General features: G+C 31.7%; 3 protein-coding genes across 25 annotated transcripts; 1 reads left to right on the forward strand and 2 right to left on the reverse strand.

Annotated features, from left to right (window-relative positions):
* Positions 1-820: 820 nt before the first annotated feature.
* Positions 821-26,591, reverse strand: Ufd4 (ubiquitin fusion-degradation 4-like). 10 transcript variants are annotated; one of them, XM_083052405.1, is made up of 23 exons: positions 26,312-26,591; positions 25,638-25,698; positions 25,030-25,169; positions 24,721-24,955; positions 22,331-22,671; positions 21,162-22,221; positions 20,662-20,772; positions 17,920-18,316; positions 16,408-16,443; positions 15,384-15,650; positions 13,793-14,346; positions 12,804-13,710; positions 10,939-11,225; positions 10,344-10,604; positions 10,014-10,224; positions 9,566-9,769; positions 9,111-9,358; positions 8,859-9,017; positions 8,349-8,564; positions 8,024-8,268; positions 7,360-7,936; positions 5,039-6,090; positions 821-2,622 (listed from the first exon to the last, which is right to left on the reverse strand). In XM_083052405.1, the coding sequence occupies exons 3-23, from the start codon at positions 25,167-25,169 to the stop codon at positions 2,340-2,342; spliced, it is 7,791 nt and encodes a 2,596-aa protein (XP_082908531.1). In that variant the 5' UTR covers positions 25,638-25,698; positions 26,312-26,591; the 3' UTR covers positions 821-2,339. The 10 variants fall into 10 exon arrangements, with proteins under 10 accessions (XP_082908531.1, XP_082908529.1, XP_082908530.1 ...); XM_083052403.1 differs by having other exon boundaries at positions 9,111-9,367; positions 26,325-26,590; XM_083052404.1 differs by having other exon boundaries at positions 9,111-9,367; positions 10,344-10,601; positions 26,312-26,590.
* A 9,412-nt stretch (positions 26,592-36,003) lies between these two features.
* On the forward strand, positions 36,004-46,464 carry LOC145943617 (F-box only protein 21-like). 13 transcript variants are annotated; one of them, XM_083051270.1, is made up of 11 exons: positions 36,004-36,825; positions 40,704-40,856; positions 41,165-41,536; positions 43,283-43,624; positions 43,727-44,165; positions 44,302-44,444; positions 44,542-44,683; positions 44,894-44,995; positions 45,198-45,501; positions 45,920-46,081; positions 46,320-46,464. In XM_083051270.1, the coding sequence occupies exons 3-11, from the start codon at positions 41,373-41,375 to the stop codon at positions 46,397-46,399; spliced, it is 1,878 nt and encodes a 625-aa protein (XP_082907396.1). In that variant the 5' UTR covers positions 36,004-36,825; positions 40,704-40,856; positions 41,165-41,372; the 3' UTR covers positions 46,400-46,464. The 13 variants fall into 13 exon arrangements, with proteins under 13 accessions (XP_082907396.1, XP_082907399.1, XP_082907398.1 ...); XM_083051273.1 differs by adding an exon at positions 41,082-41,164 and having other exon boundaries at positions 41,401-41,536; positions 45,920-46,415; XM_083051272.1 differs by having other exon boundaries at positions 41,165-41,262; positions 41,401-41,536; positions 45,920-46,415.
* Positions 46,465-48,058: 1,594 nt separating this feature from the next.
* On the reverse strand, positions 48,059-59,861 carry LOC145943619 (protein hunchback-like). Of its 2 annotated transcripts, XM_083051274.1 has the most exons (5): positions 59,806-59,861; positions 59,586-59,638; positions 56,553-56,678; positions 51,721-52,046; positions 48,059-50,888 (listed from the first exon to the last, which is right to left on the reverse strand). In XM_083051274.1, exons 4-5 carry the CDS (start codon positions 51,939-51,941, stop codon positions 49,268-49,270), a joined length of 1,842 nt encoding a protein of 613 aa, XP_082907400.1. In that variant the 5' UTR covers positions 51,942-52,046; positions 56,553-56,678; positions 59,586-59,638; positions 59,806-59,861; the 3' UTR covers positions 48,059-49,267. The 2 variants fall into 2 exon arrangements, with proteins under 2 accessions (XP_082907400.1, XP_082907401.1); XM_083051275.1 differs by lacking the exon at positions 59,586-59,638 and having other exon boundaries at positions 59,806-59,858.
* Between the last annotated feature and the right edge of the window lie 1,087 nt (positions 59,862-60,948).

A 60,948-nucleotide genomic window follows, 5' to 3' on the forward strand; every position in this document is an offset into this window, starting at 1 on the left:
TTGCTTTTATTCACCTCTCCCAGGAGAAAAATTCGTTTTATAATTTTTAATATCAATGTTATTATATTCAATTTTTTTCTCACATACATTTATATTATCTTCATATATCTTATTTTCTATTATTACATTTCGAGTTTTTCTTTATTATTGTAATTATCGCATTAAGTAGCATATTATACACAAAGAATGTTTAATTTATTCGATCTCTTGACAACATTCTCAGTAAAATATCGCAACTTTTTTTCGTTTTATTCAAAGATACTTTTGTCTTTTTTTTAAGTTAAAGATGATACACAAATATATTGAGTTAAGAAGCAGATATTTATAAGCTGTGAACATTGTGGTCTAGGTACTACAAAACATTTTTCTCAATATTATTAATGAAAAATTAATATTTTGCAAACATGTCAATTTTTTTGATTTACATTATTGCGTAAATATTTATAGCAAGTTATTTGTTTATGTGAAATATATGCCGTATAAGTATTTTCATAATAAAGAAAATAGAAATTTTCATAAAATTACTTTTTACACAATAACACGCACATTTCCAATGAAGATAATATTCCAATGAACATTGATTTATATAAGTGAGGAACTTTCCGAGTTTTTTGTTGCACGAGAAAACGGTAAATATATTCGAAATACACTTGCAAAAGAATGTTATGAAAAAAAAAAAAAACTTGTGAATAATTTTCAAATTTCGGGCCAATTTTATATAACACAGTTTATACAATCAAATAACTAAAACAAATTGTTTCAAAATATCTTTTAAATATTTCAATTGTTATACAACTCGCAAACACACATACACACATCCCTAACACACACGCACACACACATTTAAACAAATTGTTTTTTACTTACAATGTACAAGAAAATAATACATCTGTCAAATTATTAGTAATATAATATATGTCAACAACCAATGTTTGTAGAAATCCGATTAATAATAGTTTGCAAATTATAAGTTCTCAATAATAAATGATTCCTATAATAAAAAAAAAAAAATAAATAAATAAAACAAAAGTGGATACTAATATAATTCACAGCAGGATTATATTGGATATAAATATGTATATATCATATTTTGTCCTATCTATTATATATACAGGGTGTTAAAAAATTAGACCAACAAACTTTGAAGAGAAAAAGAAGACTTCAAACTAAACATTTTTTGTTAATACTAATTTTCTCTACAACATTTAGTTTTAATGCCATGATGAGATATGAGTTTGTGACTTTTCAGTTTGTATTGAAGTTAATGGAGGAATTTTTTAGATCATTTACTGTAAAAAGAATGAATTACTTTTATGTATTTACTCCGTGTTTTGTTCAAGATTAAAATACTATTTAATTTTTCCACTTATATGTTTGTTTATCATTTAAGTAGTTCCTATTTCATATCATGTAGTATTAAAATTAAACGTCGTAGAGAAAAATAGTATTAACAAAAAATGTTTATTTTGAAGTCTTCTATTTCCCTTAAAAATTTGTTGATTTAATTTTTTAACACCCTGTGTATATATATAATATATGCGCATATATGAGAAATATTACAAAGATAGACATACAGAAAATTAATGCAATTTGAAGAGAGCATCGGATCAAGCATTGGATGATGGATATATCATAGATGTATCACGACTATTTAGTAATCACGGATTTACTGAAATAGTACAATACATATTAATCGATAAATAAATTTTTCTCAAATAAAAACAATTTAGGAATATATATGCGTAATTATTTTACATTTAACTTTAACTATAAGAGAATGTAAGATAACAGAATAGATGAAGCGGGTACCTAGAAGATATATATATATATATATATATATATATATATATATCCAATATTTGTGACTGTGTTTTCAACTAATTTGCTATCTTACAGCAACATCCATCATTAGTAAGCGTCAACTTAAAATGCTAGTTTACGCCTAGTTCAGTTATACCAACCAATATTATAATATCGACGTAAAACTATTGTTTTACATGATGTATCAATTAATATTAATTACATCAAACTATGGATGTTACCGTAAAGTAGATTAGTGGGAACATGTGTACATGTAATCATTTCTGAAGAATATGTATACAAGTATTTCTGCAGAAATCAAGTTCCGTCCCTGATTACTAAAAGTTGTTGTCTCCTTATTATACTATATATAGTTCGCATACCAAAAAAATAAAATTATTAAATTACAATAAAGGCCGTATTCTCTCTCGTTCCTACGTACACGTATCAATATGCGCAGAATTATAATTTTTTTATTTCTTCGCATTATTATTTGTTATGAATAATTTTTTTAAATCTTGGGGTAAGAAAGATTAAATTTAATTCAAATGAAAACCTCTTTCTCGAGTAGCAGCCAAGAGTCTTTCTTTCAGAATTTCCTCAGTGGGATATTCTGGTAGTTTTAAGTAATGAACACAGGTGTTAACAGAAGGATAACCACCAGAACCAGCATCCACTTTGCGTACGACAGTTAATCTGGGATGTAAATTACATAAACCTCCTGGAGGTAGAGCCGAACAACCGGTAGCAAATTGTAAGAATGCCTTTCTTTCCGAACCAGTTAATGATAACAGCACGTTGACGAATCTTTGGAAACCAGGGCTGAAAAAAATTAAATAAAATTTGTATACCAAGGTCTAGTACTTACTTCTTATTATGCATGAGTCTATGAAATCATCTGTTTCTGAGATTATATACAGGGTGTCCAATTTTAATTAACTACCCCAAAAAATTTTTTTATTTTTGATCGTACAAAATGTTTCAAACAAAAATTGTTTGATTTGAAGGGAGACAGAAGATGACACTACTGATTTTTTTCTAACCCTTTAACAGTGTACAGAAAAAAATGTTTCTGTGCCGTGTTGACAAAAATTTTTTTCAATTTTTATAAAAAATATTCCTTGGGGGTTTTTGGAGTCGCTGAATCCAAATTTCATATCAAAATTATCGAATTAAAGATGGCGGATCCAACATGGATGCCGCAAAGTTTGAAAATATTTTGATTGGAATGAAACTTGTTTTTCATATTACATAACGTCATTTTCCATAGAATTCGTGTGCGTTTGTGTATGCTCTCAGTTTTCTTCGTGCGCCGCTAGGTGGCTACGCACGGACTGCATTCTCATACATAAGTGATCATTCATATAGACATCCATTTATAGTCATGTGTTTGGCTTATTTTTTATTTTCTATTGATAACATATAAGCATATTCTGAAATATCATTCCTTCTTTTATAATATCAACTATATTATATTATTGGTTATCAATCGCAATGTTTGAAATTGGTCTTTATCGAATTTTTTTATGATGACGCTTATAAGCGTCAGACACACTGGTAAGGGGTTAAGGACGCTTTTCAGGGTCATTTGTTTTTTTAACTAATGTTTTTGTATTTAAGGCTCCTGGATACTCGCCGCGGCCATGTTAGATTGTGACGTCAGAGACGAGAAAATACATGCTGAAAATTCTTGCGTGCCATTTTTAGATAAAAAGATATTTTGATGAAACACAACTTCAGATGGCTTTAGCATACTTTTAAAATAGTCCGGAAACTATTTTTTCCCTTTGACAGTCAATCAACAACCGTAAAATAATTGTTATATACAGACTTTGTCATGCGGAATGACTGCGCATGTGCAAGACTATATACGGATAGGCCTCATATCACTATCATTTTACAGTTATTGATTGATTATAAAGGGAAAAAGATAGATTTCGGAATATTTTAAAAATATGCTAAAATCATCTGAAGTAATGTTTCATCGAAAATCTTTCTATCTAAAAACGCACGTAAGAATTTTTAGCGTGTGCTTTCTCGCCTCTGACGTCACAATTCCAAGATGGCTGGCGAGAGCCCAGGAGCCTTAATTTATGTTTTTTTGAAACTACTATAACTTTTTTACATAAATCGATTCCACGTAATTATTGGCATAAAAAGTTATAGGGGTAAAATGGTCAAAAAATGAATAGTTTAGGAGATATTTAATATCTAAATTTGACACTAATGGTACATAAAGTACGAAATAAAATAAAATATTCATTTTTCGACGATCTTACCACAATACTTTCATGCATAAAATAATGAAAGAAATCTACTGGTGTAAAGAAAACACATAGCTGTTTGTAAGAAAAAAATATACAGGGTGTCCCCGAACTCGCGGATCAACTCTCGTGGGTAGATTCTTGGGATCATTTGGAGACGATTTTTCCTCAGCGAAAATGTCGAGGGAGGTCATCATTTTTTGCATGTTCCCAATTTTTGTCATCATGTATCTTTGTAACTAAGCCTTATATTAAAATTTTATTAAAGTACTCTATCTGAAATTAACTGAAGAATGTGATTTTGTTAATATTTTATTTCCACAAGGCTTGGTTTGTGAAAAACCCTTTATTTTCAATCGCTTATAACTCGAAAATTATTGGTGCCTCGACATTTTCGCTGAGGAAAAATCGTCTCCAAATGATCCCAGGAATCTACCCACGAGAGTTGATCCGCGAGTTCGGGGACACCCTGTATATTTTGCAATTATAGTAGCTACATTTTTTTACAAACAAATATATGTGCAATGTTTTCTTTACACCAGTAAATTCCTTTCATTATTTTATACATAAAGTATTGTGGTAAGATCGTTAAAAAAAATAAATATTTTACGAGATATTTCAGTTTATGTACTTCAGTGTCAAATTAAAGTATAAAGTATAAAATATCTGGTAAACTATTCATTTTTTAGCTATCTTACCCTCATAATTTGTTATGTCAAAAATTGCAAGGAATCGATTCATATAAAAAAAATTGTAGTAGTTCCATTTAAAAAAACATAAATGAGCTTTAAATGACCTTAAAAAGTGCTCTTTAGAAAAAAGTCAGTAGTGTCATCTTCTGTCGCCCACTTCAAATTAAACAACTTTTGTTTGAAATATTTTGTTGTACAATCAAAAATAAAAAAATTTTTGGGGACGGTTGATTAAAATTGGACACCCTGTGCCCTGTATATATCTTATCGTTACTGTCTTACCTTTCTTTTGTATATCCTAGTTTTGGCTCGGTATAATTGAGCAAATCTTCTTTCGACCACTGCGGATTCTGTTCTCCGCAGAGCATCGCCCGCATTTCCTCCGGGCTAAAAACGTGGAGTTTCTCCATCGGAAAGACCTTCGAGAAGCCCGCTTTAAACGCTTCGAGTTGCCTGTAAATTCCCTGATTAAGGCAGTAATTGATGGTGAGATTAGTGTATTCTCTCGCGTTTTCTATCGTTACTGCGACATCCGAGCCACCTTTCACTAATTCCACGTAATCATGTTGAAAAACTTTCGAACTTGGTGAATACGTCATGGTCAACGTCAGATCCTCGATAGCCACCGAGGTACCCGACGGATGAGTGATGTACAACGACGACGTTTCTCCATCGGTGGAACCATTTACATCGTCGGAAAAAGTTCTGTCACGCTTGGCTATCGCGTTTTGTATTTCTTTCAAAAATTCTCCCCTTATAGGATCCACCTCGACGAGATCCTCGATGTCCAATAGACCGGCGTACCAAGGACAAGGTTCTAACGAGGAATATGTGGCGTCCGCTTCTCCCTCTTCCGATATGAAGCTACTCGACATACTGGACGACATACTGTCCTGGGTGATGCCGGTGAGACCGATCTTCTCGTTGACATTGTTCGAGATATCACCGCGGCACATTAATTTTAAGAATGGACGGGACAACGGTAGATCTACTAATCTATTGTCCTGAAGAACCTTGGCCAGGAAGACGCCCAGGAACCAGAAGTATCGAACGGCGCGATCGCAAGCCGCAGAATCCTGCGGCAACGGGGCTGGGAATAAGCCGCTGCTCCGCGTCACGTAGTATCCCGCAGGCCGAACTTTCTCCTCGGGTTGACCCTCGCCCAGGATCTGCGCGCCACCCTCGTCGGCGGCGTCGTCGCACAGCCAGAGACCCAAGTTCTTGCGTTGCAATTCCGCCGCGACTAACGCGAAGAATTCCAAGGTGGGCCCGAGACCGGTACCCTCTTCTCCTACGAATGCGACTTCAAGTATGCTCTTACGGCTTGCGTGTATCTATGGTTAAAAAAAAAAAAAAAAAAAAAAAAAAAAAAAAAAAAACATACATTAATATAATGTGTGCAAAGTGGTCCACGCACTTGTGTAAAGTGTTACAAGTCAATACTTTGAAAATATTTGTCGAATCAAAAAGTTATTCGTAAGAAAATTTCATGTTTTTAAAGAACTCTTCTTACTAAATTCTAACATTTTAGAGAAAAAATGTTCCAGACAAAAGTTGTAGGATTTCGAGGGGGGAAGAAGTTGACGTTACTGACTTTCCTAAAAGACGATTTTTTTTCAAGGTTATTTGAAGGTCATTTATGTTTTTTCAAATAAAACTACCATATTTTTTAAACATAAAATCACCCCACTTCCCCTCCAAGAGTAACTTCATAATTTTAAATGGGAATCCTCTATAAAAATGTTATATATTTAGATTCTACGAAAAAGAACGAGTAAATTTTTATCTCTGAAAAAAGGTTTCTATCAAAAGTTATAAGCATTTAAATATTTAAATAAAGTGCACATTCAAACTGATGATAAAACCATAAATTAAATGAAAGGCTTTATAGTTTTTTTGTTTCTTTTTTTTTACTTATATATTTAAATTTTCTAGAAATACTTATAGAGGGTGTCTCATTTTAAAAGATCCACAGAAATCTCTTGAACAATGTATTTTAGAAAAAAATGTTTCAAACAAAAGTTGTAGGATTTCGAGGGGAGAAGAAGTTGGCGCTACTGACTTTTTCCTAAAAGGTGATTTTTTTCAAAGTCATTTGAAGGTCATTCATGTTTTTTTAAATGGAACCACCATATTTTCTTTATATAAATCAATTCCTCACAATTTTTAGCATAAAAAGTTATAAAGGTAAAATGGCCAAAAAATGAATAGTGAGATATTTGATACTTGAATTTGACATAATTTTACATAAACTATGAAATATCTCGTAAAATATTTATTTTTCGATGATCTTACCTCTATACTTTTATACATAAAATAATGAAAGGAATCAATTGGTGTAAGAAAATACACATAGTTGTTTGTAAGAAAAAGTATGTAGCTGTTAGTTGCAAATCCATTGAAATTATGAAGTTATCCTTTATCTTTCTGGATGGGAAGCGAGGGCGACTTAATGTTTATTTAGTTAAAAAGGCCCCTCAAATACATAAAACTTTCTCATAAACAACTTTTTGATTCGACAATATTTTTAGAGTTATTGGCTTGTAACACTTTTCGTAGGCCATCTTGTATATAGAACAACTTCTTAAAAGTAAAATTTTTACCTTCAGTACTTGTTCTGCCCAATCAAGTAACTTCTCTCCTCTAGGTACACTGACTCGTTCGTGCTTAAGCCTACCGACACGAAATTCGTGGCTGTCGTCTCGTCGTGGGCTTAAACCAGGTGCTCTCTGTCTCTCGAGAATCGCATCTCGCTGCGTCTGCAGCCATACGATAGACCGCGAAGCACCGAAGGCAGTGCAACTGAAATAAAGTCGTCTGGTTTCGAAAGGCAGTAAAAACGGACAGCTCCGCGCGAGTTCCTCGCACCAATTGGGCAATGCACCAGCAGCCAAGGCCAATGGATCTTGAATCTGTTGCACGATCTTATTCGTGATCTTCTTGGACGTGAAGTCATCCGGGTGAAGCCAGTAGGTCGTGTTGTCGTTAGATTCTTCCTGTTCTTCTACCGAAGTACCATCGTCCCGACTAGTGCTCAAGACAAATACGTGTCTCAAGAGCTGCAAAACATCCTCCATGGTACACGCGTTTGCGTTTTGCGTAGCATTACGAGAGTATAACGTTACGATCGGCGTAGCTCTACCAGATAATTCCTCGTCTCTAGCTTCCTTATATATTATGCTGTAAAAATCAGAAATTAGGGGAAAAACAATCAGTCTACAGTTTTCTCTCTACAATAATAAATTAACAAAGGTTTAGGAACATTACGTGTAAGTCGGTTCCCATATCCTTTTCAATTTTTCTTGACGACTGCCCAATTCAGTTAATTGCATTAATTCCTGGACCGCTTGAAAGATACTAGCATGCGGATCTGAAAGTGGTATCTCAATGTCCGGTATGCCTGGAAAACCTGGCCCTTTCAACGATAAGGAAAGCCTAGGCATGGGCAAGGTTCCTATGCGGCTATTAACTTGCGCTTCACTGCCAGGAGGAGGAACTTCCAAATCCGTTGTCTATTTTTGCGGAAATACTTCGAAATAATGCAAATATTCTCGCAAGATGACTTAATTCTAACGTAATTCGCATTACTTGCCTGATTAATGTTCGTCCGGCCGGGACGTGGATCGAAAGCGGGAATAAGAGCAGAAAATTGACGCTTCAGCACAAACTCGTCGTCCCATGCACGCCTTTTGCTACTCTGCGGTGCTTCTTCTTCCATGAATGCTGCCAAAAGATTGCGACTTACCATTACTTCTTCGTATTCGCCTTCGCAACCGTCACCTTCTTCTTCATTCTCTTCATCTTCTTCCTAAAAAGGAAGGAACATAAATAGTAATTAGTAAATAGCAATTATATGACAAATTGTAAAATTTTTGTTTATACAATGATAATAATAGAAAATCTAACGCGTTTACAAATTTATTTTAGGCTCGTTCTACATAAGTCGTAAAGTCATAAGCCGTAAGAAAATTGATCCAATCACAATCGATTATTCTCCTCACATTTAACTGTGATTGGATCAATTTTCTACGACTTACGACTTTACGACTTATGTAGACCCGGGCTCAGAATTATCCTGTATGATAAAATGCTGCGCAATTACTTCTTGATCATTTTCTTCGTTATCTTCTTCTTCCTCTAGGACACCATCTTCATCATCTTCTAATTCAGTCAAAAGCGTAGGTCCGCTTGTAGTACGACCTCCACCAGCGCTAGAGGTCGCTACACCTCCGCACGATTCTAAGAAGTCTTCAAGACTGACCTATCCATCACAATAATATCGAAGTAAACAAAAAATCTATGAGAGAGAACATTTTAACAGGAAACATACATTTAAAAAAAAAGATAACTTTACCTGCTCACTATCACTACTCGTACTGGTCAGAGACATAGTAAGCGCTTGTCCTAAGCCTGGTCCGGTTGTCGTGGTGACACCACTACCAGCCACTTGTCCACTACTCGTCAAGCTTGGATAACTTTGCGCCGTACTAAGTAACCCACCGGGAAAATTTGGACTGAGCGCCAATCTTACAAGACTGGATACAGAATTTGGTCCTCGTGGATTTGAACTCGTATTAGAATTCGAAGCAAGATGTTGTCCACCTGTAGGTCCTACAAGATGTATTTTTTTTTTTCTTGAAAAATTTATGTTACTTGTTTGTCATATTAAAGAAATGTAACAATATATAATGAGAATGTTGCAAAAGACGAATCATTTTTCTATCATATAGAAATAAAATAACCAAATATGCAATTAAAGAAATGTTTTTTCTGTAACGTTTATAGAAAAAAATCTAGTTTAAAACTGACCTAACGTTCGTCTTCGCGCCATTGCAGCAAAAGTCTCCAATAAACCAGTAGCAGCTGTTGATTCCAAGGTATTGTTAGCATCGGAACAAGCGAGATTAGGTACAGATACCGACATGGGATTGGTAACCACAACAGGACAACTACCCGTTGTATTTTGTGTAGATGAGCTAGCTTCTTTTTCTCGAGTAGTACAGTCTTTAGCAACTTCGGAAGAAATGTACGGAATTTTTACATGTATTATTAGCACGAGGAAAGAAGATTAATATACAATCACGAATTATAAAGTGCGGTCGGGTATCTTCCGCATATAAACATAATGAGAGATTTAAATGAAGTTATAATTTTATGATTATATATATAAATTTTATACGTGTTTAATTTAAATATATATTAAGCGTTATAGCAATAAAACCTGTGAGTATTATTACAAACAAAACACATATCGTACCATCTACGATTCCAGTAGGGTGATGTCTTGGTACAGATTTGATCCTTAATGAGTTTTCATCCGATTCGCCAGAAACGCTGATTCTAACAGGAACTAAACCAAGTAGTTCGCCGCTCAGAAAACTATTAGTATTGTTGCGTAATCTGTCAGCTCCCTCTCTCATACGATCCAGAACCTCAGCGGTTTCTAAACTCAATAAGCCTCCACTAGCCTAATGTTATGCACATCATATCCATATTAGAATTCATATTTAAATAGTAATATTTTTTTAAAAATAAAGATAGTAAAAAATTAGCAGCTCTTTTTAAAGTAAAATAATATAATTTTTACCTTGTTTCCTCTTATAGTAGCAAAAAATGGTTTTGAACTGGACGCTCGATTACTAGTACTGTTAACCGGGCAATCCGTATTAAGAGTGAGGCTTTCAACAATAGTAGCTAAATCACTGGTAACCGCTGTATCCGGTCTAGGATGTAACACAACCGAAAGTTCACTCATCGAGTTTGCCCCACTCTCACCAGTTACGGCAACCACTGCTTCAGCACGAGCTACCGATAACACACTCTCGGCTATTGATTCGGCAGCTTGCTGCTTGTAAAAAGAAAAATATCAAATCAGAAATAACTCTCGCATGTTATATTAATTATCCTATTTTGCTCTATGAAAACTTTTTAATTCAGCAAATATGTATGTCTCAGGGCGTCTACTTAAATCTTGTAAAAAAATTTCCTTAGATTTTCCTGATCTTCCTGAAGTATTTTCGTTTAAAACTCCAAGCAAAATAAAAAATTTCCAGATGCAGCTTTTAAAAATAAGTTTCGGTATGGATATTTTCAGGTAAAAAAATTCCTGACAATTCAACCGGCTTTCCCGGTTCTTGCAAATAGACACCCTGATATACAATAAAAGAATAAAAATTAATTACCTTCGCCGCTAGATTATCCGCGCTTGCCGCTTGATCGGTGGAAGCTACAGAACTATGCATAGCGGTATCAGTGCAATCGGGTAAACTAGGAGTGCTATTGGACTTTCGACCAGTTAAAACTCCACTCCCACTTTTACATTTCACTGTACTGTCTGTCTCAAGACTGGTACCGACTAATCGGAGATCATACTTCCCTTCCGCACCCATTCTATAGGAATTTGATCCACCGTGATCCCAGGTTACGTCTATCCATCCGTTGTGTAGTTCTCCCGTAACTGTACCTTCACCTGCGAGACATCAAGACACAACCAGCTTTATTTCATTAAAATTCCTTTATTTCATTAAAGTTATTAGTATATAAAATATATACTACGCAAAACAATTAGGGGAGCGCTTTAAAACTTGCAAAATTTGATGATTTTTAAAAAGCCATATCTCGGCTTACAATTAGAGAAGTCGTAGAACAATGTTTCTGGGCGCATTTTAAAATTGTTCTACGACCTCTCTAAGCCGAGATATGGCTTTTTAAAAATCATCAAATTTTGCAAGTTTTAAAGCGCTCCCCTAATTGTTTTGCGTAGTGTAATATGATCGTTTATCATATCTATTACTAGAAATATCATATTATTTGGGATAACATGTGGCCTCGCATGAATAGTCTCTGGCTAATATGTAAAGGGTCTCGGGTTCGAATTCAGTTCAACACATCCCATATGCCTGCTTGGAAATTATGTAAAGAAGGAAACGGATTCGGAGAAAGAAGAAGGGAAAGTAGGATTAGTTGAAAAAAGAAGAGAAGGAGAAAAGAAGGGAAAGGTAAAAAGCGGAGGTTGACAAGTAAGAGAGGAGAGAAAAGAAGAGAGGGATTAATATAGAAAAAGGAGAATTGTAATAATGAAGCAATTAATTATTGTAAAGGTTCGGGAACGCTTCTATCAAAAGCACCTTGTAAACCCTTAAGGGATATAGGATAAACCAACTTTATCCTTTAAGTATCAATCACTGATCTCTACGTATAGGTATACCCCAATAACCTAGCTGTAACAAGTGTGACCAATAGAACACTCGAAAGCCATTAAAGTTGTGGGCTGTACATTTTCGGACGGAAAATTTGAATTACTAAGTATAAAATAGTAAAAAATGTATAGCAATAATAAAAGAGATTAACAATTATTTTAATTTAACGTACAATAAATTGAGAAAAAAATTAATGTGTTAAAAATAAAATCAATTATTCAAATATTTACTGTTTATAAAATTTTTAAATTATTAAAATATTTATATATATTTATTTTAATATTTCAATAAACTGTATTACACATTAAAATTCGCAAATAAAAGAAACTTACATAAAATTGAGTAATAGTTTTAAATTAATTAAGAAATTTAATATTTAAAAAATATATATGTTAAATAAAAAAAAATCTTATAAAAATATGAAACATTTTAATTTAAATAAAAAAATATTAATTAAATAATATACCTATTTATTAAATATTAATTTACTAATTTATATAGATTTAACTATATAGACTTACCTACGAAATGTTCTTTATTTATTGCTTTTGCACAATATATGCATTTTTGCACCATTTTCACAAACTCTACTAAACTATCTGTATTAAAGTTTTTATTAAAAATATTTTCGGATTAAATGAGAAAATTTATCGCTTATAATATAACCAAATTTCAAAATAACTGTCAATAAAATGTCAAAATTAGCGCATATTGTAGACAGAGCCCACAACTTTCAATTGGTCACACGTTTTTTTGTTCTATACCATATCCAGTTATATGTAGAGATCAGTGGTATCAATTTATTTGCTTCATGCACACACTCGGCATTCGAATGTTAATGTTCTCACCTGGTGGTACGCCATCTTGATCCCTCCATTTCCAATCTAAGCCTCTAGCCACTCGAACTCCCGCGACTAAATGTTTGAGAACTTGGGTTTTGATGAATCTTCTTTGTTTTCGTACACCGGCCTCGGCTTCCTTGGCCGCGCGACCTAAATCCTCGCACACTCCGGTAACTTCTCCATAAACCTCAAAGCCGGACACAGATAGATAATGCGTTTGTCCAGATGCGTTCTTTCCAATTTGTTGTAAACGTAAATGCCGCCAGCCCTGTGTCTCCTCGCTCGGCGGTTCCAATGTCCAAGTAGCAGTACTACCCGGCTCATTCAAGGAACAATCATCCACATGAGCATATAATGTTATCCACGTGACGCCGTCCTTCGATGCTTGAAACATCCAGTTCCTCAAAGCACTTCTACCGTATCCCCTCGCGTGTCTCAAGGTATAAGCGTTGGGAATGATCCAAACTCCGAGGTCGATCGAGAACCACGCGCGTTTGTCATCGTTAGTGTGACAATTCAGTGCCGATGGATCGCGACTGAGTATATCCTCGAGATGACCGTACGGTAAGTTTCTTCCGTCACTCGACGTGATGACGACCAAACCGTACTGACCAGGGTTTACCCATTCGGAACAGGTTTTAGCATTTGTACCGATCCAATAGAGCAAACCATTCTCGTCAAAGTCATGCTGATACTTGAATATTATTCTACTTTCTTCCTTTAATTTCTTCACGAACGTAAACGTGGATCTATCGTGATCGTGCCACTGCTTGGCTACCATCTTCAATAAATGGTTTTCTAGCTGCTGTATCGTGCTCAACGGTTCCATCTTTAAGCTACGACCGGATCGATCTATCAACGCGCTTTCGCCGGAGGCTTTTTCCAATCGGAAACGTAATCTTCTCGTCAAAATCTGTGCGTGGGAACAAAATTGAGTTGAAAAATAGGCGGAATAACGTATAACAAAAAATTGTGCATATTGCCTGAAATGTTACCTGTAAACCATAGCCCGATCCAGGTGTGTCGTACAGATATACCGGTAATTTTTCTATGGATTCTAGCACCGAGACCAACTTGTGAACTAAGATCTTAGCGGAATTGTGCTCCTTATTCGCGTCTTTTGTTTGAAAACAGGTATTGAATACGGTTATTCTCTGCATTCTGAGTTTAGTCGCCCTCAATGTTGGCGGTGAGGGTCCAGGAGGCGCAGCCAATAAAGCTAGTATCGCTTGCACAAGACCGCTGGAGTGTAATTCGTATGCTGACACACGACCCTCTTCATTCAATAATAATTTAAGTTGTTCCAAGGCGGACTGCAACACGTTACGCCATTCGCGATTTCCAGATTGTTGTTTCTGAGACGCTTTCTCTATTTGACTAACAATGGCACCAAGCTTAGCGACTACGCCGCGTGGTTGAGCTTGAGCCACTTTAAAATAACGTTCGTATATTTCTTGCGCTTGCACCTTGACTTTTTGTTTAATCGCTTCGATCTTAGATCTCAATCTCTTCCCTCTCTTACCAGTCCAACCTGCTGCGAATTCTGGACCTATAATAAATCATAAATTATATATTAATGTGAAGATTTATAGACAGAGTTTATATATGTATGTTTTTTATATACAAGATGTCCAATTTTAATCGACCACTCCCAAAAACTTTTTTATTTTTGATTGTACACAAATGTTTCAAACAAAAGTTGTTTTTATTTGGAGGGAGACAGAAGATAGCGCTAATAACTTTTCTCTGAAGAGTGCTTTTAAAGGTCATTTATGTTTTTTTTTAAATGGAACTACTATAATTTTTTTATATTATATAAATCGATTTCTTGCAATTTTTGGCATAAAAATTATAAGGATAAAATGGCCAAAAAATGAATAGTTTACGAGATATTTTATACTTTAATTTGACACTAAAGTACATGAACTATGAAATATCTCGTAAAATATTTATTTTTTGACGATCTTACCACAATACCTTCATGCATAAAATAATGAAAGGAATCTACTGGTGCAAAGAAAATACATAGTTGTATGTATGTAAGAAAAAGTATATAGCTATTAGTTGCAAATTACATATTTTTTCTTATAAACAACTATGTGTTTTCTTTACACCAACTGATTTCCTTTCATTATTTTATGTATGAAAGTATTGTGGTAATATCATCGAAATATGAATATTTTATGAGATATTTTATAGTTTATGTGACATTAGTGTCAAATTTAAATATAAAATATCTCATAAACTATTCATTTCTTGGCCATCTTACCCTTATAACTTTTTATGCTAAAAATTGCAAGGAATCGATTTATATAAAAAAAATTATAGTAATTCATTTAAAAAAATATAAATGACCTTCAAATGACCTTGAAAAGCGTCTTTTAAAAAAATGTCAGTAGCGTCATCTTCTGTCCCCTCTTTAAATCAAACAACTTTTGTTTAAAACATATTGTTGTACAATCAAAAATAAAAAAGTTTTTGGTGGTCTATTATAATAAAATTGGACACCCTGTATATAGAAATCGTAATATGAAAAAAAGAAAAATTAAAATACATAAATATAATAATTGAATATTTTTATCATACCTAAACTGGTTTCGGCCGTAAAAGAATGCTTGGTACCTCTGTTAGATTCAAAAATAAAACCTGGCAAGTCTTCCCTTAAAATGGTCGCCTGTTGTTGACCATCACTATTATGTATACACAATTCGCTTTCTTTTCTACTGGATAATGCCCAATTTCCTACAACCAGACGCGTGGTACCAGGCCGAGAGAGCACAGGCTGACTTACAAAGTTTACTTTTAGCTGACTGCGCGCTCTTTGTAGTTTTTCCAAAAATTCACCACGGTTTTCTGTAAAAAAAAATATCATTACATGACACTCGATTAATATCAAATCAATTATTAAAGAATGGAATGTATGTCATTGAGAGAGAGAAAAAAAGGAAGAGGGGGAAGAGAAAGAGAGGGGAGGGAGGAAGATAAAAAATATATTATATAAACAGTTTTAACATGTAGAATGTAAGAAAAAAATCTCTCTCTCTCTCTCCCTCTCTCTTTCTATTATATATATATATATTTTTTTTTTCATGCACAATATACACACATATACAGGATGAAATATATAATACTCATTTTAAGATTAAAAAAAATTTGCAATGTGTGTGTGCAACTGTACATATACTTTACTTATCTCATTATTCTATAGAGATAATTATTAAGATAAGATTATCGAAATATGAATATGTTACGAGATATTTCATATTTTTTGTCAAAATGTGTTAAAATTTGAAGCACAAAATATCTCGTAAACTATTCATTTTTCGACTGATCCACTTTTAAAATTTTTTATGCCAAATATTACGAGGAATCGATTTATATAAGAAAATTATGGTGGTTTAAAAAAGTAATTATAACCTCAAAGTCTTCTGGAATAAAATTATGCTTACGACATAAAAGTCATCCCCCTCAAAATCCTACAACTTTTGTATGAAATATTTTTCGAAAGAAGCTTTGATTTTCGAGACATAACAATACGTTATTTAAAATGAAACACCCTGTATATAATGTGCGAGTTATTAAATGATATAAACATATATATAAAACCAACCTTCAGTAGTAAGTGACTCTGTATTTCTTCCTTTTCCTGTAGGCAGTTAGTAAAAACCAGTTATTCTTTACATAGTTCCCCTCTCGCAAAAGTTAATCACAAATATAAAACAAAGTGAAAAAACATATTTATCTATCAATTAACAATATGTAAAGAGAGATGAAGAAAACACTTTGGTAAAGAAAAGACAACAGTAGCAAAATGAACAATATGTGTGCAAGTCAATACAAATCAAACATGTATGTATATATGGGACGTTCCACGTCAAAAGTGGGACAAGTGTCTGGGCAAAATTTATTAAATCAAAATAAGACGTTCAAAGGCTAATTTTCGTTTGTATGTATAGTTCAAGAACAAACGTGACCTTTTGAAAAATTCAAAATGGCCACTCTAATATGAAGCTGAAGTAGATGAAGAACTTATTGGAAACATTTAATTTATTGGCCAGGTGATCCAAAATTCATTCGATTTCCATGAAAATCGGTATCTAGATTTTTCAGATCCTTTATGAAGAATCCATAGTCAGAATTTTGTTTAATTTTAGTTTGAAAAATCAAAATGGCGGATCCAATATGGCGACTGTAGTGGATAAATAATTGACTGGAACGTTTAGGTTCATCATGTCAAAATTATTTTTTTTTCTTATAAAAATAGGTATGTGAGGATTTTCCAGCTCGCTGATGAATGATCCTCGATTGGATTTCCAAAATTCAAAATTTCATATTCAATTTACTAGAATAACGATAAAAATGAAAATAAAAAATATTTTAAAAATTTTGAATTTCGGAAATCCAACCAATGATTATTCATCAGCAACCTGGAAAATTCCCACATACAATTTTCATGGGAAAACAATTAAATTTTGGACATGATTAAGAGTCTAAGGCCCTGCGCACAATAGAGAAAATATTAGGAATAAATATTAAATATTAGGAATAAGAATAATTTAAAAGTAATAAAATCGAAAAAACTCTGATATATAAATACAAATTCAAGTATAAAAGGCTCTTATTAGCTTATTAGCCCTTATTGGTCCTTTATATCCGCATTTGTATTTTTATATTAGAGTCTTTTTGATTTTATTATTTTAAAATAATTCTTATTCCTAATATTTAATATTTATTCCTAATATTTTCTCTATTGTGCGCAGGTCTTAAGCGTTCCAGTCAAGTCTTCATCCACTATAGCCGCCATTTTGATTTTTCAAATTCCGATTATGGATTCTTTATAAGCGACCTGAAAACTCCCCAGATACCGATTTTCGTGGAAATCGAATTTTGGATCATCTGATCAATAAATTGAATATTTTCAATAAGTTCTTCATCTACTTCAGCCGCCATATTGGAGCGGCCATTTAAAATTTTTCAAATTTTCACATTTTTTCTTAAGCTACACATAAAAACAAAAATTTTAAGCCCTCTAACATCTTATTTCGACTTATTTTGCCCAGACACTTGTCTCACTTGACGTGGACCGTCCCATATGTCTATGGTCTATGTGTTATATACTCACCCGATGTATCCGTTCCACCTTCCGGACTTCCGCTGGAATACATAGTCGCCAGTTTGCCGTCGAGAATAAATCTGAACCATCCGTTGCTTCCATTCGATAGTTCTAAAGCTGCTGCATCGGACCAAATGTATAAACAATCGCGTCCTCTGCATATACACCAGTCTCTCCAGTGATAAGCTCTACCTATCAATAATTCTTTTGCATCTTCCATTCTCTGATCATCTCCAGATTGATTTGATTCCGCTTCTGGCTCGGGTGTAGTTTCTTGTGGTCCGGCTAGAGCGGCAACTTTGGAAAATACTCCTAAACGCGCGAAATGTTCTAAGAATTCATCTTTGCCCTTAATCATCAAATCCTGTATCATTTGCAGGACGACTAAATGACCATCTTCATCTTCCTGTTAATATATAGAATGCACAAGTTTTTAAATAGTTTTTAAACGTAAAGCAAAACATTCGCAAAACAACCACAAAACAAATAAGATTATTTATCTTTCCGAAATATATATGAGATACCCCATTAAAAAAAATGCTTAAATATAAAAAAACATAGCGTTATAGAAAATAATGTTTCAAACAAAAGTTGTTTGAGGGGGAAAGTTCATAATCTTGAATTTTAACCAAGAACATTTTTCAAGGTTATTTAAAGGTTAAATTGGTTTTTTTAATGGAACTATTATAATTTTCTTTTTATATATAAATTGATTTTTCAAACTTTTTGATATAAAATGTTATAAGAATAGGATGGTCAAAAAGTGAATAGTTTACGAGATATTTTATACATTAATTTTACATAAATTGTGAAATATTTCGTAGAATATTCCTTTCAGTTTTTGTAAAATTATGTCAAATTATAAAATATTTCATTCCATTAAGGCTCCTGGGTGCTCACCGCGGCCATATTGGAATCGTGACGTCAGAGGCGAGAAATAACACGTTGAGATTTCTTAGATGTCATTTCTAAATAAAAACATATTTGCATAAAATAACACTTAAGATCTCTTTAATACACTTCTAAAAAACGCCGAAAACTATTCTTTTCCCTTGACAGTCAATCAACAACCGTAAAATGATCGATATCAGACTTTGACATGCGGAATGACTGCGCATATGCAAAGACCAGACGGACTGGGCCTCAATATATTACATTTTACAGCTGTTGATTGATTATAAAGGGAAAAGGATAGTTTTCGGCGTTTTTTAGAAGTGTATTAAAGAGATCTTAAGTGTTATTTTATGCAAATATGTTTTTATTTAGAAATGGCATCTAAAAATTTTTAGCGTGTGTTTTCTCGCCTCTGACGTCACGATTCCGACATGATCGGCAAGGTACCAGGAGCCTTAAAGGAAACCGAGTTTACCTTCAAATAACTTTGAAAAAAAATTTTAGTTACAATGCATGATTATCAATTTTTTTTCTCCCTCAAAATCAAACAATACTTGTTTGAAACTTGTGTTTTAAAAATGCGATATCTTTTATATATTTAAGCATATTTTTTAAAATGCGATATCTTGTATATATAAAAGGAAAAATGCAAAATAATTTACTTTTATTATAAAAAGGAATGAGAATATATATATATATATATATATATATATATATATATATATAAAAAGAAAACTTTTACTTTGCAAAATTTGCACATAATAAATACAAGTGTTATAGTGCATTTTTCTTCTAAAATTTGCTAAAATGCGAACGGATCCCACCAATGACAAACAGGCAGTAGACAAAAATAGATCTAATACTTTTTTTTGCCAATTTTATCAAAAGCACAGATTTTTCAAAGTTTCGAAATTCTTTTATTTATCTTTTTCACCAGTAATTATATCATTAATTTTGTATTTTTTTGTAAATCTCGCAATAATAAAATTTATTGTTGTAATTTCTTATAAGGACGCTATATATTATAAAAAAAAATATATCAATAATAATCAAACCATTATTAGCATTTTATAATTGCGAAACTAATTGTATTAAGATTCTGACTAATTACAATTTACGTCTTAAAAAAATAATACTAATATAGAGATCTATGATTCTATTAAGATTCCTGGCGCCTCGCTGACCATATTGGAATTGTGACGTCAGAAGCGAGAAAACACACGCTAAAAATTCTTAGATGCCATTTCGAAATAAAAAGATATTTCGATGAAATAGCAGATGACTTTAGCATACTCTTAAAATATCTCGAAAACTATCCTTTTTCCTTTATAATCAATCAACAGCTGTAAAATAACTATAATATGAGACTCAGTCCGTATGGTCTTTGCACATACGCAGTCATTCCGCACGACAAGTCTGATATCACGATCATTTTACAGTTGTTGATTGACTGTCAAGGGAAAAGAATAGTTTTTGAGGTATTTTAAAAGTGTGCTAAAGCATTGAATTCATCTGAAATAGTGTTTCATCAAAGTATCTTTTCATTTAAAAATGGCATCTAAGAATTTTTAACGTGTGCTTTCTTACCTCTGACGTCGTAATCTAACATGACTGCGGTGAGGACCCAGGAGCCTTAAGTAATATCTGAATGGAGACATGCGTAATATAAGTATGTTAAATTTCACGCTCTCTTTATAAGTACATTTTATGTTAATTATATAAATGTACATGTAAAATCTCGACGCAATTATTAATTAAAAAAAATAATTAATAGAATTTTGCAGAATTATCAACAGCATGGAAAGGATTGAAAAAAGGGCTTTCGCGAGCGATTGAAATATGCACAATAGACGTTACCGTCTTATCAAGAATGTAGTTGCGACAAGGCTTGCGAATCGTAAGGCCAAGTTTTGGGCCAAACACCTTAAAAGCCATAGATGACGATAAAGGCGCCTTTATTTCAAGTTCCTGAAAAATCTTAATAAATCACCGTCTCTCTGCCTGCATGCATGTTGGGATCTTTGAAAATCTCTTGTGTTCAAGAATATCCTATTATTTTTTGAGAAAATAAAATTTTGTTTACATTGTGATCAATAAATGTGCATAATTTTGTGTGAATTTTATTTTCTTTTATATGAGAAAGGGAAGGAAAAGATAATTTCTCCCACAGTCGATTAATATACACATAGGATAATTTTACAAAAAATAAAATATATAATAAAATATGTAAATATAGCATTCTCTCTTTACGGATATTACACACATAAGCATAGTGCAAAGTGTATGTTTTTTTTAAATATAAATAAGTGTAAAATATTGTATATTAATATGAAAGAAAAATTAGATATCACACTTACCTCATTATCTAAAACATTGGCAATTACTTCTACTAGCATAGCTCCACATCCTCCGGTTTTATCAGATCTACAGGTTTCTATAAGCAATTCTGGTTGGATGTAATGCACCATTTTTCTAATCAAACTTAAACTCGCTTTTCTAACACTCGGTAACATCGTCGATTGAAAGGTTGCACAAAACACTGGCAATAATCTCTTTAGATAAACAGGTGCCATTTCAGGATCTCCTTTAGGTTCTGTGAATTCTTCTATTTCTGTCTCAAGTTTTCTATGTTCTTGACTCGGTGGTAACATCCATTCTCCGGGCGATTGTAAAATGGCTGCAACCTCTCTATGTCCTTCGTCAACGCGTTCTCTGGCTTTATCCAAAGGTGTTTTACCATCTTCGTCCCGTAAATCAGGATTAGCACCGTGTCTAAGTAGAACTTTCGCAATAGCTGGTCTTCCAAAACAAGCCGCATAATGTAGACTGGATGATCGCTGACCTTTATTAACGTCTGCTCCTCTATCGCACAAGAATTCGACCATCTCCTGCGTACCAAACGCTGAAGCCCAATTGAGCAAGGTTTGCCCAACGTCGTCCATAAAGTTTACCTCAATCCCACCTGTATCGATCGCCTCGATTAAAGCATCCGTATCTTTCGAGCGTATGCAATCGATCAATTGTCTATGCGATTTCTCTCCGGCGCTATCTAAACGTCTCAATCTTGGTAACAAAGGACCAGATGGACCACTGGTGGTACTACGACCCAATGCTAATCTACCCTCAAACAATAAGACTAATAGAAGATCTATCAACCTCATAGAGTCGAGAGCGCAGCGTTCATCTCCCTTTAGTGCCTTTTCTATCGCATCCGGTAATTCCGAACGTAAAAGATCGTGTGTAATTGACGGCGAGCCTCTACAAAGTGTCGACAACAGACTAATTATAGTCGAAACAGAAGCACAGGATTTTGGTTCCGGAACTGGAACTGTGCTTATGGTGCTGGACGGCGGCGGTGTTTTTGGATTGCTGCAAGCCGCTGTGGTGGACGTGCCAGGTCCTGCCGCATTTGACAACCTAAAAAAATAATTTGCATGAAAAAATATAAAATATATTAAATAGAAGATACATTAATATAAATAGAAGAAAATTAATATAAATAGAAAAATATCATATATGTATATACCGATATAAAAGTTCAGAAACTAATCCATGTGACGCTAATGGCGCAGGATCTGTCCCCCTTCTGGAAAATCTGTCCGCCAGCGATGCAAAGCAACGAAGCGCTCCGTCTGCAACATGCGCATCCTCGTGTCTGAGTAACACTGATAGAGCTTCGACGCAATCAGGCAAAGCCTTATCCTGTGGTTCAACTTTGCCGCATAATCGGGTAACGACTGCCATCGCCGAATGCAAGGTGTCCCGATGTACTCGCGCTCCGTGTTCTCGGATGAAGCACAACGCGCAGGGTAAACCTCCAGCTTCGAACACAGCACCCGCTTCTCTCGCGCACACAAGTTCCAATACCTGATTCAAAAATTATGAAAATAAGATTTGTTTCTTATATTTCACTAATCGCATTTATTATGCGCTGTCTATTGTCCAATGATGAGATGAAGTATCTTAGATCAAGTAGTCTGAATTTGTTCGCATGGTTTCGAACTCTGTATGATTAAAAAAAAACCTCTCAAGACTCGAACCTATTTTGATTTGCTTATCAAAGTATGCAGAGTGGGTCATTTTAATGTTCCATCTTAGGCCGGTATTCATAGTCCGATCTTATATTTAAGATTGTCTTAGGCCGGGTCTACAATACGTATAGTAAGCTTTTAGCCTTCTGCTCTAAGCCCTAAAGTGTGACGCAATTTTCGGCTAAAAATGTAAAGGCTGGTTTATAGAGGCCGTAAACTTTTTCCGTAACTGTAAATTTAAGGATTCAACCAATCACGTTGCCGAATCAAGCAACGCGATTGGTTGAATCCTTAAATTTACGGTTACGGAAAAAGTTTACGGCCTCTATAATCCAGCCTTAACCCGCACTGTCTGAAGCTTTAATCTTTAAGCTTTAAGCGAGCTGGCCAGATCCCAGCTCTTAAAGCTTACGACTTAAAACTTTCGACCGATATAATTCCTTTTTTAGGGCTTAGAGCTGGAAGGCGAAAAGCTTACTACACGTATTGTAGACCCGGCCTTAAGTCTAGTCAGAGGTTGACTTAAGATCTCATTCAACCAATCAAATGGTTGCGTAGCATCTCAAGCTCGGACTTCTTAAATATAAGACGATCTTAAATATAAGATCGGACTATGAATACCGGCCTTAAGGCTCCTGGGTGCTCACCGCGGCCATATTGGAATCGTGACGTTAGAGGCGAGAAATAACACGTTGAGATTTCTTAGATGCCATTTCTAAATAAAAACATATTTGCATAAAATAACACTTAAGATCTCTTTAATACACTTCTAAAAAACGCCGAAAACTATTCTTTTCCCTTGACAGTCAATCAACAACCGTAAAATGATCGAGATATCAGACTTTGACATGTGGAATGACTGCGCATGTGCAAATACCAGACGGACTGGGCCTCATAATATTATATTTTACAGCTGTTGATTGATTATAAAGGGAAAAGGATAGTTTTCGGCGTTTTTTAGAAGTGTATTAAAGAGATCTTAAGTGTTATTTTATGCAAATATGTTTTTATTTAGAAATGGCATCTAAAAAATTTTAGCGTGTGTTTTCTCGCCTCTGACGTCACGATTCCGACATGATCAACAAGATACCAGGAGCCTTAAATATCCTTTTTTCCTATGTCTTTTACAAAAACATGTTTTGCAAAAGTTGTTTGACTTAATTGAGAAAATGAAAAAAATCAAGAAAACCCTTAACTAACACTAATTAACTAATATAATTGAATTTATCTCAACAAGACCTAGAACTACTATAGACATTAAAATAGTCCAAACTGCGTGTGTAGTATCATAGATTTTTTTTAAAATTTGAGTTTGAATACTACTTGCAAAAAATTTGATTTTTACGATAGAAAGTATTTATAAGTATTATTTTGAACCTTGCAGGTACTTGATCTAAAATTCGAATTGTTCTAAATTCGATTACTTCGCAAATACAATATATGAAATATTATCTTATATATCTTTTACAAGTATTATTCGTTACTATTCCTTTCTACAAATAAAACTTGATAATTGAATTTAATTCGGATTTTTCAATATAAAGGCTGTCCAATTTTAATTGACCACCATCAAAAACTTTATTTTTGATTGTACAACAAAATGTTTCAAATAAAAGTTGTTTGATTTAAAGGGGTACAAATTATAGTAGTTTCATTTTAAAAAAACATAATGACCTTCAAATAACCTTGAAAAGTATTCTTCAGAAAAAAATCAGTAGCGCCATCTTCTGTCCCCCTTCAAATCAAACAACTTTTGTTTTAAACATTTTGTTACTATCAAAAATAAAAAAGGTTTTGGGGGTGGTCGATTAAAATTGGACACCCTGTATATACAACTTGATCCCATCTCTACTATTTTCATGTGTGTGAAATCAATTATATATACCTTTATACATTGTTCTGCTAAATCTCGACTGGCTCTGGAGCCAAGTCCAGCACCAGAAAGTCGACTGCAGATAGCCTTCACTGCACCTTCCATAGCTACTACTCTGCGAGTACATTCCGCAGAAACATCCAAATAATATGTAATAGCTCGAGCAGTCACTTCCAGCACGCTGTCTGGTACTAATTCATCCAAGAAAATTCTGCAAAGTGCTGGGAGGAATGTGCGCGGAGGGCAACTATAGAACACAAAATGTTCATGCATGTATTATATATATAAACATAATTTACATGTAATTATTTTATTCTTTACCATTCAAAGCAACGATCAACATTATCGGACATGAGTAACAGCATGCATAATTGTTCTAATGCAATTAACTGCATGTCCCTTTCGTCTCCTTGCCCCATACTGAGCCATTCCAACAAAGTTTCAGGGTCAACATCTGCCATCTTGAAAAGAAAAAAAAAATATAGATATAATTTTTTTCAAAAATTATGTAAATTGATGCTAAAAATCATGTAGTTGCTTTAAAAAGGAAAAAGTTTAAATGTGCATGTATTTGTCCAACTATTGTAAGTTGATCAAAATGGCATAAATTAAGGTACTAAACTAGTTTGTTCAGAGATTTAAGTCGCAGTTATATTTCTATAAGTACAGCAAAATTTGTTGATAGACTACTGTAATGGCTGCTTTGTAATAAATGCAAATGATAAAAATTTCATTATAATACTTTCTGATTTAAATAATAAAAAAAAAGATTTATTCATTAATATAAACTAATAAATTGAACGATAAATAATTGTAAATATTGTAAAATGCAATGTAATCCGAGAAAGCTAGAACGACAGAGAGAGAGAGAGAGAGAGAGTGAGTACTCTTATATTTTTTATTATATATATTCTTTTCGTATCACTTACCTTATACTTTGAATATATATAGCATCGATTGGCTCAATATTATATTTTGATACTCTGAAAACTACATAAAAAGAATCATTAAATTATGCAAATTAATAATCTACAAATAGCTATAACAAGCATATGATATTAATGACATCGTAAACATCCACTGTGTTTGATCTGTAGTGAAAAATCATAATCCAGGCAAACCCGCAAATACAACCTATATATTTGGATATTTTTAATTCAATTTGATGTCTGGTACTTTTTCTGGATTCAATAAATGCGACAATTCAGTTTGTCGCATTACGAAATATATAAATAGCAAGTCAATCTAATTGAATGAAATAAAAAGATACATGTAAGATTGTGATGTATGAATATTTATACACAATAATTATTACGATTCAAAGTGGTAATAAAAAATTGTCGTCGAAAAGATTGTTCGTGAAAATAAGATATGACGATATATCAAGGAGGAAAAATGGGGGGTACGTAACCTTTAATATAAATGTTCAAATTTATTCGTCTGTAAAAAGTGGGAGATAAGAGAGAGACAAAGAATTCATACAATACGATTGACAAACAAAATTGTGACATTTTGACAAAGTTATATGCACGTACATACATACACACATACATACATACATATATATATATATGTATATATATATATATATATATATACCTACCGTTAAAACGTACCGTTGCATACATTCCATTCTCTTCGTGACAGGTCAACTCGCCATTCTCTTGTCGGAGACGTGACGTTTACCAACGTGAGAAAACAGATATAGATCGTCTGTTATTTATTTCGCCCGTTAATAACGCGTTCTACGTCTCGTATTAGAGGGATCGACTTAACAAAGCACTTTCTCACACGCTACGAGTAATTTTTTTTCTCTATATATCGTCTCGTCGTATACGTCACATACATTTCTCGTCTCTTTTTATATACCCTAGAATATTTAATTTTCATATAGATTGGAATCACGCGATTCGTTATGCTTAGCGAATAGTAAGCCGACTTTTCATGTAAAATCAAGGCTGGATTAAGGGTCGGTAGGCGACACGGTGGAGACGCCTGTCGGCCGGCCGGGAATTACGGATTCGTATAATCCAGATTTTAGCCAAAATACTGAATGAATCTCATTAAATTTACGATATTCTTAATCAGTAAGCTCGACTGTAATCAGCTAAAGAGCTATTTTATTAAAAAAAGGTGAAAATAAAATTTTTTAATAAACTTGGGGAAATGTGCAGTTAGCAACGGGTAAGGTTGGGTTAGCCGCGAGTCCGTATTTAATTTATTATAAATTTTTAAGAGCAAAAATGCAAAATCGGGCTCTTTAGCTGATTGCATTATTATATAAAGAATATATTTAAAAAAAAATCACGAAGCTATGTCACTTATTTGATGAGAAATCTGGACGATACGATTCTCACTAGATCTAAGGAACTGGGGAAATTTTCGTGGTAACATACTGACAGCTTGACAAGGAGAGAGATAATCGTTCTGTCTTTGTCTCTCTTGCATCGCGTATGTAGTAGCGTCCATGTAGGCACAAATATTAATATGTTGAGGACACGGATGCGATTATTGAAAGATAATGTCAACAAGAACCGGCTATCGTATTACCTTTGTTTCTCTGTATATGTAAAACGAGGATAACGATATCTTAGATCTTGCTCCTAACAATATCTTCCAATAATTGTATCTTATTGTATGCCGTGTATCTCGCATATATTATGTATCTCAAATTATAGAATAATGATTTATATTAAAATATATATTTTTTTAAGGATTATTATATGCATAATTTAGAAAGAATATTTAAAATATTTATAAGTTTATATATATATATGTATATATATATGTATATATATATATATATGTATATATATATATATATATATATATATATATATATGTGATTGACAAGTATGTGTTATCTTGATTTCTTATTGATGTTACTGTATAAAAATATCAGCTGCATAAAGAATAATATAAAGAACTTATGAATAACATATAAATAGCTTAATGCAAGGTGTTCGGTCTATCACCCTGAAAACTCGAGTTCAAGTCTATCGGTATATATATATATTTTTTTATATTTATTATTATTGGAATATATAGAAATTATTAAAAATATATATTTTTAAAGGCGATACTTAAGAATTTTTAAATATTGAAAATATTTCAATAATTTTACAACTACAAACACATTGTATATATAAATGCAAAAAATTCGGTAAATAAATTAATCCAGTAATAAATCTATCTCTCTAAATCAGTAATCAATATATATATATATATATATATATATATATATCAGGGATCCGGACCGAAACAAAATTAGGGTTCGGTTTCGGTTACGGTTTAATAAAATATTGAATAACTGTTCCGGTTCCAGTTTCGGTTTTTTGATAAATAAAAAAACCGAAACCGTTTAAATTATGATTTTTTCGGTTACGGTTCCGGTTTTTAAAAATTTTTACTTTTTGTTTTTCTAATTAAATTAATTTCTAAATTATATTACTTTAAAAAATTATTATTAATTTTTATGACATAAATAAACAACACTTCATATTATACATAAAAATATATTTAGATATAGGTATATATAATATAGATACATATATAAATATATTTTCATATGTCATAAAAATTAATAATAATTTTTTAAAGTAATATAATTTATATATACTTTATATATATACCTATATATATATATATATATATATATATATATATATATATATAAAACAGAAAATATAATATCTTCACAGCTATCATTATTGCGATAATACATACACGTTTCAGAACATTTAAAAAATAATTATAATTAAGCAATTATTGTAAACGACCCAACTGGCTTAACTGATCTTTCTTAATTCGATATCATATATAAATATACAAACTACGTTTCGACCTTTGGTTCAGGTCCTTATCAAGTCTAAAATTAAAGGATAATACTATATAGAAGGAATCATTTTATAAAAGCATAGCGCAAACCAAGTTGAAAACAACAATTATTATAAAGTAAATGATTAAAACATACCTTACTTAAAATTTTTTTCTTTTTTCAACATGTTACAATTCTCTCATCTGTACTAAACGTTTCGTATAGATGGTAAAAAACGAACTAAGTTAGACTTCCTTTATTATTCTATCATAAATAGGGTTTAAATTCTCTGTGTCTTTATGTAGGTTAATCATGTTGTTAAATTTTTTTATATAAAACATTTCAGCTATCTCTCTTTTCCTAGTATGTGTTTCACGATGTAAAATATTAAAGGTTGTCCATTTAAAGTCATGTAAATATTCATTTCTATGTTTGCTTTAGCAATTATTAGACAAGATTCCCTTAACAATATGTAAGTTCTTATTATGGAAATGTTCATCAGATAACAAAATAGCGTGATCGACTAATTGTAAGTTGTTAATGATGTAACCAAAACGTTATAAGCAAACATAGAAATGAATATTTACATGACTTTAAATGGACAACCTTTAATATTTTACATCGTGAAACACATACTAGGAAAAGAGAGATAGCTGAAATGTTTTATATAAAAAAATTTAACAACACAATTAACCTACATAAAGACACAGAGAATTTAAACCCTATTTATGATAGAATAATAAAGGATGTCTAACTTAGTTCGTTTTTTACCATCTATACGAAACGTTTAGTACAGAGAGAATTGTAACATGTTGAATAAAGAAAAAAAATTTAAGTAAGGTATGTTTTAATCATTTACTTTATAATAATTGTTGTTTTCAACTTGGTTTGCGCTATGCTTTTATAAAATGATTCCTTCTATATAGTATTATCCTTTAATTTTAGACTTGATAAGGACCTGAACCAAAGGTCGAAACGTAGTCTGTATATTTATATATGATATCGAATTAATAAAGATCAATTAAGCCAGTTGGGTCGTTTACAATAATTGCTTAATTTTATTCTTCACTGGCGACACAAAAATACTCTTATAATTATAATTGTATAATATTGCACTTCGAGGAGACAGTTATCATGACACTTCCGTCATTTGCGCAAAAACAGAAAAAAATACCGAAAAGAACCGTAAACCGAAAATAATTTAACGGTCCGGTTATGGTTCCGGTGTTATAAATTTATCAGAATTTCAATACGGTTTACGGTTTCTGTTCTACTAAAAAAACGGTTATGGAACGGTTATCGGTTTTGGTCCGGGTCCCTGATATATATATATATATATATATATATATATATATATTAATTATTGATTTATTACAGGATACATTAATTTATTCACGGAATTATTTTGCATTTTTATGTATATGATAGTTGTAAAATAATTGATCTTTTCAATATTTAAAAATTCTTAAAGTTAATCGCCTTTAAAAATATATTTTTTAAAATAATTTTTATATATTCTAATATATTATTAAAAAAAATCATATTGATAGACTTGAACTTGAGTCTTCAGGGTGACAGACCGAACACCTTGTATTGAGCTATTTATAATATGTTACTCGTATATTCTTTACATCACGATTTATATGGAGCAAGTATTCTTATACAGTAACATCAATATAATCAAAAAGTAATTAAGTAATACATATTTGTTAGCCTATAAATCTACAATTGCCACTACATGTTAGACAAGAATTAAAATACTCGTTCTCTCCTTGTCTCTCTATCGCGCTGACGATACATAAAATATCGATAAAAAAGTAGAAGTAAAAAAGCAATAAATTGCCAAGTCTAATAAGCGCCCGTGTCTTACATGTTGTATATTAGTTCACTCTGCGAATTATTATTTTATCATTATTATTTATCATTGTACAATTTGGAGACATATATATAAATTTTTGATACTATTTGTTATATATACGCACATATGTGCATAAGCATATATAAAATTTACAAAAAGTGGGTGCTTATTAGCCTTGCTACATTCCTGCCTTCTGCTACGGAAGGCCAGAAAGCATTTTCAGGCCGTATCTCGCGTGTAGCATGTCACGTGATTAGCACGGTAGAGGAACAAGGATAACGTGATTATCGATCCTTGTCTCTCTACCGTGCGTCCGCGTGAGTAATGCAATAGTGTGTACGTGTACGGATATACACCACTACATAGAACCTGAAATTGGTTTTTCAACGTTGGTAACACTGAAACCGGAGTTTCGCGTTGTCACCGCGCGAGGTCTCCAACATCAATTCGGAGTTTGCCTGGGTTGCCTGCCGACCCTTAAGGCTGGATTATAGAGGCCGTAAACTTTTTCCGTAACCGTAAATTTAAAGCCTAGTCTACAATGGCAGTAAGCAGTATAGAGTAAGGGCTAGTCTACAATAGAGTCGTAACGTCGTAAACGTAAAAAATTGACCAATCACAGTTGAATTCGAGGAGAATAATCGACTGTGATTGGTCAATTTCTTACGTTTACGACCTTACGACTCTATTGTAGACTAGGCTTAACAGTGGGTCCACAATAGGTGATTTAAGCCCTAAGCCTTAAGAAATTGACCAATCACAGTCGAGTTTTCTCCTCATACTTGACTGCGATTGATCAATTTCTTAAGGGGATCCTAGTCGGATCCTAAAGTTAGTTCTGTCGGTACGGCAGAACCAACTTTATTATTTTGGGATATCTTTTTATTGACTATACAGATCAATAAATCCTTTTCCACGATTAAAGTACTTATAAAAACGGACCGCGTTAGCTATAATTCCATATATAAATCATATAAAAATCAAAAATTACAGTTTTGTTATCGGCTTCTTTCATGTCAGCTCGTAACAATACTTATTTAATAAAAATAGTTCTGCAGTTTATCTGTGCATAAAATATAGTATACGCGATAGGGTTAACATGAAGAAATATTAGTAAACAATAAAAAGTGAGATTGCAAGTCTAATAAAAAAGTTATATATTAAAAACATTTTCACGCATATGTGTGCATACGTGCATATGTTGGATATGTGTGGTGCTAACCTATCGTGTATATGTGTATACGTGTATATGTTTGGATATGTGTGGTGCTAACCTATCGGAGTTCGACCATCCGACTAGGATCCCCTTAAGGCTTAGGGCTTAAATCACCTATTGTGGACCCACTGTAAGCAGTAAGCAGTAAGCAGTATGAAATGGGAATTGCCCATTTCGTTACTCCCAGTCTTTACATCCACTAAAAACAGGATACTCTCTATTCCTACAGCCTTGTTATTGCCATTGTATACTGTTTTTAGTGGATGTAAAGACCGGGAGTAACGAAATGGGCAATTCCCATTTCATACTGCTTACTGCTTACTCTATACTGCTTACTGCCATTGTAGACTAGGCTTAAGGATTCAACCAATCACGTTGCCGAATCAAGCAACGCGATTGGTTGAATCCTTAAATTTACGGCAGAGAGAGGCCTGAAGGCTGGATTATAGAGGCCGTAACGCTGGGTCCACAATAGGTGATTTAAGTCCTAAGCCTTAAGAAATTGACCAATCACAGTCGAGTTTTCTCCTCATACTTGACTGCGATTGATCAATTTCTTAAGGCTTAGGGCTTAAATCACCTATTGTGGACCCAGCGTAAACTTTTTCCGTAACCGTAAATTTAAGGATTCAACCAATCACGTTGCCGAATCAAGCAACGCGATTGGTTGAATCCTTAAATTTACGGTTACGGAAAAAGTTTACGGTCTCTATAAACCAGCCTTGAGAGAGGCCATGCCGGCGATTTTCGTGGGACGCTTTTACTAGGCCGTACAGTAGCGCCGTGCATCCGACATTTAAATTCGTAATTATATATTTGTTATTATATATATATATATATATATATATTGTTATTATATATATATATATATATATATATATAATAACAAATATATAATTACGAATTTAAATGTCTTATGAAATATATAAGGACTTAAACCTTTATTTTTTATTTTACCTTTTTGAAAGTAAATGTATAATAGATTAATGAAATTTTTACAGTTATTAGAACGACATCAAACACACGATGACGCATGAATCGGATAATTTTTAATTAATAAATATATATGAATAATCAAAAATTATCCGATTTAAGTCGTGTTTGATGTCTTTTTAATTGCAAAAATTCAGTAAATAAATATATTATAAAATGTATATAATTTTACTTTTACTATTTTAATTATATAATTTTAATTTTAATTATATAATTATATAATTTTACTTTTACTATTTTAATTGTATATATGCGCATATATAATTATATATTCATCCGTGCGCGTACGTAGTGTATATATGTATATGTTAAAATGTAAAATATATCGCATATAAAATATATATATATATCTTTTTTAAATTTATTTATATACGCGAAATGTATTTCTTATCTATAATTTATGGATATAAGATGTGTGGACACACATGCGTAAAAAATGATTTTAGATTTTACTTCTAGAAATGAAAGTGGATGTATTTAGCACGGACATGAACCAAATAATCGATGGTATCGAAAAGTGGATATGGATACGTAGTTCCAATTCCTAAAAGTGGATGCACGGCGCTGCTGTACGGCCTAGTAAAAGCGTCCCACGAAAATCGCCGGCATGGCCTCTCTCAGGGCTAGTCTATAATAGAGTCGTAAAGTTGTAAACGTAAGAAATTGACCAATCACAGTTGAATTCGAGGAGAATAATCGACTGTGATTGGTCAATTTCTTACGTTTACGATCTTACGACTCTATTGTAGACTAGGCTTCAGGCTTCTCTCTGTTTACGGTTACGGAAAAAGTTTACGGTCTCTATAAACCAGCCTTTACAGTGGGTCCACAATAGGTGATTTGAGCTCTAAGCCTTAAGAAATTGACCAATCACAGTCGAGTTTTCTCCTCATACTTGACTGCGATTGATCAATTTCTTAAGGCTTAGGGCTTAAATCACCTATTGTGGACCCACTGTTATAGAGGCCGTAAATTTTTTCCGTAACCGTAAATTTAAGGATTCAACCAATCGCGTTGCTTAAAGGCTGGATTATAGAGGCCGTAAATTTTTTCCGTAACCGTAAATTTAAGGATTCAACCAATCGCGTTGCTTGATTCGGCAACCTGATTGGTTGAATCCTTAGAGCCATTCCACAATAGGTTGCAAATGCTCTCGTTGCCAGTTGATAATTGCGGATTGACCAATCTGAATGGCCCTTAAATTTACGGTTACTGAAAAAATTTACGGCCTCTATAATCCAGCCTTAATTCGGCAACGTGATTGGTTGAATCTTTAAATTTACGGTTACGGAAAAAATTTACGGCCTCTATAATCCAGCCTTCAATCATTTTGACAGCCATTTTGTGAATATCCCGCCATTCAATTTGTTTTTTATCGCTGCACTGATGAATTAGTGCACACTGGTGCAATAAGTTAAAGTGAGACAAATATATTTTGTTTCACTCTAACTTACTGCACTAGTTCACCAGTGCAGCGATAAGGAACAAACCCAATAATGACATATATACAGGGTGTCCGGTGGTTCGCGTTTCACCTGTCGTGGGCAGATTCATGGGATCATTTGGAGACGATTTTTCAGCTCCGTGAACTTGGCCCCCCAATTTTGACTTTTTAAGTTTTTTTTTTTAAATCGTTTGTAAGTCGTTTGTAGGTGATTGTTAGATTAATTAAAACGTTTGTTAGATTAGCCTCGCGCTGCAAAATAAAAAATAAAATTGACCGTGAAGTTAGCCCCCGGTTTTTTATTTTGATCCTATTTAAGTTTTGCATAGGCTCAATCGATGCGGAATCGTTTGTTGGTCACGAATATGCTAATTAGAACGTTTGTTAGATCGTCGTTTCTTAAATAAAAGCAAAAAACGATATTTGATAATTTTCTAGGGAAATAACCGTGAAGTTAGCCCTCGGCTTTTAATTTAGATTATTTAAGTTTTGCAGAGGCTCAATCGATGCGGAATCGTTTGTTGGTCATGAATATGCTAATTAGAACGTTTGTTAGATCGTTGTTTCTTAAATAAAAGCAAAAAACGATATTTCGCGTGTCGCTAATTGCGCTAGTCTGCCGGAGCCATAAAGCGTACCGCGTAACCAATCAGAATCGTTCCGCGTTTTCTATTACGGCTCTGATTGGTTACGCGGAAAATATTAGTCCATAGGGTGCCTTCATGATCATGATCTCACGGTGTGGTTGGTCGGCGCAAGTTACACTTTGCGCAAGTTACGCCTCATGTGAAGACACCCTTATGGAAAGTGTGTGCTATAAGCAGCTCCGTAAAGTTAGCCGGACCACATTGATTTTGTAATAATTTAAATTATCTAATCGTTTGGGGTCGTTTGGTAATGTTTGGTAGCGTAATTAAAACATTTGGTGGTTAATCGTTTTTTTAAAATTAAATAATTAAAATTTTGATGTAAAGTTAGCCGAACATTTTTATTTGTAGTCTAATCGACTTAAATAAGAGCTTATTCGATGCAGAATCGTTAGGTGGTCACGAATGCATTCTTTTCAACGTTTGGTGGTCCAGAGAAGCCTTCATTTGCGCACAGTACAATTGCACACGTTGCAATTGCACACCGTGCTATTAAGCATGCGGCACACGATGCTATTTTATCTGCTGGATTACTTGCGTGCGCCTGTGCTGGCAATCTTGCTCTTTGCTAGACTGGAAATTGTGTGCCTGCTGGTCACGCTGCTGACTGATTTGCTGGATTTCGGTGATAGAACAGGTGCTATTTTTCTTGCTATAATCCTGCGCTGTCAATCAAGATGCTGACAGATTGACAGATTGTCAGTCTCAAATTTGGGTTAGGTTGCAAAATACATGTCAAAAAACATTCACAGTGACATATAATCACGATCATATAAACAATGATATTGCATATAACGATGATAGGGTTATCGTCACTTGAAATTTTTTTGGTTTATTGAAGTGATCCTCCTAAAACCAGCACGAAAGTAGGCATCGTCTGAAGCCAAGCGAACAACACGGTCAGCAGCACTGCCAGCACTGCTGCCCACACGGTAGCAAGCACGCAAATCCAGCTAGCAATCCAGCAAATAAAATAGCATCGTGTGCCGCATGCTTTAGACACATAAAGTTGCGCACAGTTCTTTTGCCCACAGTTCTTTTGCGCACAGTTCTTTTGCGCACCGTTCGTTTGCACACCGTGCAATTGGACACGAAAATGCGCGACACATGCTCTATTCTCTCTCTCTCTCTCTCTCACACACACACACACACACACACACACACACACACACACACACACACACACACACACACACACACACACACACACACACACACACACACACACACACACACACACACACACACACACACACACACACACACACACACACGGGGGGGGGTGCAAGGGGGGCCTTCGGCCCCCCTCCCGCACCCGCCACGCCGGTAGGGGTGCCTACCAGCACGGTGCGCAAAAGAACAGTGGGCAAAAGAACTTTGCGCAAAAGAATTGTGGGCAAAAGAACTGTGCGCGACTTTATGTGTCTAATAGCACGGTGTGCAATTGCAACGTGTGCAATTGTACTGTGCGCAAGTGAGCCTCTCCCGTAGTTCATCCAATAAATAAAAAAAATCATGTGCGGTAAAATGGCGGAGATGACTAAAATTAGCCGTACCAAAATATATTATTTTTCAAGCAATTTTGTTCAAATTGGTCTTAATTGAAAGAAAATCGTTTGGTGGTGATTGGTAGCCTAATTAAAACATTTGATGGTTAATTATTAGGTTATCGCGATTACAAATTCGTCTGACATTCAACTGATACATTGTGGACTCGGCCTAAGAATCTCGATAGAGACTCTAGAAATTCTCTATTCGATAACCAATCGCTACGTCTGACCAGAGAGAAACATGAGAGCGGCCACCGCGATTCAGCGGACGCGTGTACTAATGCGCCCCCTGAGAAAGTGTATATAAACTACGTCGTTACGCTCGGTAAAAAGCGTGGTAAATGGTTCGAATCCGTGATATGGTTCATATCCGAACTACTCGGATAAAGGTACCATTTCATGCGCAGCGTATTGCCGCAGCAGTTCGTTGCTATTGGTTGAAGAATTGTTACTAGATGCTGCAAAATAAATTTCACCACATTTTGCTTCAGCACTGTGAAGTTCAATCGAACGAACAGCAAAGCAGCAAAAACACGCAACAGCAACAGTCTTCATCTCCTCGTCATCATAACAAAAAATGGCATTGAGTCAGGTATATGTATATTTATTATATTATACTTATTTGTTTATTATATTATATATTATATGTATATTATGCATTTTTATTATCTTGAAATGAGAACAAAAATACAAATGTTGTTAATTTGTGCTTTCATATATACATTTTAAATTGCTCGATGGAAAATTAAACATTCTTTTATTTTTTATTCTTTTAAATTTATATTTTATTATTTATTTTATTTATTTATTTTTTTTTATTTAACTGCACTAGCTGCTGCTGCAATTACAATTTTTTGTCTTCGCAAAGTTTCAATATTATGTTTTTGAATGGTTTTCTCACATTCTTTATGCCACTGATACAATTTCTGATTGTATGATTATTAAACTCAAAATTAAAAATAAATTTAAAATTAAGCTCAATTCTGCAATATTATTTCTAAGTTATAATTTGTTATTGTGCTGCAGCTATTCCTTTTCATGAGCAGCAAATATGCTTTAGTAAATTTTTATGACGTGACTGATTTGCTGCTGCAGCATGCTGCATATGAAAAGACACCTTAAGAACCGAGTTGAGAACTAAACAGATGAGTCAGACAAGGACCAACAATCCATCGCTCTGGCTTTGTCTCACTATTCAACTTAAGTTGAATAAAAATTATATCCAGTTTCCTGAGTAAATTAAAAAAATTGTTTTTTGAAAGCGCAAATTAAAAAAATTGTTGAATTTTTGTTTTACATGAATAAATATTCTAATTTGCATAAATAATAAAAAAAAAGTGCGAGTGACGGGAATTGAACCCGCATGGCTCTTAGCCAATCAACTTGCAACTTTTCTGTAAGAGCCGAATTTGCGCATACGTTGCTCTTGCGAATGAATTCAAGAATCGAACCCCTAATCTCTATACTAACTGGATAGACTATGGTCGGTATTCATAGTCCGTTCTTATTTCAAGACCGTCTTAAGTAATGTCTTAAGATGCAAATACGGCTCTGTGATTGGTTAATCACATCTTAAGATTGTACTTAAGACAGTCTTAAATATAAGAACCGACTATGGCCGGTATTCATAGTCGGTTCTTATATTTAAGACTGTCTTAAGTACAATCTTAAGATGTGATTAACCAATCACAGAGCCGTATTTGCATCTTAAGACATTACTTAAGACGGTCTTGAAATGAGAACGGACTATGAATACCGGCCTATGAATACCGGCTATAGGCCGTGCATATGATCTTCAGCGCCTCGGAATGTTCAATTAGGTACTAAACACTGCGTTCTGCTGGTAATAATGGTGAATAGTGAGAGTGATTTGACAGTTAAATATTTATCCTGTCTTATAATCAATAAGTAATTTTTTGTGTCTCGTTATCGTTGTTTAAAAAATTATTATATATATTAATATATAAAAATAAATTAATCGTAAGGCTCGAATGATGCAAAGCAAATAATTGAGAAATAATATAAATATAAAACCAAGGCCAATAACTTAACGAGCATAAATAAACAGGATTCTTATGCTTACGGTTACGGAAATTCGTGTGCGATGGCCTTAAGACAGTCATCTAAAGGGCAGTCTACAATGGCAGTAAGCAGTATAGAGTAAGCAGCTGCCCTTTTTAGCACTTGATGTACAAATTTGACTGAACAATCTCCCCGCGGTGTACATCGGATAATGCAAATGCCGATGATATGTCAACTTTGAAACTTCGTATCTTGGGAACGGCTTGCGCAAAAGACCCACATAGGTAGTATTTTGAAAACGCCTCGACAAGGGTTACAAGAATATGCAATAAAAAATAGGGGGTTCCATTTAAGAAAACATCGATGACCTTCACCTGACCTTCAATAGGTCACTCAAGGTCAAGTCCATATTTTCATCATCTGTTCTCCTTCAAGTCCTACAACTTTTGTCTGAAACATTTTTCCATATCTAAAGCCGTTTCCGAGATAAAGAGTCTGGGTCAGACTTTTTAGAGACACCTCCCCTTACACAGGGTGCTTCGTTAGAATCCGGATAAAAAATATTCTATGCAAATATTTAATTATTACAGTCAATATTAAAGATACAAAAATATGCTTTCATATCCCATCTAAGGGATCCTTCTTGAAACATCTTATTCAATAGAGCCGCCTTGCGCTTTTATCATCCTTCCGATTCTCGCCCTAAAGCACGAGCATGCCGTTTTCAAATAGATGCGGTCTGTAGCCGCAAACGCTGTCTCGATGGCGGCCTGAAGGGAGGCAACGTTGGGGTTGCTGGACTTGTTGGTGTGTCTCTCGACTACATTCTACACGTAATAGTTGAGACGGTTTAGGTCGAGACTATTAGGAAGTCAGAAGTTCTTCGACTAAAACATATCTACGTTGTCTGAGAGCCAATTTTGGATTAATCGACTCATGTGAGCGAGTGTGCTGTCTTATTGAAAGATGTGCGGCTTCCCAGAAGCTACAGCCTCCATCCAATGCTTCACCATTGTCACTCAGGACCTTCAAAATACCTCCTTTGTGATCATTTCCCTTTTCTGAGGAAGAATAAGTGCGGCGGCATGACATTGCCCTCACTTAGGATGTGAATACTGGTCGGAAACCTGGTTTTACTTATCACGGAGACATCTTTGATGTCGCGAGCGAGCCAAAGGTTGTCTTTTAATCGATCAGCGTTCTTCCAACGCGTTCTACAATCGCCGCTCTTTTATTATATTCCAAGCTTGATTTGAAGAAAATTCGACCATTTTGAGATTATGAAAGTCTTACCGATGCGACGTATCTAGCCTACCTTAGCATCAACTAGCATCACCCCTGAATTCTAATATAGTGGGAATTTCAAATTCAATTTTGTCCGGATTCTAACGGAACACCCTGTGTATACATATATGTATATATATCGGGTGTTCAAAATAAAACGTTACAAATTTTTATCTCCAAAAATATTATTTCTAGAAAAAAAATATTTCAAATAAAAGTTGCAGTATTTTAAGGGGGAAATAAGTTAATGTTATAGAAATGTTTATAGGAGACGGTTTTCAAGGTTATTTTAAGGTCAACTTGATTTTTTAAAATGGAATTACCCTAAATATTTTCTGTAAATAGATTTTTTGTATTTGCATAAAAAATTATAAGGATAAGATAGTCAAAAATCGAATGGTTCACGAGATATTTACATTTTAATCTGACATATTATGATATAAAATACAAAATTCTCGTAAATTATTTAGTTTTCGATAATTTTACCTTAATACTTTTATGCACAAAATAATGAAAGGAATCGATTTGTATAAAGAAAACACATAGTTGTTTTTAAGAAAAAATATCTAATTTGCAACATATTTTTTTTTAAAAATAATTATGCGTTTTCTTTACATCAATTGATTGGTCTCGATTTTCTATGCATAAAAATATTAAGGTAAGATTATCGAAAACTGAATAATTTACAAGATATTTTGTATTTTATGTCAAAATATGTCAGATGTTAAGATGTAAATATCTCGTGAACCATTCGATTTTTGACTATCTTATCCTTATAATTTTTTATGCAGATACACAAAATCTATTTACAGAAAATATTTAGGGTAATTCCATTTTAAAAAATCAAGTTGACCTTAAAATAACCTTGAAAACCGTCTCCTATAAACATTTCTATAACATTAACTTATTTCTTCCTTAAAATACTGCAACTTTTATTTGAAATATTTTTTTCTAGAAACAATATTTTTGGAGATAAAAATTTGTAACGCTTTATTTTGAACACCCGGTATATATATATATATATATATATATATATATACATATATATACATTGAAAATAAAGGGTTTTTCACAAACTAAGCCTTGTGGAAATAAAATATTAACAAAATCACATTCTTCAGTTAATTTCAGATAGAGTTTACTTTAATAGAATTTTAATTTAAGGCTTAGTTACAAAGATACACGATGACAAAAATTGGGAACATGCAAAAAATGATGACTTTCCTCGACATTTTCGCTGAGGAAAAATCGTCTCCAAATGATCCCAGGAATCTGCCCACGACAGGTGAAACGCGAACCACCGGACACCCTGTATATGTAGGTATATGCATAATTAGAGCGTTTACTGATGCTATTACGCACAGCAAGGAAGACAAATTTGTTTATCTAGTATTACTACTTGGATTATAATATAAATATGTTTTTATTTTAAAATTTAAAACTCATCTGTAGTGTGCTCTGTAGTGTCTGCTATTCTGCTATCTTCTGTCGATTTTTTTCTGCCTTAAGCAAATATGTAGAGTGAAAATATTCTATTCTCAGTTTCTGACAGTTTCGTTCTTTTCTTGTACGCATAAAACGTGACAACTGTATAGTGGGAAGAAACAAGACCTTTAACTTTTCAGGTAAAAATTTCAGAATAAGGATGAACAGAGTGTGGTAGACATTTGTAGTGTACATAAAACACGCAAAATTTGAGCTCTCTGCAATTTTACGCAGACGTGTAAGGATTGCAATAGATTTCATATACTTTCAAACAGAGAATTAATTTACGGAAATACTTTCATATTAAATTACATATTTTTTTTTGTGTTTTACGAAATCTTTTCTGTAATGGCGACGATAATGTGCTTATCTGAAGAGATAGTAGCCATTATTCTTGGCTACAAGGATATTAGTATTGAAGATATCATTAACTTGAGATTGACGTGCAAGAAATTCCGAAAGGTAATTCCGATCCAATACAACATGTTTTGGGAACAAAAGTTTTCTCAGAGGTAATTCTTTGTTCGTAAATTTATTTTGCAATTTTATTTCATTAATCTATCATAATGTAGTCTGCAATCTTACTTTTACAAAAAATATATTTTACAAGAATAAAATAAATAAAAATATTAAAAATATAATGTAATAAAACAAACAGATAAAAAGACTCTAATAATCAACATAAAAACAGATAAAAAAAACGAACTAATGAAACACAAAGCGCAAAAAACAAGCGCAAAAGTGCACTTATAGTTATCTTTAAAATATTTCCTTCAATTGTTAAATTTATTTCATTTAACGAATACGATTAAACTTATAGTTAAATTAATTTTTTTTAATAATTAAAAATTTTTTTAAAATAATTTTTTTTTTTCTATGCCTTGGCTTTCACATTAGTCCATATATTTTTCTATCTATTTTTATAATATAATGACAAAAATTATAATATAGAATATATATAATATAATGCAATAGACAAAAAGGAATAATATGTTAAAAATTAGAAATTATGCATTTTTATTTTATTAATTTAATTATCTAATTTTATTTATTTCATTAATTAAAAAATTTTTTATTATTTTATTACTTAATTTTGTAAACTATACTGTTTTATAAATGTTGATTGTAAAAGCTAAATAATTTATTGTTATAGTTACATAATAAGGCTATAAATAAATACATAGTAAATACAGATTTGTTTGTATTTTCTTCTATAATATGAAAATTGTTTGGAAAGTTCGTACCTTTAAAAGAAAGGCTTATAAGGATATAAAAAATTGATTAATTTATATAAAATTAATTTTTATAAATTTTATTAATTTTTAATAAAATTTTAATATCACTTTTAAATGACGATATGTCGATTTTTACAATGATTGTATATCCGACAGATCTTGCATTGCAGGAAAAAATGTGTAACTTTGCAGGATTCATACAGAAAAAGACTAATAATAAATAATATGCACAGTTTCAATCACTTAATTCTTTTCCTTATAAGCAAAGACGTACGAACTTTATGAATTATCTGCGTATATTAGTGTATGTATTATTAGTGTAAAATTTAATTACAATTTAAAGTTAAAAGATTATATGTTATATTTTTTGTATTAAGGCTCCTGGGTGCTCACCGCGGCCATATTGGATTGTGACGTCAGAGGCGAGAAAGCACCCCCTGAAAATTCTTAGATGCCATTTTTTAATGAAAAGATATTTCGATTAAACACTATTTCAGATGGCTTTAGCACACTTTTAAAATACCCCGAAAACTACGTACTCTTTTTCCTTGACAATCAATGAACAACCGTAAAATGATCGAGATATCAGACTTTGAGACATGCTGAATGACTGCGCATGTGCAAAGACCAGACGGACTGGGCCTCATAATAATACATTTTACAGCTGTTGATTGATTATAAAGGGAAAAGGATAGTTTTCGGGGTTTTTTAAGAGTGTGCTAAAGCCATCTAAAGTGCTGTTTCATCGAAAATTTTTTTATTTCGAAATGGCATCTAAGAATTTTTAGCGTGTGTTTTCTCGCCTCTGACGTCACGATTTCGACATGGTCGGCAAGGAGCCAGGAGCCTTAAAACGATTGATATTTTGATTAATACTTTAAATATTATATTCATTTTAAAAAAATTATTGCTCAAAACATTTATTATTTATATGCAATAGCACTGTATTTAGTATAATTAGCACTGTGTTTAGTATAATTTTCAAAAGCTTATTAAAAGTTAATTTTTTTGTTCCAATTTTAGGTGGCATTCTGCAAAGAAATTTTATGACAAGCAGTCTGAGAAAAATGGGCAGAAGTATGAACCAGAAGATAAAAGAAGCTTAAATTTTATAGAAACAGGCATAAAGTGTACGAGAAAATTACGGGGCTATGTGTCTCAAATAATTTATAAACATTATTATGACTATAGATCATTCTATGATTATGACATTAAATCAATTAATAGTTCTATAAAATTGAAAGACGTATTTCATTTGGATAGAAATTTAACAAATAACCTGGATGGAATAATTAATAACTCTGAAAATTTTATAAAATATTTCTTTATTGATGAGATTAAAAACTTGCTTACACAATCTCCACGGTAGGATTCTCTCAACATATTTTCTATACTATATATTATAGCACTATTAATTTTATAGACTAAAAAATGTATTATTGCACAGTTAATATGCATTTTTTACAGAATTGGTTGCGATTTGACCAAAAATTATTGTAATGAAAAAATACTTCATTATATCAGGGAATGTTTTATGAGAAAGAGGATGGAGATATTTCTCAAAAAACCTGACACAAGGCAACTTTTGGAACGGGCTGCTACTATGGCGGCACAATCTATTCAACCCCAAAGAAATGTATTTTATCCGGACGTAAAAGCATCATTAAATAGTATCGCAGAAGAAGTACTGAATTGCCTAAAAAAAAAATATCCCGATCATTCGATATTCTCGACGCCTGTTGAATATTTTTCCTATTGGAAAAATAATAATATCGGCGAAAATTATTGGGACGAAGCGGAAGGGACGCAAATTATGAATATACTTGAGGAATATCTATTTGGCGAATTAAACTTTCGACCAAGCAATTTGAAAGACACAAACTTGGATTACATGTGTATAGATACTGTAAATTTTTTAAGATTATAATATATTATAATTATATATGTGGCTAATTATGATGCGAGCATGGCCATATGTTTGTTATATTTTAAAAATACTTATTTCGCTCCAATTAATTTCTGTATTGTAATTTCTGACACAGGTATTAAAGAATAAATATGGCCAAAAAATAATTTTATTAATAATATATGAAAGCGTGGCCAGAAGACTTGGTATATGTTGCTATTTACGTCGGCGATCACCATATCACTCCTATAATTACTGTATATTTTGGAAACCAAAATAGTAAGTATAATATTAGATTTGGAATTATTTGAACTTTTTCCGATAACTTTTTTATTCTTTTCATACGCACACATATATAATTTTTTATTGTTCACAGTGTCACGAGAAAATTAGAAAATGCAAGAATTTTGAGCATAAGTTGTAAAAAATTCCCGAATTGTCTTGTCAACCAACAGTTCAGTAGAACACTCTATTATCGCGGATATTTTCATGGCGCGTTTCTAATAAATGCTGCAAAGGTTGGAAAATACTTATATATAATTTTTATTAATTTCAACACTAAATTAAGATATTTGTAACCTTGGCAAAGATATATGAGTCAATGAAATACGCTTTAGTATAGGCAGAAAGAATTAATATATTTTCTTATTTTTTTTATTTGTAATGAAATCAAATGAGCTCGATCTGTTCACATGTAATCTTTACTCATGTTAATCCTTTTTTTTCAGTTGTGGAAAGAGATGAATAAATTAGTTGCATATTTAACAAACCAACACACTAAGCCTTTCGACATTTTTCTACATGAATATGAATATGTAATAAACCGTAAGGTGTGCACTATGCCGCATATTAATATAATAATAATAATAATAATAATAATAATAATCTTGACGAGATTTCTGATAGCCTATATAATTACACAAATTAAAATTATCTTATATTTTAACTAGCTGTGATTTAATTTGCTATAAGAATCTTTTAGGAATTAATTGACAAGAAAAATCAATTAAAGTTTGATTTTACACTTTTCAGGTCGTGCTTTGCTTTAAAAAAACAGAGCAGATAGATACAAGACCAAAGGATGTAAAATATGCAGTAGGAATGATCGTAAAACATGACATTATTACAAGTTCTTGTGTCGGCGTGATAATCGGATGGCATCGATATGTAGATACACATGTCATGTTCCGTATGTCGAAACCTGATAAGGAATGTTCGTCGAACTTGTATTTACAACATGAATTGCCGCTGTGTCACTGTCTTCATAATTTTATAAGAAAGCAAACAAATTACCTAATTCTTACCGAAAATAATAAAATGTGTTATGTTGCAGAAGGTATGAATAATATATAGATGCATTTTTATTTAAAATTATATATTTGTAAAATTATATATTTGTATGAAATTATATATTTGTATAAAATTATATATTTGTTTATTTTCATTTTCATGTATGTACACACACCGGCATAAATGGTGTCCGGCGTTAGATGTGTGCGAATACGTGTATGACAGCCGAAAGTCATACGCACACATACGTAACGCGACATACGTATATGACTTTCGGCTGTCATACACGTATTCGCACACATCTAACGCCGGACACCATTAATGCCGGTGCGTGTACATGTACACAATATAAAATGATGCTTTATTTTGTTTCTTTTCTGATTTAGTTATTATTTTATTTATTATCTTGTTTATCTTAGAGTTTATCATAAAATTTATTTTTTATTTGCATTTTTTAATTTTAGACGTTATAACTTTAACAACGCCGAAATGGATCGATAATAGCGAAATAGGTCGTTATTTTTGTAAATTCGAAGACACGCATTACGTACCAAATGAAATGCTGGCAAGACTTTACCCGCATGACGCCGTTATAACTGCTCAGACAACAATATCTGAAAATTATGGTAAAAGAACCATTACACTCTTTTTAAATATTATGTTATTAATTATATCAATAATAATTCTTATATTATATACTTACGTATATGAGACAGTACAATGACATTTTAGAAACGTATTAGAAATATACGTATTGGATATTTTGTACGTAATTAAAACATCTAGATTAGACATCTTTAGGACATTTTAAAGATGTCCAGTGTTATTTTCTGGACAATCAAAAAGTGTCTGTTTTAATTTAAGGACTAACAGAAATTGGACCTGTTTCGAACATTATATATGTATACATATGCATATACATATACATTTATACATACATATAATATATATATACATATAAAGACCTTTACTAAATTATTTTAAAAACTGTAAAATAATATAATACTTTTCAAATAAATTATGTGTATTTAATACACTTTAATGCGGGCGTTTTTTTTTACATTGATCAATTATTATACATCTTTACAATATAGTATTATAATAGAATTATAGAATAATCTCTTTGTAGTTTTGTATGTTCGACAAATATACATTTATATATAAATTTTTTATTTATATATATATATTTATAATCTCTATATATTCAATTGTGTTCATGAGATGGAATTATCACAATCATGTCATGCAATTTTTTCTTACCATATTGATGCCATTCAATGATTATTCCTAAGAAAGGAAATATATGCATTCAAATAATATTTATGTATAAAAAATATAGAAAATATATAGAAAAATTTTTTGGTAATTTGCCACAATACAATATTGTATAGAAGCATGATCGCGAGTCGATTGCAGAAATACAAAAATAATAAAAGAGTTAAGTCTTAAGTAAATGAAAAAAAGTATGCATGTTTTCTACATTTGAACTGTATTAAATGAATTTGATACAAAAAATTCTCATAATATTGAGTGCAATTCATAAATAAGAATGTATATTACCAACTACACGTCATGCTAAACCAATGAGAATAGAAGTTTAAATATAAAAATATAATTGTAAGTAAACAAAAAATAATTTTTATATACAGGGTGTAACTGAAAAAATATATGGAGAACACCATCACATTTTCTGATCAATTTTGAGATTTTTCCAATGAAAATGTCGAGGGAGGTCATCATTTTTTGCATGTTCTCAATTTTTGCCATCATGTATGAAATTGACTGAAGAATGTAGTTTTGTTAATATTTTAACTCCACAAAGTTTAGTTTGCGCGAGAAACTCTTTTTTCAATTATTTATAACTTGAAAATTTTTGGTACCTTAACATTTTCACTGAGGAAAAATCGTCTTCAAATTGGCCAGAGAATTTGATGTGTGTGCTCCATAAATGTTTTTTCAGTTACACACTGTACATACAGGGTGTTGAAAAAAAGGGTAAACTATTTTAAGGGAATTTAGTATGCCCAAAAACAAGTCGAAAAATCTTAATAAACATGGGTCCGCAATAAACAGTTTTTGAGATATTTTTTTATTTTTATAATTCTTTTTTTCTTTTAAATTTTTATTGTTATTTTAATTTATGCAAAAAATAACAGCTAGTATTTTATCTTATCTTAAAGAAGATGCTCAAAATGCTCTCCTTTCTTTGTCTATGCAATGTCTATATGATATTGCAAATATCTTAAAAACGACTCATTTACGGACCCATGTTTATTAAGACTGTCGACTTTTTTTTGGGCATACTAAATTACCTTAAAATATTTTACCTTTTTTTCAACACTCTGTATACACATACATATATTATTCATACATATATATTTGACTATATTAATTACGTAAAACAACCTGTGTGTATGTATATATATATTTTTTTTAAAAGAAAATAAAAATAAAAATAAAAATACTGCTAAACAGAAAAAAAAAACAGAACAAAAATGGAAAATAATAAATCGCAAAAATAATGCAAAATAAAAAAGAGAAGAGAGTGTAAGATTTCTAATAAATCTCAGTATCTAATAATACTTTATATTTTGGTCATAACATACATCAGAATTATTGTTCAATAACTGCAAAAGTACGCATACATAATTCTGTAGCAAGAAAAATATTTTGTTTAGATTTATAAGAAGAAAAGTCAAAAAAGTTAGAAATCTCGTTAGAATGCTAGCTAATTCATTTATCGAAAAATAATAATATTAGCAGTATCAATTTATCTATATCTAATTTTGCTCGCAACAATAATGCAATTTTCTATTAATTATATTTTTGTCATACATATATCAGAATCTTTCTTCACTGTAAGTATGTATACATAATATTATATAACAAAGAAAATATCTTTTAGATTTAATAAAAAGAAAAGTCAAAAAAATTAAATATTCTTGAAGAATGATAGCAGTCCAATTATTGAAAAAAATAATAATATTAGCAGTATTAAATTATCTATATTTAATGTTGCTCGCAACAATAATTTTTTTTATCAATGAAAGTATTTATCTCAATTTGTAAAGAAGATAAACTGATGCAAATAATTTGCATTAGAAAGAGATATTTTTAATATTTGTCCAATCCAATCTATCTAATCTAATAATAGATGCATTTTATTCATCTATCTGACAAAGCATCGAGATCTTTAATATATGTATAAGAAAGAATATTTATATAAAGAAAAATAAAAAAGAAAAAATAAAAAAAAAATTATCTCAGTCTAAATCACAGTATTATCATCTATTTAACTCTTTTGGACAGAGATTAAACCCAACATAATTTTTTTATGTGCCTTTTCTATCTGCATGCAAAGTTAGAATTTATTTCATCATCGTAAAAATACGATAGTCAGCAACATTTTGTGTATGTGTGTGTGTATTATATACAAAGTATTAATAAAATTTCTTTATTGTCCAAGAAAAAAAAAAAGGATTTTTTAAATCAATCTGATTCTAAAAATATTACTAGTGTAATAATGCTCTCAAATTTTTGTTAAGACACCCTGCATACATACATACACACACACACACACACACATATATATATTATATATGTATAAACACGCGCCTTTCTCCATTTTTCTTTAAAATTATACATACATTGCCGATCTGGCAAGTGCAAGCGTTTATCAAAGCGTTTATATATTTGACATTTTTGACTAGAATTGTATGGAAAATTTCTTTTCTTATCTCATTCACTTTTTTCTTTTTATATATGAATTGCTTGCGGCGTATAGGATTTTCCTCGCAATATATAAATCGCTTCTACGTGTGCTGTGATTGGGCAATATGCAGAAAGAAAGAAAATTTATCGGTGCATGGGTGACCGCACATATTGCACGTATAAGGGTTATCGAAGCCGTGACAATCCATATGCATGGTATACATGACAATGTTACCAAACGTGATCTCACAATGATGGCAGATATGCTCGGTGTCGATCGAATCGGCCACTTTGCTATCCTTGGTATTCTGATTTTCTCTGCATAAATCGGGTGTATTAATTGCGGGAGAATTGAAGGATTCTATTTCTTCTTCTACTTCTTTTTGTTCCGGCTTCGTGTTCTCTTCTATCGCACGACGTTCCAATTTCATCGCTCTACCCTTCCGTTTATTGGTGCCGGTGGTTTTTGACGAATTTGTAGCTAATAACTGGAATTGAAACTGATTTTTTCCGACCTCGGTGATGCGGAGATCCAACGGTGCGTCCGTAGACTTATTATTTTGTGACTTTAGTTGAGTTTTTAGTGTCATAAATGTCGAGGATTCGTTAGTAGCCTGTACATTGTTGGAAACATGAAATTTATTAGCGTCATTTGAGTCGAAATAAGTTATAGGCAGACTCTGGACGCACTTTTCAGATATTTTCATGATTTTGACGTATTCCATTAATTTATTGGCGTGGGCATGATTAATTTCTTGCGTATTTTTGCGAAATGTTGCATCCTCGTGAAGCAGAGGGCGGTTGGACAAGTTAAATGTAGTAACCACATCACTATACGGAAATGTCATGACAGATTGATTCTGTTTTATGCTATTCTGCATTATCCAATTTGCATTATTTATTCCATTCACTGCGGTCACAGTCAGGTAATGAGCGACTGGTGATTGAAGTGGTGACAAAACTGGGGAAGTTGGTGCTGAGCTGAGCTGACTAGTGTTAGTCGTCATATTTTGATTCAACTCATCCTGTTTTTCTGAGGATGGCTTTTGTTTGGGTCCGCGTTTAGTACCATAGACATCAATGATGGACAAAGGATTGGGCGAGCCATCGGCGTTCAACACCATTGCTGGTTGATGCTCTTTCTTACGTAGATGCTTCTTCAGCGCATTGCAAAATTTGGTCTTATACATACAGTTTGCACATCTGTACGGATAGAAATTCGAATGTTTTTTTAAATGGCTAGTTAGCATCGATTTACTTACGCATGTATAGGAACATTTTTTGCATTTGAATGGCTTGGAGCCGTCGTGAACACTGAGCCAGTGATGATTCATGTGATGCTTATATTTGGTAACGAAAGAGCATTTGGAACAGGTAAAGCCTTTGATGTGGCAGCGCATGTGTTCCCAATATTCAATTTTCGTGTTCGCTACGAAGTTACACTGTTTACAAATTTTACCATCTCGGACATCTTTATTTTGTTTCTGATTCACGTTGCTTTGTGGATTCATGCTGAATAGACTAGATTTATCCATCTCTTTTGTCTTATGTACATTATATTCATTTACATTACATTCGGTATATTCTTCTAATGTAGGAAGAGAGCAATTGCTTTTATCCTGAAGGAATTCGAGAACTGGCAATTGCGCAAAGACAGCTTTAAAATTTGGATTGTTGCATTTCGATGTGCAATGGCTGATTAGATGTTCGGCAAATTTTGATCTGAAAACATGCAATTATTTAACGGATTTTTTTTTAAAGCTGATAATAGATTCAATGATAGTTGAATATATTAATGTAATCACACATACATATACAAACACATTGTATGTAATTATAGCATACTTTAAAGGCCATTATGTAAAGTACTCCTCACTAATCTTATATAAAATGGATTTTGATTAAATCAGCTGTTTTTGTTTATATGTTGTAACTTATGACCTGCTGTAATAGCCTCAAATAATGGACAATTATTGAGTTACAGCCAGTCAAACAACTCGCAGGATCTGAGTTTTTCATGTTTGACTGGCTGTAAATCAGTAACTGTCTATTATTTAGCTTTGAGCCTATTACATTTTTTGTTCAACAGGACATAAGCTACAACATATGAGAAACCCAGTAGATTTTACTAAAATTCAATTTTTATTTTAGTGCGGAATTTTTGAATTTATATGAAATCCTAGATGAAATTAAATCCCGATAAAATCAGCTGGTTTCCTCATATGTTGTAGCTTATGATCTACTGAACAAAAAATGTAATAGGCTCAAAGCTAAATAATAGACAGTTATTGATTTACAATCAGTCAAACATGAAAAACTCAGGCTTTGCGAGCTGTTTGACTGGCTGTAACTCAATAATTGTCCATTATTTAGCTTTGAGTCTATTGCATCTTACACACACACACACACACACACACACACACACACACACACACACACACACACACACACACACACACACACACACACACACACACACACACACACACACACACACACACACACACAAATATACAATTATATACTATGCCATAATAGTTCAACGATAGCGCACCTGTTTGATGTAACAAAAGTACATATCAGACATCGCAAGCTGTTCTGTGCGAGATTCGTATCCTCACTGGACGGTATCATAATGTTTGACATACTGTCCATCAATTGGTTCACTTGATGATTGTTCATGTCTTGATGCTGAGTATCTTCGTTAGGTAAGTTGGAATTTTTGTAAATGAGCTGCAGGTTGTCTTTAGAGATTGGTGACAAATTACAATTCATCGTAAAAAACAATTATTTGTTTCTCGATTACTTCGAATTATTGGTCCAATGGTGGAACAAAACATCGGAATTAAAAGAATTATAGCATTTTTCTAATTTTTCTTCCTATAAAAAAAAAATCATTGATTCTCTTTCATGAAAGGATAAACGCAAAGATGGAAGGTTTTCAAGTTAAATATATCGACTAGAATATACAGGGTATTTCATTTTAAGTGGATACAGTGAATTATTTTAAAAATAAAACGTTTTTGGGAAAAATGTTCTATATAAAAGTTGTAGAGAAAGGGACATAATATATCGTGACCTAAAATTGTCTCTGAATAGCGTTTTTCAAAATCATTTAGAGATCAACACAGTTTTCTTAAATGGAACTATCCTATTTTTTTTACATAAATTGATTCTTCGTAATAAAAAGTTCGGCATGAAAAGTTATAAAAGTAGAATGGCCAAAAGTGAATAGTTTAGAGATATTTTATACTGTTTCATATAATCTTATATGAATATGAAAAAAAATGTGTAATTTACAACTAGCAGCTGCGTACTTTTTTTTAAAAACAATTATGTGTTTTCTTTACACCAATTGATTTCTCTCATTATTTTGTGCATAAAAGTATTGAGATAAGATAATCAAAAAATTAATATTTTACAAGATATTTTATAGATATTTTTATTTTTGTAAAATTATTAAAATATCTCTTAAATGGAGATCCTCTAATAAGAGTCTGGCTACGCCGTCCCACTTTCTGATTGGTCATTTATGCATTCTTCGGTAAATTTCGGAATTTCGTGTTCTCGGCCTCTCAATACAGCTGGTTTTGGAATCGCGAAAATTGTCAAAGCCTTTTGTTTGTGTTTGATTAGAGTGTTTGATTAATTTATTATTATTATATCATGATTGATGCTCACAGTGCTATTTTGCAATAATTCTATCTCTAAAGGATGTTTTAAAAATTTTTTCGAAAAATCCTGAACGCCATCCCAATAAGTTGCAAATATGAATGTTTAAAACTGGATATCAACAGATCGCTTGTATTTATGCAAGGTAATTTTTTTAAATAAAAAAATAGTTATTTAAATACAGGTCATGTATAGATGTGTATAATAATTATAGGTAATAGAATAATGAATAATACAAGTGACGAATTGTTTTAGAAATGTTCCATACTTTCATTTAATTAGATTTTTTAATTAGATTTAGATTTATTTAATTACAAATGTTTTTTGAAGGTGCATTTTACTTCAGAAATGTGAGAGCGAAGGAGTAATAAAAAACCGTTTTCATTAAAGAAAATGAGGTGGCCTCCCCCTTTTGTTCCTTAAAGACCTTAAAGGCCAACATTTTTTTTATCTATCTTTTCAGGCATCTTGTCCCATTTAATTACTAATTAACTTGAAAAAAAGATTTCAAGTTAATATCTCTAGCAGGCAAAGAGAGGAAAACAGCTTATAACACTTTATGTGAGACACCTTGTATACATACGAGGGTTGTCTGAAAAGTTTCCGACCTAACAAAGATACAAGACATTTTTTCTTCAAATTAATTTTTATTTTTCTACATAGTCTCCTTGTAAGTCTATACACTTCTCCCAGCGATGCTCCCATCTCTTCAACCCGTCCAAATAGTACTCGGCGTCTTTCTCTGCAAAATAGTTGTTTACGAAGGTGATGGCCTCCTCATTCGACGAAAATCTCTGTCCTCCGAGCGCAACTTTTAGCTTAGGGAACAAAAAAATGTCGCTTGGAGCTAGATCTGGTGAGTAAAGAGGATGGTCAAGCAGTTCAAACCGTAATTCGTGGATTTTCGCCATGGCAACCGCTGAGGTGTGAGACAGCGCATTGTCTTGGTGAAACAAAATTTTTTTTTTCTGCAAATGTGGCCGTTTTTCCGCAATTTCTGCCTTCAGCTTGTCAAGTACTGATGCGTAGTATGCTCCTGTAATGGTTTTTCCTTTTTGAAGATAATCGATTAAGATAACTCCATGACTATCCCAGAAAACAGTTGCCATCACTTTCCCAGCCGAAGGAACAACCTTTGCTTTTTTTGGAGCCGATTCCCCCTTCGCAGTCCACTGTTTTGACTGTGTTTTTGTTTCTGGAGTATAATGGTGTATCCAAGTTTCATCTACAGTAATTAATCGGCGCCAAAACTCTGATTTATTGCGCCAACAGAGCGTTGGAAATGTTCATTCGAACACGTTTTTGGTCCAAAGTGAGCAAACGCGGCACCCAACGCGCGGACAGCTTTCTCATGCCTAAATCTTGATTCAATATGTGACAAACACGTTCTTTGGACATGTTCATAGCCTCTGCTATCTCTCTAACTTTAATTCGACAGTTGTCTAGCACCATTTGGTGAACTTGAGCGATATTATCGTCAGTGGTTGCAGTTTTTGGACGTCCCGAACGTTCATCGTCACCCAAGCTGGTACGGCCACGTTTCAGCAGCCCAAAATTTCACGGTGGTAAATGATGGTGCAGAGTCCCCGTACACAGCGTCCAACGTCTTTGATTTGCGTAGGCGTATTGCCTTTCAAAAACAAATATTTAATGACAGCTCGATACTCGATTTTTTTCATTTTCACAAAAACACTCACATCGACTCACTCAAATGATTGTCAAACAACAACTGCGCGTCCAAAATGGCTGAAATTTTGGTGAGTACCTTTCAAAGCATGCGCAAACACATTCCCCAACTTTTGTTTACGAGTGCTGCCATCTTCATGTTGAGGTCGGAAACTTTTCAGACAACCCTCGTATATACATGTATACATATACATATGTAGGGTGTGCCATGATTCGAGGTCCACACATTAAAGACATGTTATTAAAGTCATTTAGAGTTGAAATAGTTTAAAAAACATATCTCCGAAAATGCTTCCTAACAGGACTGCAACTATTGAAAGTTGATTTGAATATTTAAAATATTTTCTGTCAGTCTGATATTGTTTACATTTTCTGTCAGTCAATCGTTTATACAGAACAATCTCGCAATAGGGATGAACTTGTGAACAGAATTATGGATGCGGCAACGCAAATAAGAAATTCTCCTGTCATGGTGGAGCGAGTTGTTAAATCACTTTTACACATCAGAATAAGATTTTGCTATCTATTGGAGATAATTTTGAACAGAATTTGTAATACATTTGTAAATAAATAAGTTAAATAAATGTCTTTTTTTTTCCTTTTTCAAATATTCACATTAACTTTCAATGGTTGTAGTTCTGTTAGGAAGCATTTATGGACGTATGTTTATTTTAAGAAAAAATACGTAGCTGCTAGTTGCAAATTACGTACTTTTTCTTACAAATAACTATATGTTTTCTGTACACCGATTAATTCCTTTCATTATTTTATTCCTAAAAGTATTGAGGTAAGATCGACAAAAAATAAATATTTTATGAGATATTTCATAGTTTAGTGAAATTATGTTAAACTAAAGTATTAAATATCTTGTAAACTATTCACTTTTTGGCCATTCTACAATTATAACTTTTTATAGTGAATATTGAGATGAATCAATTTATACAAAATAATTAAGATAGTTTTATTAAAAAAAATATAAATAATCTTGAAATGACCTTGATAATATATACAGGGCGTCCCACATAGTGTTATAAATTGTTTTCTCCGCCACTGTTAGAGATATTAACTTAATTTTTTTTTAAATTAAATGGAACATGGTGCCTAAAAATTTGATGAAAAAAGAGGGAGCCCTCCTCATTTAAAAAAAAATAAAATTACTATAATTTTTCATATAAATCGATTTCTTGTAATATTTGGTATAAAGTTATAAGGAATAATAAGGATGATCAAAAAATGAATAATTTAAGATATTTTGTACTTTAATGTGACATAATTTTATACATAAACTATAAAATATTCATTTTCCGATGATTTTACTTCAATACTGTTTTGCACAAAATAATGAGAGAAATCAATTGATGTAAAAAAAAACACATAGTTGTTTTAAAGAAAATGTATATAATTTGTAATTAGCAGCTACATATTTTTTCTTAAAAAAAAATTGTAACTTGCAATGTGCAACTGCATACTTTTTAAAAAGATTATTATATATTTTTTAATACCAATTGATTTATCTCATTATTGCGTAAAAAATTAGTAGAGTTAAATAATTGAAAAATGAATAGTTTATGAAATATTTTATGCTTTATTTTTACAGAAAATTGTGCACAAAATTATTAAAATAAGAGTATCGAAAAATATTACGATATATTTCATGTTTTTTGTTATATTAAAATGAAGCATAAAATATCTCATTTACTTTTCGACTATTCAATTTTAACAACTTTTTACGCCAAATATTATGAGGAATCGATTTATGTAAGAAAATTATGGTGGAAATCTCAAAAATGCCTTCACCTGGAATAAGATTATACTTACGATAAGACATCCTCCTCGAAATTTTACAACTTTTGTATGAAATATTTATTGATAAAAGCCTTGATTTTCGAGAAATAGCAATATATTATTTAAAATGGGCCACCCAAATGTATACTTTTTCACATTTTACACTTAAATTGCATTTGTTATATAATTGTATATACAGTAAACTAAAGTTTAATTTGGTGAAGGTGTTGCGCGATTACTCACAGTTTTATCACCCTAGTTTCCAGGTTTCCGTGAAATAATGGGGATGTTTTTGTTCCTTGACAATATCCTGTTGTTAATTCGGCATAAAAGTTGCTATATTTTGATTTTCCTTCATTTCACCATTATCTTTAAAACAGAAAAAAATCGGGAGTTAGTTTAGTTTGTAATAATATTTACAAGCAGTGGACTTTTTTCTCTTCCAACATAAATAAAAAAATGAACTATACAGTTTAAATGTGAAAAGTTGAAGTTTTTAAACAAATTAATTAGAATTTGATGTAATGTAAAATAGTTGTAGCAAGAATATATATAAATTTCTTGAAAATAATATAAAGTTGATCTTAAAGAACAATGAATTCAAGTTATAACAAGAGTTATACATTCAAATTTATGTTACATATTGAAAATTTATTATTTTTTATTTTAATCCAACAGCGTGATTTTGTATCAATGATTTACTTTAGACTTGATTTAAAAAAATGTTTCTTTATTTTATTTATGATTAAATTATGGTAATTATTATAATTGAATTATTGTTTAATGAAACAGGAATTGTACTAAAAATTGTATTTTGTACTTCATTATTAAAAAAACTTAACTATTTTTCATAAAAGTAATAAATTTATAAAAATAATAATAAATTAATAAAATAATAATAAATTAAAAATAATAAAAATTTTTCATAAAAATAATATAAATAAATATTGCGATAATAAGTTGGATTGCCTGTATAAGTTTATATTGTAAATCTATGATTGATCGAAAACACTATACTTATCACTAAATATCACTATCTGCTGAAAAAAGGTTTTTTTTGTTTATAAAAAAAAAATATTGACATATTAAAAAAAGTTCTTTGAATTGATGATCAATAACAGTTGTGATAATTTTCTTTTAAAACAATTTGTTGTTTATTTTTCGATTTGATAATTATTTTCTTATTCTAACATTATAAATTTCGAATAAACAGCACTGCTTTCTATTAAAGGTCAAACCAACGTAGTATTCTGAAATTCCAAGCGAGATATATGTACATCAAGATCATAACAATAAATAGAAAACATACGAATAAATAGAAATTTTTATTGACAAACATGTTATAATATACATGTATAGAAAGATATACAAAAGAAAAATCACTAAGAAGTCAAATATATCAATGTAACATGGCGTTTATGAATGTAAAATTGATAAGTCGATTATAGTGTGATAATAGTTGTTAATTAAATAACAAATTTTGACATAATTAATTTTAATTATTTCAAGAATAAAAGAAGAAAAGCATTAATTTGCTTAATAATATTATAAAAAATTAAGAATTAAATAAATTGATAAATAATATAATGATATAATTTGATAAAATTAACGACAGAAAGAAATTATAGAGATATCAGAAAAGGGACTTTTTTCTCGATCTTCAAAACAATTTTAATTGTTAACTTATCGTAAAAATTTGTAGATTTTGGAAACTAATCGCTTTTTTTATAATAAAAAACGATATATATATATATGCTCTAATTTTTTTATATGTTTATTCATTAATCAGTTTATTGCTTTATCGAATATTTACATATATAATAACGTTCAATACCAAATATATTTTCTCGTGTGTGTGTGTGTGTATTAAGTATTTATATAATCCTTGAATTTATTAAGTAGTCTTAAATATCTATTAAATGTCTGTCAGTTATTCTACATAAGTATATTAATAAAATACTTGCGTATGTGAGAAGCAAAATTAAATAAATTTATAATAAAATAATTAATAAAAATTCTAAATTTTTTATTATCTAATAAAAATTTTCAATTATATATATATATATATATATATATATATATAAGCAATCTCTATATTGCTTCTGTTCTCGATATAAGATTAAGAAAATTATAATAAATAGAAAAACAAGGGATCAAAGAGAGAAATCAAGACAAACGCAAATTGAGAATGAGTTTTTCAATAATTGCTTTTTATTTTGCTTATATATATTCGAAAAAAATTTTTATAATTAGAGAAATTAGAATTCATGTATCTACGAAAACAATGATACAATTTTTAGCGATTAGGCGATTAATTATTACTTTTTGATTTTAATTTATTATTGCGCAAAAATAGAAAAAAATTACAAGAATCTTATTTCTACGGCTTGTATATTTTACACTACTCAAATAATTGTTACGTTCATCATTTATATCAACGAAAATATTATTTTAAATTAAATTGACTAGTTATACATTAAAAAAATCTTATTGCGCATTACTTTAATATGCGTTTGTAAATTATTTATAATGTAATTGTAAATTTGATGTTTTTTGTTAATTTATATCTTTTTAAGTTTATATTACATTTCTTGAGGCTTTAATAAAACAATTTGTTGTCATTAGAAAAATTGATAAAATTGAAAAATTGTTTTCTTTTAATTTCTTCTTTCCGAAAGAATTTCCATGAGGGGAGTTATCTTAAATCAAGTTATCTTAAATCAATTTTCGACGTACGCTAAATCAAATAAGAATTTCAACAAGAATCAAAACAACGTGTCTTTCAGAAGAAAAAAGTTTAAAAAAAATTAAAAGAAGATTCAAAATTACAAACACAGCTACAAAAACAAAATTCCTCGTCTTTGTTTTTATAAGTAGTTATTCCAAATTGGAAAGGAATATTATTTCTCTTCTTCTCACATGTGTTAAAAAAATTCTTATAAAAATAACTCAAAAATAAATATATATATATTCGACAAATTTTAATAATTAACTTATTAAACTTAGTAAACTAATCAATCGACGCATGCAATTAGAATATCTATTAACCAAATCGTTTAAGTCAAAATATAAAATATAAAATAATTAAATAATATAATATAAAATTAAATTGACAGTTAATTCATTATAATTATATGTAAATCAATAAATTTTATATATTTATCGATTGAATTTAATAAAAAAAACACCATATTATTTTCGAATTTTGCTTTATAGTTTAAGTTTTATGCTCAAGTTTCCAAGTTTAATTCAATAATTTAAAATATTTAATCAAACCTGATGTATCTGAATCTTCAGCTTTATCCTTCAATGTTGGGCTACAGATTTTCCTTTCAACAAGAAAAATATATTTAAGAAGTATTTTTTCACAGGATGCTCACAGAAAAGCATCAACAGATCACTCAGCACTATTTTTCTTTTTGTTTTTTAAATCACGATATATTGTTACGTATTACGTTTATATTATATATATCGCTTATGGAATACGCAAAAATACCTGCGAGAAAGAACGACAAAAGCAAGGTCAGGGTGAAGTGACGACGACATTCTAAGTCCCAAAGTGAGAGACACAGTCGCATATTTCTGGATTTTGTCGATGGGGCAGATATCCTCCCTCTCTAGTTCGCCTGTGTCCAATCGGAATCCTTTACTCGGATTCATAGCACGATTTAGCACAAGCACTCTGTTATCCTTCTCCCACCTCTTTTGCAATACATGATTGTGTGTCTATACTGCGAATCTTCTATACAATGTGTTTCTTAAATATATGTCAAAAATTCAAGAGGTGATTTCTTGGGTCATTTTATGAAAATTTATACCTCTGATGATTTTTTGAAAATCGCCTCGTTTCGAAGGTATAGGGCGATAAAAATTTACATGAAATACAATATTTTTATTATGTTTTTATTTTTATTATTACAATATTTTTATTCTGGCATCACTGGCAACAACAAAGAAGTTCTTTGAACACTACATTAATAACTTTTACAGGTATTATTTTCTTATAAATTTTTATCGCCCTGTATCTTTAAAACAAAGCGATTTTCGAAAAATCATCAGAGGTATAAATTTTCATAAAATGATTCAAGGAATCACCCTTTGAATTCTTGACATATGTTTAAGAAACATTCTGTATATCAAAGAATTATACTTATATCACCGATGATAATTTTCGGAGAAAAATTTGATTGGTTTATTCTTCCTCTTTATTTTAAAAAATTTTACAAATAAATACTAATTTGCACTTTATGTCTCAAAAATATAAGGTAAAAATGTATTATTTTCATCATCCTTACTGTATGCTGTATACAATTTTTATATGTTCTCTCTCTCTCTCTTTAAAGATAAACAAAGATAAAAAAATAGGGCTTAATGAGTTCAATTGCCTATTTAAAAAAAATAAAAATTATAGTTAATCTTAAACAATACTCTCTAGTTATACTCTAGTTATACATTTTTCCAAGTTTGAAGTATTTATGAAGCATTAAGAGCAAAGAAATGTTTATTAAAGATGTGTATTATAGTTTTTTCTTTTTTTTTTTTGCATTTTTGGAATAAATATAAGCATTACAGTTTTGCGACATACATACTTAGCGGAAACAATTTTTTTTTTGTTATTTTTATCAGTGTAACTGTATCT

The sequence above is a fragment of the Prenolepis imparis genome, unplaced genomic scaffold (genome assembly GCF_030444845.1).
Source record: "Prenolepis imparis isolate NDT839.2.m4 unplaced genomic scaffold, iyPreImpa1.0 SCAF_12, whole genome shotgun sequence".
Taxonomy (NCBI): Eukaryota; Metazoa; Arthropoda; class Insecta; order Hymenoptera; family Formicidae; genus Prenolepis; species Prenolepis imparis.

Bases quoted from the DNA above. Each gene is read 5' to 3' on its own strand.
- LOC145943617 (XM_083051264.1), top strand. From the start codon at position 41,373: ATGGCGACGATAATGTGCTTATCTGAAGAGATAGTAGCCATTATTCTT. The intron at 44,684-44,893 runs GTTGGAAAATAC...CTTTTTTTTCAG, and splicing joins TTCTAATAAATGCTGCAAAG to TTGTGGAAAGAGATGAATAA. The intron at 44,996-45,197 runs GTGTGCACTATG...TACACTTTTCAG, and splicing joins AATATGTAATAAACCGTAAG to GTCGTGCTTTGCTTTAAAAA.
- LOC145943619 (XM_083051274.1), bottom strand. From the start codon at position 51,941: ATGAATTGTAATTTGTCACCAATCTCTAAAGACAACCTGCAGCTCATT. The intron at 50,889-51,720 runs GTGCGCTATCGT...GCATGTTTTCAG, and splicing joins ACTTTTGTTACATCAAACAG to ATCAAAATTTGCCGAACATC.
- Ufd4 (XM_083052403.1), bottom strand. From the start codon at position 25,169: ATGGCAGATGTTGACCCTGAAACTTTGTTGGAATGGCTCAGTATGGGG. The intron at 14,347-15,383 runs GTATGATAAAAA...GATTTATTATAG, and splicing joins TACGGCCGAAACCAGTTTAG to GTCCAGAATTCGCAGCAGGT. The intron at 11,226-12,803 runs GTGAGAACATTA...GATGTCTCGCAG, and splicing joins TCAAGATGGCGTACCACCAG to GTGAAGGTACAGTTACGGGA.